The following is a 69,315-nucleotide window of genomic DNA, read 5'->3' as shown; positions in this document are numbered from 1 at the left end:
CCCACTCTCTCTCGCGCCCACTCTCTCTCGCGCCCACTCTCTCTCGCGCCCTCTCTCTCTCGCGCCCCCTCTCTCTCGCATCCTCTCTCTCTTTCTTGCACCCTCTCTCTCTTTCTTGCGCCCTCTCTCTCTTGCGCCCTCTCTCTCACGCCCCCTCTCTCTTGCACCCTCTCTCTCTCGCCCCCTCTCTCTCTCGCGCCCGCTCTCTCTCGCGTCCCCTCTCTCTCGCGTGCCCTCTCTCTCACGTGCCCTCTCTCTCGCAACCTCCGTCTGGAGACCTTTCTCTCGTGCACTTTCTCTCGTGCCCTCTCTCTCGCAACCTCTCTCTCTCAACCTCTCTCTCTCATGCCCTCTCTCTCTCTCGCACCCTCTCTCTCTTGCGCCCTCTCTCGTGCCCTCTCTTTCTCGTGCCCTCCTCTCTCGCTCCCTCTCTCTCTCACTCCCTCTCTCTCTCGCTCCCTCTCTCGGGCCCTCTCTGTCTCGCTCCCTCTCTCTCTTGCGCCCTCTGTCTCTCTTGCGCCCTCTCTCTCTTGCGCCCTCCCTCTCCCTCTCGCCCTCTCTCTCCCTCGCAATCTGTCTTGCCCTCTCTCTCTCTCTCGTGCCCTCTCTCTCGCCCTCTCTCTCCCTCGCAATCTGTCTTGCCCCCTCTCTCTCTCTTGCGCCCTCTCTCTCTTTCGCCGTCTCTCTCTCTCGCGCCCTCTCTCTTGCCCTCTCTCTCCCTCGCAATCTGTCTTGCCCTCTCTCTCTCTCGTGCCCACTCTCTATCGCGCCCTCTCTCTCTCGCGCCCTCTCTCTCTCTCCGACTCGCTCTCGCCCTCTCTCTCTCTCGCTCCCTCTCTTTCTCGCGCCCTCTCTCTCTCGCGCCCTCTCTCTCGCTCCCTCTCTCTCGCGCCCTCTCGCTCACGCCCTCTCTCTCTCGTGCCCTCTCTCTCTCGCTCCCTCTCTCTCTCGCGCCCTCTCTCTCTCGCGCCCTCTCTCTCTCGCGTACACTCTCTCTCTCTCGCGCCCTCTCTCTCTCTCGCGCCCCCTCTCAAGCCCTCCCTCTGTTGCGCCCTCTCTCTCTCTTGCATCCTCTCTCTCTTGCGCCCTCTCTCTCTCTCTCTCGCCCTCTCTCTCCCTCGCGCCCTCTCTCTCGCCCTCTCTCTCCCTAGCAATCTGTCTTGCGCCTCTCTCTCGCGCCATCTCTCGTGCCCTTTCTCTCTCTCGTGCCCTCTCTTTATCACGCCCTCCCTCTCACGCGCCCTCTCTCTTGTGCCCTCTCTCTATCGTGCCCTCTCTTTATCACGCCCTCTCTCTCTGTTGCACCCTCTCTCTCTCTCGCGCCCTCTCACTCGCGCCCTCTCTCACGCCCTCCCTCTGTTGCGCCCTCTCTCTCTCTTGCGCCCTCTCTCTATCTTGCGCCCTCTCTCTCTCTTGCGCCCTCTCTCTCTCTCGCGCCCTCTCTCTCTCTCTCTTGCGCCTTCTCTCTCTTGCGCCTTCTCTCTCTTGCGCCTTCTCTCTCTTGCGCCTTCTCTCGCGCGCGCTCTCTCTCTTGCGCCCTATCTCTCTTGCGCCTTCTCTCTCTTGCGCCCTCTCTCTTGCGCCCTCTCTCGTGCCCTCTCTCTATCACGCCCTCTCTCTCTCTCGCGCCCTCTCTCTCTGTTGCGCCCTCTCTCTCTCGCGCCCTCTCTCACGCCCTCCCTCTGTTGCGCCCTCTCTCTCTCTCGCGCCCTCTCTCACGCCCTCCCTCTGTTGCGCCCCCTCTGTTGTGCCCTCTCTCTCTCTCGCGCCCTCTCTCACGCCCTCCCTCTGTTGCGCCCTATCTCTCTGTTGCGCCCTATCTCTCTGTTGCGCCCTCTCTCTCACTTGCGCCCTCTCTCTCTCTCTTGCGCCCTCTCTCACGCCCTCCCTCTGTTGCGCCCTCTCTCCCATGCCCTCTCTCTCTCGCTCCCTCTCTCTCTCGCGCCCTCTCTCTCTTGCGCCCTCTCTCTCTTGCGCCCTCTCTCTCTTGCGCGCTCTCTCTCTCTTGTGCCCTCTCTCTCTCTTGCGCCCTCTGTCTCTCTTGCGCCCTCTCTCGCGCACGCTCTCTCTCTTGCGCGTGCTCTCACTCGCGTGCTCTCACTCGCGCGCTCTCTCTCGCGCCCTCTCTCTCGCGCCCTCTCTCTCTCCCATGCCCTCTCTCTGTTGCGCCCTCTCTCTCTCTCGCGCGCTCTCTCTCGCGCGCTCTCTCTCGCGCGCTCTCTCTCGCGCCCTCTCTCTCGCGCCCTCTCTCTCGCGCCCTCTCTCTCGCGCCCTCTCTCCCATGCCCTCTCTCTGTTGCGCCCTCTCTCTCTCGCGCCCTCTCTGTCTCGCTCCCTCTCTCTCTCGCGCCCTCTCTCTCTCGCGTACACTCTCTCTCTCTCGCGCCCTCTCTCTCTCTCGCGCCCCCTCTCAAGCCCTCCCTCTGTTGCGCCCTCTCTCTCTCTTGCATCCTCTCTCTCTTGCGCCGTCTCTCTCTCTCTCTCGCCCTCTCTCTCCCTCGCGCCCTCTCTCTCGCCCTCTCTCTCCCTAGCAATCTGTCTTGCGCCTCTCTCTCGCGCCATCTCTCGTGCCCTTTCTCTCTCTCGTGCCCTCTCTCTATCACGCCCTCCCTCTCACGCGCCCTCTCTCTTGTGCCCTCTCTCTATCGTGCCCTCTCTTTATCACGCCCTCTCTCTCTGTTGCACCCTCTCTCTCTCTCGCGCCCTCTCACTCGCGCCCTCTCTCACGCCCTCCCTCTGTTGCGCCCTCTCTCTCTCTTGCGCCCTCTCTCTCTCTTGCGCCCTCTCTCTCTCTTGCGCCCTCTCTCTCTCTCGCGCCCTCTCTCTCTCTCTCTTGCGCCTTCTCTCTCTTGTGCCTTCTCTCTCTTGCGCCTTCTCTCGCGCGCGCTCTCTCTCTTGCGCCCTATCTCTCTTGCGCCTTCTCTCTCTTGCGCCCTCTCTCTTGCGCCCTCTCTCTCTTGCGCCCTCTCTCTCTCGCGCCCGCTCTCGCGCGCCCTCTCTCGTGCCCTTTCTCTCTCTCGTGCCCTCTCTCTATCACGCCCTCTCTCTCTCTCGCGCCCTCTCTCTCTGTTGCGCCCTCTCTCTCTCTTGCGCCCTCTCTCACGCCCTCCCTCTGTTGCGCCCTCTCTCTCTCTCGCGCCCTCTCTCACGCCCTCCCTCTGTTGCACCCCCTCTGTTGTGCCCTCTCTCTCTCTCGCGCCCTCTCTCACGCCCTCCCTCTGTTGCGCCCTATCTCTCTGTTGCGCCCTCTCTCTCTGTTGCGCCCTCTCTCTCACTTGCGCCCTCTCTCTCTTGCGCCCTCTCTCTCTTGCGCCCTCTCTCTCTTGCGCCCTCTCTCTCTTGCGCGCTCTCTCTCTCTTGTGCCCTCTCTCTCTCTTGCGCCCTCTGTCTCTCTTGCGCCCTCTCTCGCGCACGCTCTCTCTCTTGCGCGTGCTCTCACTCGCGTGCTCTCACTCGCGCGCTCTCTCTCGCGCCCTCTCTCTCGCGCCCTCTCTCTCTCCCATGCCCTCTCTCTGTTGCGCCCTCTCTCTCTCGCGCGTGCTCTCTCTCGCGTGCTCTCTCTCGCGCGCTCTCTCTCGCGCGCTCTCTCTCGCGCGCTCTCTCTCGCGCCCTCTCTCTCGCGCCCTCTCTCTCGCGCCCTGTCTCTCTCCCATGCCCTCTCTCTGTTGCGCCCTCTCTCTCACTCGCGTGCTCTCACTCGCGCGCTCTCTCTCGCGCCCTCTCTCTCGCGCCCTCTCTCTCTCCCATGCCCTCTCTCTGTTGCGCCCTCTCTCTCTCGCGCGTGCTCTCTCTCGCGTGCTCTCTCTCGCGCGCTCTCTCTCGCGCGCTCTCTCTCTCGCGCCCTCTCTCACGCCCTCCCTCTGTTGCGCCCTCTCTCTCTGTTGCGCCCTCTCTCTCTGTTGCGCCCTCTCTCTCTGTTGCGCCCTCTCTCTCTGTTGCGCCCTCTCTCTCTTGCACCCTCTCTCTTGCCCCCTCTCTCTCTTGCGCCCTCTCTCTCTCTCGCGCCCTCTCTCTCTCGCGCCCTCTCTCTCTCTCGCGCCCTCTCTCTCTTGCGCCCTCTCTCTCTCTTGCGCCCTCTCTCTCTTGCGCTCTGTCTCTTGCGCGTGCTCTCATTCGCACGCTCTCACTCGCGCGCTTTCACTCGCGCGCTCTCTCTCGCGCGCTGTCTCTCGCGCACTCTCTCTCACGCCCTCTCTCTCGCACGCTCTCTCTCTCCCATGCCCTCTCTAGCACCCTCTCTGTCTCGCCTTCTTTGTCTCGCCTTCTCTCTCACGCCCTCTCTTTCTTGCGCCCTCTCTCTCCCTCTCTCTCGCGCCCTCTCTCTCTCTCGCGCCCTCTCTCTCTCGCTCCCCCTCTCTCTCGCTCCCTCTCTCTCTCTCGCCCTCTCTCGCACCCTCTCTCTCTCGTGCCCTCTCTCTCTCGCGCTCCCTCTCTCGCGCCCTCTCTCTCGCGCTCCATCTCTCTCTCTTGCGCCCTCTCTCTCTCCCATGCCCTCTCTCCCATGCCCTCTCTAGTGCCCTCTCTGTCTCGCCCTCTCTGTCTCGCCCTCCCTGTCTCGTCCTCTCTGTCTCGGCCTCTCTGTCTCGCCTACTCTCTCTCTTACGCCCTCTCTCTCTCTCTTGCGCCCTCTCTCTCTCTTGCACCCTCTCACTCTCGCGCCCTCTCTCGCGCTCTCTCTCTTGCGCCCTCTCTCTCTCTTGCGCCCTCTCTCTCTCTTGCGCCCTCTCTCTCTCTCTTGCGCCCTCTCTGTCTCGCCCTCTCTGTCTCGCCCTCTCTGTCTCGCCCTCTCTGTCTCGCCCTCTCTCTCGCACCCTCTCTCTCGCGCCCACTCTCTCTCGCGCCCTCTCTCTCTCTCGCGCCCTCTCTCTCGCGCCCTCTCTCTCTCTCTCACGCCCTCTCTCTCTCTCTTGCTCCCTCTCTCTCTTTCTTGCGCCCTATCTCTCTTGCGCCCTCTCTCTCTTGCGCCCTATCTCGCTTGCGCCCTCTCTCTCTTGCGCCCTCTCTCTCTCGCGCCCTCTCTCTTTCGCGCCCTCTCTCGCGCCCACTCTCTCTCGCGCCCTCTCTCTCTCGCATCCTCTCTCTCTTTCTTGCACCCTCTCTCTCTTTCTTGCGCCCTCTCTCTCTTGCGCCCTCTCTCTCTTGCGCCCTCTCTCTCACGCCCCCTCTCTCTTGCACCCTCTCTCTCTCGCCCCCTCTCTCTCTCGCGCCCGCTCTCTCTCGCGTCCCCTCTCTCTCGCGTGCCCTCTCTCTCACGTGCCCTCTCTCTCGCACCCTCCGTCTCGAGCCCTTTCTCTCGTGCACTTTCTCTCGTGCCCTCTCTCTCGCAACCTCTCTCTCTCAACCTCTCTCTCTCTCACGCCCTCTCTCTCTCTCGCACCCTCTCTCTCTTGCGCCCTCTCACTCTCGTGCCCTCTCTTTCTCGTGCCCTCCTCTCTCGCTCCCTCTCTCTCTCACTCCCACTCTCTCTCGCTCCCTCTCTCGGGCCCTCTCTGTCTCGCTCCCTCTCTCTCTTGCGCCCTCTCTCTCTGTTGCGCCCTCTCTCTCTGTTGCGCCCTCTCTCTCTGTTGCGCCCTCTCTCTCTGTTGCGCCCTCTCTCTCTGTTGCGCCCTCTCTCTCTTGCACCCTCTCTCTTGCCCCCTCTCTCTCTCTTGCCCCCTCTCTCTCTCTTGCGCCCTCTCTCTCTCTCGCGCCCTCTCTCTCTCTTGCGCCCTCTCTCTCTCTTGCGCCCTCTCTCTCTCTTGCGCCCTCTCTCTCTTGTGCCCTCTTGCGCCCTCTCTCGCGCGCGCTCTGTCTCTTGCGCGTGCTCTCATTCGCACGCTCTCACTCGCACGCTTTCACTCGTGCGCTCTCTCTCACGCCCTCTCTCTCGCATGCTCTCTCTCTCCCATGCCCTCTCTAGCGCCCTCTCTGTCTCGCCCTCTCTGTCTCGCCCTCTTTGTCTCACCTTCTCTCTCACGCCCTCTCTCTCTTGCGCCCTCTCTCTCTCTCTCTCGCGCCCTCTCTCTCTCTCTCGCGCCCTCTCTCTCTCTCTCGCGCGCTCTCTCTCTCGCGCGCTCTCTCTCGCGCGCTGTCTCTCGCGCACTCTCTCTCACGCCCTCTCTCTCGCACGCTCTCTCTCCCATGCCCTCTCTAGCGCCCTCTCTGTCTCGCCCTCTCTGTCTCGCCCTCTCTGTCTCGCCCTCTTTGTCTCGCCTTCTCTCTCCCTCCCTCTCTTTCTTGCGCCCTCTCTCTCTCTCTCTCGCGCCCTCTCTCTCTCTCGCGCCCTCTCTCTCTCGCTCCCCCTCTCTCTCGCTCCCTCTCTCTCTCTCGCCCTCTCTCGCACCCTCTCTCTCTCGTGCCCTCTCTTTCTCGCGCTCCCTCTCTCTCTCGCGCCCTCTCTCTCTTGCTCCCTCTCTCTCTCTCTTGCGCCCTCTCTCTCTCCCATGCCCTCTCTAGTGCCCTCTCTGTCTCGCCCTCTCTGTCTCGCCCTCTCTGTCTCGTCCTCTCTGTCTCGGCCTCTCTGTCTCGCCTTCTCTCTTGCGCCCTCTCTCTCTTACGCCCTCTCTCTCTCCCCCTCTCTCGTGCCCTCTCTCTCTCGCGCCCTCTCTCTATCGCGCCCTTTCTCTCTGTTGCGCCCTCTCTCTCTCTCTTGCGCCCTCTCTCTCTCTTGCACCCTCTCTCTCTCGCGCCCTCTCTCGCGCTCTCTCTCTTGAGCCCTCTCTCTCTCTTGCACCCTCTCTCTCTCTCTTGCGCCCTCTCTGTCTCGCCCTCTCTGTCTCGCCCTCTCTGTCTCGCCCTCTCTGTCTCGCCCTCTCTGTCTCGCCTTCGCTTTCTCGCCCTCTCTTTCTCGCCTTCTCTCTCGCACCCTCTCTCTCGCGCCCACTCTCTCTCGCGCCCTCTCTCTCTCTCGCGCCCTCTCTCTCGCGCCCTCTCTCTCTCTCTCACGCCCTCTCTCTCTCTCTTGCTCCCTCTCTCTCTTTCTTGCGCCCTCTCTCTCTTGCGCCCTCTCTCTCTTGCGCCCTCTCTCTCTTGCGCCCTCTCTCTCTTGCGCCCTATCTCGCTTGCGCCCTCTCTCTCTTGCGCCCTCTCTCTCTCGCGCCCTCTCTCTTTCGCGCCCTCTCTCGCGCCCACTCTCTCGCGCCCTCTCTCTCTCGCGCCCTCTCTTTCTTGCACCCTCTCTCTCTTTCTTGCGCCCTCTCTCTCTTGCGCCCTCTCTCTCTTGCGCCCTCTCTCTCACGCCCTCTCTCTCTCGCGCCCTCTCTCTTTCGCGCCCTCTCTCGCGCCCACTCTCTCTCGCGCCCACTCTCTCTCGCGCCCACTCTCTCTCGCGCCCTCTCTCTCTCGCGCCCCCTCTCTCTCGCATCCTCTCTCTCTTTCTTGCACCCTCTCTCTCTTTCTTGCGCCCTCTCTCTCTTGCGCCCTCTCTCTCACGCCCCCTCTCTCTTGCACCCTCTCTCTCTCGCCCCCTCTCTCTCTCGCGCCCGCTCTCTCTCGCGTCCCCTCTCTCTCGCGTGCCCTCTCTCTCACGTGCCCTCTCTCTCGCAACCTCCGTCTGGAGACCTTTCTCTCGTGCACTTTCTCTCGTGCCCTCTCTCTCGCAACCTCTCTCTCTCAACCTCTCTCTCTCATGCCCTCTCTCTCTCTCGCACCCTCTCTCTCTTGCGCCCTCTCTCGTGCCCTCTCTTTCTCGTGCCCTCCTCTCTCGCTCCCTCTCTCTCTCACTCCCTCTCTCTCTCGCTCCCTCTCTCGGGCCCTCTCTGTCTCGCTCCCTCTCTCTCTTGCGCCCTCTGTCTCTCTTGCGCCCTCTCTCTCTTGCGCCCTCCCTCTCCCTCTCGCCCTCTCTCTCCCTCGCAATCTGTCTTGCCCTCTCTCTCTCTCTCGTGCCCTCTCTCTCGCCCTCTCTCTCCCTCGCAATCTGTCTTGCCCCCTCTCTCTCTCTTGCGCCCTCTCTCTCTTTCGCCGTCTCTCTCTCTCGCGCCCTCTCTCTTGCCCTCTCTCTCCCTCGCAATCTGTCTTGCCCTCTCTCTCTCTCGTGCCCACTCTCTATCGCGCCCTCTCTCTCTCGCGCCCTCTCTCTCTCTCCGACTCGCTCTCGCCCTCTCTCTCTCTCGCTCCCTCTCTTTCTCGCGCCCTCTCTCTCTCGCGCCCTCTCTCTCGCTCCCTCTCTCTCGCGCCCTCTCGCTCACGCCCTCTCTCTCTCGTGCCCTCTCTCTCTCGCTCCCTCTCTCTCTCGCGCCCTCTCTCTCTCGCGTACACTCTCTCTCTCTCGCGCCCTCTCTCTCTCTCGCGCCCCCTCTCAAGCCCTCCCTCTGTTGCGCCCTCTCTCTCTCTTGCATCCTCTCTCTCTTGCGCCCTCTCTCTCTCTCTCTCGCCCTCTCTCTCCCTCGCGCCCTCTCTCTCGCCCTCTCTCTCCCTAGCAATCTGTCTTGCGCCTCTCTCTCGCGCCATCTCTCGTGCCCTTTCTCTCTCTCGTGCCCTCTCTCTATCACGCCCTCCCTCTCACGCGCCCTCTCTCTTGTGCCCTCTCTCTATCGTGCCCTCTCTTTATCACGCCCTCTCTCTCTGTTGCACCCTCTCTCTCTCTCGCGCCCTCTCACTCGCGCCCTCTCTCACGCCCTCCCTCTGTTGCGCCCTCTCTCTCTCTTGCGCCCTCTCTCTATCTTGCGCCCTCTCTCTCTCTTGCGCCCTCTCTCTCTCTCGCGCCCTCTCTCTCTCTCTCTTGCGCCTTCTCTCTCTTGCGCCTTCTCTCTCTTGCGCCTTCTCTCTCTTGCGCCTTCTCTCGCGCGCGCTCTCTCTCTTGCGCCCTATCTCTCTTGCGCCTTCTCTCTCTTGCGCCCTCTCTCTTGCGCCCTCTCTCGTGCCCTCTCTCTATCACGCCCTCTCTCTCTCTCGCGCCCTCTCTCTCTGTTGCGCCCTCTCTCTCTCGCGCCCTCTCTCACGCCCTCCCTCTGTTGCGCCCTCTCTCTCTCTCGCGCCCTCTCTCACGCCCTCCCTCTGTTGCGCCCCCTCTGTTGTGCCCTCTCTCTCTCTCGCGCCCTCTCTCACGCCCTCCCTCTGTTGCGCCCTATCTCTCTGTTGCGCCCTATCTCTCTGTTGCGCCCTCTCTCTCACTTGCGCCCTCTCTCTCTCTCTTGCGCCCTCTCTCACGCCCTCCCTCTGTTGCGCCCTCTCTCCCATGCCCTCTCTCTCTCGCTCCCTCTCTCTCTCGCGCCCTCTCTCTCTTGCGCCCTCTCTCTCTTGCGCCCTCTCTCTCTTGCGCGCTCTCTCTCTCTTGTGCCCTCTCTCTCTCTTGCGCCCTCTGTCTCTCTTGCGCCCTCTCTCGCGCACGCTCTCTCTCTTGCGCGTGCTCTCACTCGCGTGCTCTCACTCGCGCGCTCTCTCTCGCGCCCTCTCTCTCGCGCCCTCTCTCTCTCCCATGCCCTCTCTCTGTTGCGCCCTCTCTCTCTCTCGCGCGCTCTCTCTCGCGCGCTCTCTCTCGCGCGCTCTCTCTCGCGCGCTCTCTCTCGCGCCCTCTCTCTCGCGCCCTCTCTCTCGCGCCCTCTCTCCCATGCCCTCTCTCTGTTGCGCCCTCTCTCTCTCGCGCCCTCTCTCTCTCGCTCCCTCTCTCTCTCGCGCCCTCTCTCTCTCGCGTACACTCTCTCTCTCTCGCGCCCTCTCTCTCTCTCGCGCCCCCTCTCAAGCCCTCCCTCTGTTGCGCCCTCTCTCTCTCTTGCATCCTCTCTCTCTTGCGCCGTCTCTCTCTCTCTCTCGCCCTCTCTCTCCCTCGCGCCCTCTCTCTCGCCCTCTCTCTCCCTAGCAATCTGTCTTGCGCCTCTCTCTCGCGCCATCTCTCGTGCCCTTTCTCTCTCTCGTGCCCTCTCTCTATCACGCCCTCCCTCTCACGCGCCCTCTCTCTTGTGCCCTCTCTCTATCGTGCCCTCTCTTTATCACGCCCTCTCTCTCTGTTGCACCCTCTCTCTCTCTCGCGCCCTCTCACTCGCGCCCTCTCTCACGCCCTCCCTCTGTTGCGCCCTCTCTCTCTCTTGCGCCCTCTCTCTCTCTTGCGCCCTCTCTCTCTCTTGCGCCCTCTCTCTCTCTTGCGCCCTCTCTCTCTCTCGCGCCCTCTCTCTCTCTCTCTTGCGCCTTCTCTCTCTTGCGCCTTCTCTCTCTTGCGCCTTCTCTCGCGCGCGCTCTCTCTCTTGCGCCCTATCTCTCTTGCGCCTTCTCTCTCTTGCGCCCTCTCTCTTGCGCCCTCTCTCTCTTGCGCCCTCTCTCTCTCGCGCCCGCTCTCGCGCGCCCTCTCTCGTGCCCTTTCTCTCTCTCGTGCCCTCTCTCTATCACGCCCTCTCTCTCTCTCGCGCCCTCTCTCTCTGTTGCGCCCTCTCTCTCTCTTGCGCCCTCTCTCACGCCCTCCCTCTGTTGCGCCCTCTCTCTCTCTCGCGCCCTCTCTCACGCCCTCCCTCTGTTGCACCCCCTCTGTTGTGCCCTCTCTCTCTCTCGCGCCCTCTCTCACGCCCTCCCTCTGTTGCGCCCTATCTCTCTGTTGCGCCCTCTCTCTCTGTTGCGCCCTCTCTCTCACTTGCGCCCTCTCTCTCTTGCGCCCTCTCTCTCTTGCGCCCTCTCTCTCTTGCGCGCTCTCTCTCTCTTGTGCCCTCTCTCTCTCTTGCGCCCTCTGTCTCTCTTGCGCCCTCTCTCGCGCACGCTCTCTCTCTTGCGCGTGCTCTCACTCGCGTGCTCTCTCTCGCGCCCTCTCTCTCGCGCCCTCTCTCTCTCCCATGCCCTCTCTCTGTTGCGCCCTCTCTCTCTCGCGCGTGCTCTCTCTCGCGTGCTCTCTCTCGCGCGCTCTCTCTCGCGCGCTCTCTCTCGCGCCCTCTCTCTCGCGCCCTCTCTCTCGCGCCCTGTCTCTCTCCCATGCCCTCTCTCTGTTGCGCCCTCTCTCTCTCGCGCGTGCTCTCTCTCGCGCGCTCTCTCTCTCTCGCGCGCTCTCTCTCGCGCCCTCTCTCTCCCGCGCCCTCTCTCTCTGTTGCGCCCTCTCTCTCTGTTGCGCCCTCTCACTCTCGCGCCCTCTCTCTCTCGCTCCCTCTCTCGGGCCCTCTCTCTCTCTCTCGCGCCCTCTCCCTCTCCCATGCCCCCTCTAGCACCCTCTCTTCCTCGCCCTCTCTTCCTCGCCCTCTCTTCCTCGCCCTCTCTGTCTCGCCCTCTCTATCTCGCCCTCTCTGTCTCGCCTTCTCTGTCTCGCCCTCTCTTTCTCGCCCTCTCTTTCTCACCTTCTCTCTCGCACCCTCTCTCTCTTGTGCCGTCTTTCTCTCTCGCGCCCTCTCTCTCTTGCGCCCTCTCTCTCTCTCTCTCTCGCGCCCTCTCTCTCTCTCGCGTCCTCTCTCTCTCGCGTCCTCTCTCTCGCGCCCTCCCTCTCGCGCCCTCTCTCTCTCTCGCGCCCACTCTCTCTCGCTCCCTCTCTCTCTCTATCGTGTCCTCTCTCTCTCGTGCCCTCTCTCTCTCGCGCCCTCTCTCTCCCGCGCCCTCTCTCTCTGTTGCGCCCTCTCTCTCTCTCGCACCCTCTCTCACGCCCTCCCTCTGTTGCGACCTCTCTCTCTGTTGCGCCCTCTCTCTCTGTTGCGCCCTCTCTCTCTCTTGCGCCTTCTCTCTCGCGCCCTCTCTCTCCCGTGCCCTCTCTCTCTGTTGCGCCCTCTCTCTCTCTCGCACCCTCTCTCACGCCCTCCCTCTGTTGCGACCTCTCTCTCTCTTGCGCCCTCTCTCTCTTGCGCCCTCTCTCTCTTGCGCCTTCTCTCTCGCGCCCTCTCTCGCGCGCGCTCTGTCTCTTGCGCGTGCTCTCACTCGCACGCTCTCACTCGCGTGCTCTCTCTCGCGCACTCTCTCTCACGCCCTCTCTCTCGCACGCTCTCTCTCTCCCATGCCCTCTCTAACGCCCCCTCTGTCTCGCCCTCTCTGTCTCGCCGGCTCTGTCTCGCCCTCTCTGTCTCGCCCTCTCTGTCTCACCCTCTTTGTCTCGCCTTCTCTCTCACGCCCTCTCTCTCTCGCGCCCTCTCTCACCCGCGCCCTCTCTCTCTGTTGCGCCCTCTCTCTCTCTCGCGCCCTCTCTCTCTCTCTCGCGCCCTCTCTCACGCCCTCCCTCTGTTGCGCCCTCTCTCTCTGTTGCGCCCTCTCTCTCTTGCACCCTCTCTCTTGCCCCCTCTCTCTCTCTTGCGCCCTCTCTCTCTCTCGCGCCCTCTCTCTCTCTTGCGCCCTCTCTCTCTCTTGCACCCTCTCTCTCTCTTGCGCCCTCTCTCTCTCTTGCGCCCTCTCTCTCTTGTGCCCTCTTGCGCCCTCTCTCGCGCGCGCTCTGTCTCTTGCGCGTGCTCTCATTCGCACGCTCTCACTCGCACGCTTTCACTCGTGCGCTCTCTCTCACGCCCTCTCTCTCGCATGCTCTCTCTCTCCCATGCCCTCTCTAGCGCCCTCTCTGTCTCGCCCTCTCTGTCTCGCCCTCTTTGTCTCACCTTCTCTCTCACGCCCTCTCTCTCTTGCGCCCTCTCTCTCTCTCTCTCGCGCCCTCTCTCTCTCTCTCGCGCGCTCTCTCTCGCGCGCTGTCTCTCGCGCACTCTCTCACGCCCTCTCTCTCGCACGCTCTCTCTCCCATGCCCTCTCTAGCGCCCTCTCTGTCTCGCCCTCTCTGTCTCGCCCTCTCTGTCTCGCCCTCTTTGTCTCGCCTTCTCTCTCCCTCCCTCTCTTTCTTGCGCCCTCTCTCTCTCTCTCTCGCGCCCTCTCTCTCTCTCTCGCGCCCTCTCTCTCTCGCTCCCCCTCTCTCTCGCTCCCTCTCTCTCGCCCTCTCTCGCACCCTCTCTCTCTCGTGCCCTCTCTTTCTCGCGCTCCCTCTCTCTCTCGCGCCCTCTCTCTCTTGCTCCCTCTCTCTCTCTCTTGCGCCCTCTCTCTCTCCCATGCCCTCTCTGTCTCGCCCTCTCTGTCTCGCCCTCTCTGTCTCGTCCTCTCTGTCTCGGCCTCTCTGTCTCGCCTTCTCTCTTGCGCCCTCTCTCTCTTACGCCCTCTCTCTCTCCCCCTCTCTCGTGCCCTCTCTCTCTCGCGCCCTCTCTCTATCGCGCCCTTTCTCTCTGTTGCGCCCTCTCTCTCTCTCTTGCGCCCTCTCTCTCTCTTGCACCCTCTCTCTCTCGCGCCCTCTCTCGCGCTCTCTCTCTTGAGCCCTCTCTCTCTCTTGCACCCTCTCTCTCTCTCTTGCGCCCTCTCTGTCTCGCCCTCTCTGTCTCGCCCTCTCTGTCTCGCCCTCTCTGTCTCGCCCTCTCTGTCTCGCCCTCTCTGTCTCGCCTTCGCTTTCTCGCCCTCTCTTTCTCGCCTTCTCTCTCGCACCCTCTCTCTCGCGCCCACTCTCTCTCGCGCCCTCTCTCTCTCTCGCGCCCTCTCTCTCGCGCCCTCTCTCTCTCTCTCACGCCCTCTCTCTCTCTCTTGCTCCCTCTCTCTCTTTCTTGCGCCCTCTCTCTCTTGCGCCCTCTCTCTCTTGCGCCCTCTCTCTCTTGCGCCCTCTCTCTCTTGCGCCCTCTCTCTCTTGCGCCCTCTCTCTCTTGCGCCCTCTCTCTCTTGCGCCCTATCTCGCTTGCGCCCTCTCTCTCTTGCGCCCTCTCTCTCTCGCGCCCTCTCTCTTTCGCGCCCTCTCTCGCGCCCACTCTCTCTCGCGCCCTCTCTCTCTCGCGCCCTCTCTTTCTTGCACCCTCTCTCTCTTTCTTGCGCCCTCTCTCTCTTGCGCCCTCTCTCTCTTGCGCCCTCTCTCTCACGCCCTCTCTCTCTCGCGCCCTCTCTCTTTCGCGCCCTCTCTCTCTCGCGCCCCCTCTCTCTCGCATCCTCTCTCTCTTTCTTGCACCCTCTCTCTCTTTCTTGCGCCCTCTCTCTCTTGCGCCCTCTCTCTCACGCCCCCTCTCTCTTGCACCCTCTCTCTCTCGCCCCCTCTCTCTCTCGCGTCCCCTCTCTCTCGCGTGCCCTCTCTCTCACGTGCCCTCTCTCTCGCAACCTCCGTCTGGAGACCTTTCTCTCGTGCACTTTCTCTCGTGCCCTCTCTCTCGCAACCTCTCTCTCTCAACCTCTCTCTCTCATGCCCTCTCTCTCTCTCGCACCCTCTCTCTCTTGCGCCCTCTCTCGTGCCCTCTCTTTCTCGTGCCCTCCTCTCTCGCTCCCTCTCTCTCTCACTCCCTCTCTCTCTCGCTCCCTCTCTCGGGCCCTCTCTGTCTCGCTCCCTCTCTCTCTTGCGCCCTCTGTCTCTCTTGCGCCCTCTCTCTCTTGCGCCCTCCCTCTCCCTCTCGCCCTCTCTCTCTCCCTCGCAATCTGTCTTGCCCTCTCTCTCTCTCTCGTGCCCTCTCTCTCGCCCTCTCTCTCCCTCGCAATCTGTCTTGCCCCCTCTCTCTCTCTCGCGCCCTCTCTCTTGCCCTCTCTCTCCCTCGCAATCTGTCTTGCCCTCTCTCTCTCTCGTGCCCACTCTCTCTCGCGCCCTCTCTCTCTCGCGCCCTCTCTCTCTCTCCGACTCGCTCTCGCCCTCTCTCTCTCTCGCTCCCTCTCTTTCTCGCGCCCTCTCTCTCTCGCGCCCTCTCTCTCGCTCCCTCTCTCTCGCGCCCTCTCGCTCACGCCCTCTCTCTCTCGCGCCCTCTCTCTCTCGCTCCCTCTCTCTCTCGCGCCCTCTCTCTCTCGCGTACACTCTCTCTCTCTCGCGCCCTCTCTCTCTCTCGCGCCCCCTCTCAAGCCCTCCCTCTGTTGCGCCCTCTCTCTCTCTTGCATCCTCTCTCTCTTGCGCCCTCTCTCTCTCTCTCTCGCCCTCTCTCTCCCTCGCGCCCTCTCTCTCGCCCTCTCTCTCCCTAGCAATCTGTCTTGCGCCTCTCTCTCGCGCCATCTCTCGTGCCCTTTCTCTCTCTCGTGCCCTCTCTCTATCACGCCCTCCCTCTCACGCGCCCTCTCTCTTGTGCCCTCTCTCTATCGTGCCCTCTCTTTATCACGCCCTCTCTCTCTGTTGCACCCTCTCTCTCTCTCGCGCCCTCTCACTCGCGCCCTCTCTCACGCCCTCCCTCTGTTGCGCCCTCTCTCTCTCTTGCGCCCTCTCTCTATCTTGCGCCCTCTCTCTCTCTTGCGCCCTCTCTCTCTCTCGCGCCCTCTCTCTCTCTCTCTTGCGCCTTCTCTCTCTTGCGCCTTCTCTCTCTTGCGCCTTCTCTCGCGCGCGCTCTCTCTCTTGCGCCCTATCTCTCTTGCGCCTTCTCTCTCTTGCGCCCTCTCTCTTGCGCCCTCTCTCGTGCCCTCTCTCTATCACGCCCTCTCTCTCTCTCGCGCCCTCTCTCTCTGTTGCGCCCTCTCTCTCTCTCTCGCGCCCTCTCTCACGCCCTCCCTCTGTTGCGCCCTCTCTCTCTCTCGCGCCCTCTCTCACGCCCTCCCTCTGTTGCGCCCCCTCTGTTGTGCCCTCTCTCTCTCTCGCGCCCTCTCTCACGCCCTCCCTCTGTTGCGCCCTATCTCTCTGTTGCGCCCTATCTCTCTGTTGCGCCCTCTCTCTCACTTGCGCCCTCTCTCTCTCTCTTGCGCCCTCTCTCACGCCCTCCCTCTGTTGCGCCCTCTCTCCCATGCCCTCTCTCTCTCGCTCCCTCTCTCTCTCGCGCCCTCTCTCTCTTGCGCCCTCTCTCTCTTGCGCCCTCTCTCTCTTGCGCGCTCTCTCTCTCTTGTGCCCTCTCTCTCTCTTGCGCCCTCTGTCTCTCTTGCGCCCTCTCTCGCGCACGCTCTCTCTCTTGCGCGTGCTCTCACTCGCGTGCTCTCACTCGCGCGCTCTCTCTCGCGCCCTCTCTCTCGCGCCCTCTCTCTCTCCCATGCCCTCTCTCTGTTGCGCCCTCTCTCTCTCGCGCGTGCTCTCTCTCGCGCGCTCTCTCTCGCGCGCTCTCTCTCGCGCGCTCTCTCTCGCGCGCTCTCTCTCGCGCCCTCTCTCTCGCGCCCTCTCTCTCGCGCCCTCTCTCCCATGCCCTCTCTCTGTTGCGCCCTCTCTCTCTCGCGCCCTCTCTCTCTCGCTCCCTCTCTCTCTCGCGCCCTCTCTCTCTCGCGTACACTCTCTCTCTCTCGCGCCCTCTCTCTCTCTCGCGCCCCCTCTCAAGCCCTCCCTCTGTTGCGCCCTCTCTCTCTCTTGCATCCTCTCTCTCTTGCGCCGTCTCTCTCTCTCTCTCGCCCTCTCTCTCCCTCGCGCCCTCTCTCTCGCCCTCTCTCTCCCTAGCAATCTGTCTTGCGCCTCTCTCTCGCGCCATCTCTCGTGCCCTTTCTCTCTCTCGTGCCCTCTCTCTATCACGCCCTCCCTCTCACGCGCCCTCTCTCTTGTGCCCTCTCTCTATCGTGCCCTCTCTTTATCACGCCCTCTCTCTCTGTTGCACCCTCTCTCTCTCTCGCGCCCTCTCACTCGCGCCCTCTCTCACGCCCTCCCTCTGTTGCGCCCTCTCTCTCTCTTGCGCCCTCTCTCTCTCTTGCGCCCTCTCTCTCTCTTGCGCCCTCTCTCTCTCTCGCGCCCTCTCTCTCTCTCTCTTGCGCCTTCTCTCTCTTGCGCCTTCTCTCTCTTGCGCCTTCTCTCGCGCGCGCTCTCTCTCTTGCGCCCTATCTCTCTTGCGCCTTCTCTCTCTTGCGCCCTCTCTCTTGCGCCCTCTCTCTCTTGCGCCCTCTCTCTCTCGCGCCCCCTCTCTCGTGCCCTTTCTCTCTCTCGTGCCCTCTCTCTATCACGCCCTCTCTCTCTCTCGCGCCCTCTCTCTCTGTTGCGCCCTCTCTCTCTCTTGCGCCCTCTCTCACGCCCTCCCTCTGTTGCGCCCTCTCTCTCTCTCGCGCCCTCTCTCACGCCCTCCCTCTGTTGCACCCCCTCTGTTGTGCCCTCTCTCTCTCTCGCGCCCTCTCTCACGCCCTCCCTCTGTTGCGCCCTATCTCTCTGTTGCGCCCTATCTCTCTGTTGCGCCCTATCTCTCTGTTGCGCCCTCTCTCTCACTTGCGCCCTCTCTCTCTTGCGCCCTCTCTCTCTTGCGCCCTCTCTCTCTTGCGCGCTCTCTCTCTCTTGTGCCCTCTCTCTCTCTTGCGCCCTCTGTCTCTCTTGCGCCCTCTCTCGCGCACGCTCTCTCTCTTGCGCGTGCTCTCACTCGCGTGCTCTCACTCGCGCGCTCTCTCTCGCGCCCTCTCTCTCGCGCCCTCTCTCTCTCCCATGCCCTCTCTCTGTTGCGCCCTCTCTCTCTCGCGCGTGCTCTCTCTCGCGCGCTCTCTCTCGCGCGCTCTCTCTCGCGCCCTCTCTCTCGCGCCCTCTCTCTCGCGCCCTGTCTCTCTCCCATGCCCTCTCTCTGTTGCGCCCTCTCTCTCTCGCGCGTGCTCTCTCTCGCGCGCTCTCTCTCTCTCGCGCGCTCTCTCTCGCGCCCTCTCTCTCCCGCGCCCTCTCTCTCTGTTGCGCCCTCTCTCTCTGTTGCGCCCTCTCACACTCGCGCCCTCTCTCTCTCGCTCCCTCTCTCGGGCCCTCTCTCTCTCTCTCGCGCGCTCTCTCTCGCGCCCTCTCCCTCTCCCATGCCCCCTCTAGCACCCTCTCTTCCTCGCCCTCTCTTCCTCGCCCTCTCTTCCTCGCCCTCTCTGTCTCGCCCTCTCTATCTCGCCCTCTCTGTCTCGCCTTCTCTGTCTCGCCCTCTCTTTCTCGCCCTCTCTTTCTCACCTTCTCTCTCGCACCCTCTCTCTCTTGTGCCGTCTTTCTCTCTCGCGCCCTCTCTCTCTTGCGCCCTCTCTCTCTCTCTCTCTCGCGCCCTCTCTCTCTCTCGCGTCCTCTCTCTCTCGCGTCCTCTCTCTCGCGCCCTCCCTCTCGCGCCCTCTCTCTCTCTCGCGCCCACTCTCTCTCGCTCCCTCTCTCTCTCTATCGTGTCCTCTCTCTCTCGTGCCCTCTCTCTCTCGCGCCCTCTCTCTCCCGCGCCCTCTCTCTCTGTTGCGCCCTCTCTCTCTCTCGCACCCTCTCTCACGCCCTCCCTCTGTTGCGACCTCTCTCTCTGTTGCGCCCTCTCTCTCTGTTGCGCCCTCTCTCTCTCTTGCGCCTTCTCTCTCGCGCCCTCTCTCTCCCGTGCCCTCTCTCTCTGTTGCGCCCTCTCTCTCTCTCGCACCCTCTCTCACGCCCTCCCTCTGTTGCGACCTCTCTCTCTCTTGCGCCCTCTCTCTCTTGCGCCCTCTCTCTCTTGCGCCTTCTCTCTCGCGCCCTCTCTCGCGCGCGCTCTGTCTCTTGCGCGTGCTCTCACTCGCACGCTCTCACTCGCGTGCTCTCTCTCGCGCACTCTCTCTCACGCCCTCTCTCTCGCACGCTCTCTCTCTCCCATGCCCTCTCTAACGCCCCCTCTGTCTCGCCCTCTCTGTCTCGCCGGCTCTGTCTCGCCCTCTCTGTCTCACCCTCTTTGTCTCGCCTTCTCTCTCACGCCCTCTCTCTCTCGCGCCCTCTCTCACCCGCGCCCTCTCTCTCTGTTGCGCCCTCTCTCTCTCTCGCGCCCTCTCTCTCTCTCTCGCGCCCTCTCTCACGCCCTCCCTCTGTTGCGCCCTCTCTCTCTGTTGCGCCCTCTCTCTCTTGCACCCTCTCTCTTGCCCCCTCTCTCTCTCTTGCGCCCTCTCTCTCTCTCGCGCCCTCTCTCTCTCTTGCGCCCTCTCTCTCTCTTGCGCCCTCTCTCTCTTGCGCCCTCTCTCTCTTGTGCCCTCTCTCTTGCGCCCTCTCTCGCGCGCGCTCTGTCTCTTGCGCGTGCTCTCACTCGCACGCTCTCACTCGCGCGCTTTCACTCGTGCGCTCTCTCTCGCGCGCTGTCTCTCGCGCACTCTCTCTCACGCCCTCTCTCTCGCACGCTCTCTCTCTCCCATGCCCTCTCTAGCGCCCTCTCTGCCTCGCCCTCTCTGTCTCGCCCTCTTTGTCTCACCTTCTCTCTCACGCCCTCTCTCTCTTGCGCCCTCTCTCTCTCTCTCTCTCGCGCGCTCTCTCTCGCGCGCTGTCTCTCGCGCACTCTCTCTCACGCCCTCTCTCTCGCACGCTCTCTCTCTCCCATGCCCTCTCTAGCGCCCTCTCTGTCTCGCCCTCTCTGTCTCGCCCTCTCTGTCTCGCCCTCTTTGTCTCGCCTTCTCTCTCACGCCCTCTCTCTCTTGCGCCCTCTCTCTCTCTCGCGCCCTCTCTCTCTCTCGCGCCCTCTCTCTCTCGCTCCCCCTCTCTCTCGCTCCCTCTCTCTCTCGCGCCCTCTCTCGCACCCTCTCTCGTGCCCTCTCTCTCTCGCGCTCCCTCTCTCTCTCGCGCCCTCTCTCTCTTGCTCCCTCTCTCTCGCGCCCTCTCTCTCTACCATGCCCTCTCTAGTGCCCTCTCTGTCTCGCCCTCTCTGTCTCGCCCTCTCTGTCTCGTCCTCTCTGTCTCGGCCTCTCTGTCTCGCCTTCTCTCTTGCGCCCTCTCTCTCATATGCCCTCTCTCTCTCTCTCTCTCTCTCGTGCCCTCTCTCTCTCGCGCCCTCTCTCTATCGCGCCCTTTCTCTCTGTTGCGCCCTCTCTCTCTCTCTTGCGCCCTCTCTCTCTCTTGCGCCCTCTCTCTCTCTTGCGCCCTCTCTCTCTCGCGCCCTCTCTCGCGCTCTCTCTCTTGCGCCCTCTCTCTCTCTTGCGCCCTCTCTGTCTCGCCCTCTCTGTCTCGCCCTCTCTGTCTCGCCCTCTCTGTCTCGCCCTCTCTGTCTCGCCTTCGCTTTCTCGCCCTCTCTTTCTCGCCTTCTCTCTCGCACCCTCTCTTTCGCGCCCTCTCTCTCTCTCGCTCCCTCTCTCTCGCGCTCTCTCTCACGCCCTCTCTCTCTCTCTCACGCCCTCTCTCTCTCTCTTGCTCCCTCTCTCTCTTGCGCCCTCTCTCTCTTGCGCCCTCTCTCTTTCGCGCCCTCTCTCGCGCCCACACTCTCTCGCGCCCTCTCTCTCTCGCGCCCTCTCTTTCTTGCACGCTCTCTCTCTTTCTTGCGCCCTCTCTCTCTTGCGCCCTCTCTCTCTTGCGCCCTCTCTCTCTTGCGCCCTCTCTCTCTTGCGCCCTCTCGCTTGCGCCCTCTCTCTCTTGCGCCCTCTCTCTCTCGCGCCCGCTCTCTCTCGCGTCCCCTCTCTCTCGCGTGCCTTCTCTCTCACGTGCCCTCTCTCTCGCACCCTCTGTCTCGAGCCCTTTCTCTCGTGCACTTTCTCTCGTGCCCTCTCTCTCGCAACCTCTCTCTCTCAACCTCTCTCTCTCACACCCTCTCTCTCTCTCGCACCCTCTCTCTCTTGCGCCCTCTCTCTCTCGTGCCCTCCTCTCTCGCTCCCTCTCTCTCTCACTCCCTCTCTCTCTCGCTCCCTCTCTCGGGCCCTCTCTGTCTCGCTCCCTCTCTCTCTCGCGCCCTCTGTTTATGCTCTCTACCTCACGCCCTCTCTCTCGCTCTCTCCAACCCCTGCCATACGCCCACTAGCTCTCGCATGCATTCTGAAGGGACTGTGACCTGTACAGCGTGCTCCAGGTGCATTTTCCCCAATGCCTCATATGGATGTACAAAAACCGCCTGCCTATAATACTACAATGCACTCGCAATAGAAGGCCATTTAATTTGCCTTCCCAATCACTCGCTCCGCCGTATTTGCGATTTATGTGCCTGGACACTCACATCCTCCTGTGGCACAGTCACTCCCAGATCCTCCTGTGACACAGTCACTCCCAGGTCCACCTGTGGCACAGTCACTCCCAGATCCTCCTGTGGCACAGTCACTCCCAGATCCTCCTGTGGCACAGTCACTCCCAGATCCTCCTGTGGCACAGTCACTCCCAGATCCTCCTGTGGCACAGTCACTCCCAGATCCACCTGTGGCACAGTCACTCCCAGATCCTCCTGTGGCACAGTCACTCCGAATTCCACCTGTGGCACAGTCACTCCCAGATCCTCCTGTGGCACAGTCACTCCCAGGTCCTCCTGTGGCACAGTCATTCCCAGATCCACCTGTGGCACAGTCACTCCCAGATCCTCCTGTGGCACAGTCACTCCGAATTCCACCTGTGGCACAGTCACTCCCAGATCCTCCTGTGGCACAGTCACTCCCAGGTCCTCCTGTGGCACAGTCACTCCCAGATCCACCTGTGGCACAGTCACTCCCAGATCCTCCTGTGGCACAGTCACTCCGAATTCCACCTGTGGCGCAGTCACTCCCAGATCCTCCTGTGGCACAGTCACTCCCAGATCCTCCTGTGGCACAGTCACTCCGAATTCCACCTGTGGCGCAGTCACTCCCAGATCCACCTGTGGCACAGTCACTCCCAGATCCTCCTGTGGCACAGTCACTCCCAGATCCACCTGTGGCACAGTCACTCCCAGATCCTCCTGTGGCACAGTCACTCCCAGATCCTCCTGTGGCACAGTCACTCCCAGATCCACCTGTGGCTCAGTCACTGCCAGATCCACCTGTGGCACAGTCACTCCCAGATCCTCCTGTGGCACAGTCACTCCCAGATCCTCCTGTGGCACAGTCACTCCCAGATCCTCCTGTGGCACAGTCACTCCCAGATCCTCCTGTGGCACAGTCACTCCCAGGTCCACCTGTGGCACAGTCACTCCCAGATCCTCCTGTGGCACAGTCACTCCGAATTCCACCTGTGGCGCAGTCACTCCCAGATCCTCCTGTGGCACAGTCACTCCCAGATCCTCCTGTGGCACAGTCACTCCCAGGTCCTCCTGTGGCACAGTCACTCCCAGATCCACCTGTGGCACAGTCACTCCCAGATCCTCCTGTGGCACAGTCACTCCGAATTCCACCTGTGGCGCAGTCACTCCCAGATCCTCCTGTGGCACAGTCACGCCCAGATCCACCTGTGGCACAGTCACTCCCAGGTCCTCCTGTGGCACAGTCACTCCCAGATCCACCTGTGGAACAGTCACTCCCAGATCCTCCTGTGGCACAGTCACTCCGAATTCCACCTGTGGCGCAGTCACTCCCAGATCCTCCTGTGGCACAGTCACTCCCAGATCCACCTGTGGCACAGTCACTCCCAGGTCCTCCTGTGGCACAGTCACTCCCAGATCCACCTGTGGCACAGTCACTCCCAGATCCTCCTGTGGCACAGTCACTCCGAATTCCACCTGTGGCGCAGTCACTCCCAGATCCTCCTGTGGCACAGTCACTCCGAATTCCACCTGTGGCGCAGTCACTCCCAGATCCACCTGTGGCACAGTCACTCCCAGATCCTCCTGTGGCACAGTCACTCCCAGATCCACCTGTGGCTCAGTCACTCCCAGATCCACCTGTGGCACAGTCACTCCCAGATCCTCCTGTGGCACAGTCACTCCCAGATCCTCCTGTGGCACAGTCACTCCGAATTCCACCTGTGGCGCAGTCACTCCCAGATCCTCCTGTGGCACAGTCACTCCCAGATCCTCCTGTGGCACAGTCACTCCCAGATCCTCCTGTGGCACAGTCACTCCGAATTCCACCTGTGGCGCAGTCACTCCCAGATCCACCTGTGGCTCAGTCACTCCCAGATCCACCTGTGGCACAGTCACTCCCAGATCCACCTGTGGCACAGTCACTCCCAGATCCTCCTGTGGCACAGTCACTCCGAATTCCACCTGTGGCGCAGTCACTCCCAGATCCTCCTGTGGCACAGTCACTCCCAGATCCTCCTGTGGCACAGTCACTCCGAATTCCACCTGTGGCGCAGTCACTCCCAGATCCACCTGTGGCACAGTCACTCCCAGATCCTCCTGTGGCACAGTCACTCCCAGATCCACCTGTGGCTCAGTCACTCCCAGATCCACCTGTGGCACAGTCACTCCCAGATCCTCCTGTGGCACAGTCACTCCCAGATCCACCTGTGGCTCAGTCACTCCCAGATCCACCTGTGGCACAGTCACTCCCAGATCCTCCTGTGACACAGTCACTCCCAGATCCTCCTGTGGCACAGTCACCCCCAGATCCACCTGTGGCACAGTCACTCCGAGATCCTCCTGTGGCACAGTCACTCCCAGGTCCTCCTGTGGCACAGTCACTCGCAGATCCTCCTGTGGCACAGTCACTCCCAGATCCACCTGTGGCACAGTCACTCCCAGGTCCTCCTGTGGCACAGTCACTCCCAGATCCTCCTGTGGCACAGTCACTCCCAGATCCACCTGTGGCACAGTCACTTCCAGATCCTCCTGTGGCACAGTCACTCCCAGATCCACCTGTGGCACAGTCACTCCCAGATCCACCTGTGGCACAGTCATTCCCAGATCCACCTGTGGCACAGTCATTCCCAGATCCTCCTGTGGCACAGTCACTCCGAGATCCTCCTGTGGCACAGTCATTCCCAGATCCTCCTGTGGCACAGTCACTCCCAGATCCTCCTGTGGCACAGTCACTCCCAGATCCACCTGTGGCACAGTCACTCCCAGATCCTCCTGTGATACAGTCACTCCCAGATCCACCTGTGGCACAGTCACTCCCAGATCCTCCTGTGGCACAGTCACTCCCAGATCCACCTGTGGCACAGTCACTCCCAGATCCACCTGTGGCACAGTCATTCCCAGATCCTCCTGTGGCACAGTCACTCCCAGATCCTCCTGTGGCACAGTCACTCCCGGATCCTCCTGTGGCACGGTCACTCCCAGATCCACCTGTGGCACAGTCATTCCCAGATCCTCCTATGGCACAGTCACTCCCAGATCCACCTGTGGCACAGTCATTCCCAGATCCTCCTGTGGCACAGTCACTCCCAGATCCTCCTGTGGCACAGTCACCCCCAGATCCACCTGTGGCACAGTCACTCCCAGATCCACCTGTGGCACAGTCACTCCCAGATCCTCCTGTGGCACAGTCACTCCCGGATCCTCCTGTGGCACAGTCACTCCCAGATCCACCTGTGGCACAGTCACTCCCAGATCCTCCTATGGCACAGTCACTCCCAGATCCTCCTGTGGCACAGTCACTCCCAGATCCTCCTGTGGCACAGTCATTCCCAGATCCTCCTGTGGCACAGTCACTCCCAGATCCACCTGTGGCACAGTCACTTCCAGATCCTCCTGTGGCACAGTCACTCCCAAGTATCCTGTGGCACAGTCACTCCCAGATCCACCTGTGGCACAGTCACTCCCAGATCCACCTGTGGCACAGTCACTCCCAGATCCTCCTGTGGCACAGTCACTCCCAGATCCACCTGTGGCACAGTCACTCCCAGGTCCACCTGTGGCACAGTCACTCCCAGATCCTCCTGTGGCACAGTCACTCCCAGATCCTCCTGTGGCACAGTCACTCCCAGGTCCTCCTGTGACACAGTCACTCCCAGGTCCTCCTGTGGCACAGTCACTCCCAGATCCACCTGTGGCACAGTCACTCCCAGATCCTCCTGTGGCACAGTCACTCCCAGGTCCTCCTGTGACACAGTCACTCCCAGGTCCTCCTGTGGCACAGTCACTCCCAGGTCCTCCTGTGGCACAGTCACTCCCAGGTCCTCCTGTGGCACAGTCACTCCCAGGTCCTCCTGTGGCACAGTCACTCCCAGGTCCACCTGTGGCACAGTCACTCCCAGGTCCTCCTGTGGCACAGTCACTCCCAGGTCCTCCTGTGGCACAGTCACTCCCAGATCCACCTGTGGCACAGTCACTCCCAGATCCACCTGTGGCACAGTCACTCCCAGATCCACCTGTGGCACAGTCACTCCCAGATCCACCTGTGGCACAGTCACTCCCAGATCCTCCTGTGGCACAGTCACTCCCAGGTCCTCCTGTGACACAGTCACTCCCAGATCCACCTGTGGCACAGTCACTCCCAGGTCCTCCTGTGGCACAGTCACTCCCAGATCCACCTGTGGCACAGTCACTCCCAGATCCTCCTGTGGCACAGTCACTCCCAGATCCACCTGTGGCACAGTCACTCCCAGGTCCTCCTGTGACACAGTCACTCCCAGATCCACCTGTGGCACAGTCACTCCCAGGTCCTCCTGTGGCACAGTCACTCCCAGATCCTCCTGTGGCACAGTCACTCCCAGGTCTCCTGTGGCACAGTCACTCCCAGGTCCTCCTGTGGCACAGTCACTCCCAGATCCACCTGTGGCACAGTCACTCCCAGGTCTCCTGTGGCACAGTCACTCCCAGGTCCTCCTGTGGCACAGTCACTCCCAGATCCTCCTGTGGCACAGTCACTCCGAGATCCTCCTTGGCACAGTCACTCCCAGGTCTCCTGTGGCACAGTCACTCCCAGATCCACCTGTGGCACAGTCACTCCCAGATCCACCTGTGGCACAGTCACTCCCAGGTCCTCCTGTGGCACAGTCACTCCCAGTTCCACCTGTGGCACAGTCACTCCCAGGTCCTCCTGTGACATAGTCACTCCCAGATCCACCTGTGGCACAGTCACTCCCAGGTCCTCCTGTGGCACAGTCACTCCCAGATCCTCCTGTGGCACAGTCACTCCCAGGTCCACCTGTGGCACAGTCACTCCCAGGTCCTCCTGTGGCACAGTCACTCCCAGTCCTCCTGTGGCACAGTCACTCCCAGGTCCTCCTGTGGCACAGTCACTCCCAGATCCACCTGTGGCACAGTCACTCCCAGATCCTCCTGTGGCACGGTCACTCCCAGATCCTCCTGTGGCACAGTCACTCCCAGATCCACCTGTGGCACAGTCACTCCCAGATCCTCCTGTGGCACAGTCACTCCCAGGTCTCCTGTGGCACAGTCACTCCCAGGTCCTCCTGTGGCACAGTCACTCCCAGATCCACCTGTGGCACAGTCACTCCCAGGTCTCCTGTGGCACAGTCACTCCCAGGTCCTCCTGTGACACAGTCACTCCCAGATCCTCCTGTGGCACAGTCACTCCGAGATCCTCCTGTGGCACAGTCACTCACAGGTCTCCTGTGGCACAGTCACTCCCAGATCCACCTGTGGCACAGTCACTTCCAGATCCACCTGTGGCACAGTCACTCCCAGGTCCTCCTGTGGCACAGTCACTCCCAGTTCCACCTGTGGCACAGTCACTCCCAGGTCCTCCTGTGACACAGTCACTCCCAGATCCACCTGTGGCACAGTCACTCCCAGGTCCTCCTGTGGCACAGTCACTCCCAGATCCTCCTGTGGCACAGTCACTCCCAGGTCCACCTGTGGCACAGTCACTCCCAGGTCCTCCTGTGGCACAGTCACTCCCAGGTCCTCCTGTGGCACAGTCACTCCCAGGTCCTCCTGTGGCACAGTCACTCCCAGATCCACCTGTGGCACAGTCACTCCCAGATCCTCCTGTGGCACAGTCACTCCCAGGTCCTCCTGTGGCACAGTCACTCCCAGGTCCACCTGTGGCACAGTCACTCCCAGATCCTCCTGTGGCACAGTCACTCCCAGGTCCACCTGTGGCACAGTCACTCCCAGGTCCTCCTGTGGCACAGTCACTCCCAGGTCCTCCTGTGGCACAGTCACTCCCAGGTCCTCCTGTGGCACAGTCACTCCCAGATCCACCTGTGGCACAGTCACTCCCAGATCCTCCTGTGGCACAGTCACTCCCAGGTCCTCCTGTGGCACAGTCACTCCCAGGTCCACCTGTGGCACAGTCACTCCCAGATCCTCCTGTGGCACAGTCACTCCCAGGTCCACCTGTGGCACAGTCACTCCCAGGTCCTCCTGTGGCACAGTCACTCCCAGGTCCTCCGCCAATTGCCACGGTCCCCCGCCCCTGATTCCTCGTCCCACAGACCTCTGTCGCTGCCACTCTCTCTCTCTCTCTCTCCATCTCAATAACACACTGTTCTTCTTCTCCTGCCCAAGAGGGCGACTTCCCATTTTCCCCCTTCGTTCCGTCTGTGTTTAAGTCTGACAGGGCTGAATTGAGGCTTGACCAATGAGTTGTTTTTATGTTCTCCGCAGCTACTTAACGCCAAGGTGACACCTGTCCGTGTGGAACAGCATTTAAATTTCGCCGGATCTTTGTAGATTTTGTGCGTTCAGGCAGTGTCAGCCACACGGAGCGAAGCCTCCACTTCACCAACCCCAGATCAACTAACAAGCTTCCTCATTGAACCCCCAGGTCGATGCCCAGCTCCTGGTGGTCCAGAAGCTGGAGGAGAAGGAACAAGCCCTTCAGAGCAACGTGGCCATGGTGGAGATGGAGCTGACACTGAGGAGCCAGGCACTGGAACTGAACAAGCGAAAGGTATTCGATACTCTGTCCTTTCCCCCTCTGGGACCGGGTGTCACAGTGTGTTAGATACACTGTCCTTTCCCCCTCTGGGACCGGGTGTCACAGTGTGTTAGATACATTGTCCTTTCCCTCTCTGGGACCGGGTGTCACAGTGTGTTAGATACACTGTCCTTTCCCCCTCTGGGAGTGGGTGTCACAGTGTGTTAGATACACTGTTCTTTCCCCCTCTGGGACAGTGTCACAGTGTGTTAGATACACTGTCCTTTCCCCCTCTGGGACTGGGTGTCACAATGTGTTAGATACACTGTCCTTTCCCCCTCTGGGACCAGGTCTCAGTGTGTTCGATACTCTGTCCTTTCCCCCTCTGGGAGTGGGTGTCACAGTGTGTTAGATACACTGTTCTTTCCCCCTCTGGGACAGTGTCACAGTGTGTTAGATACACTGTCCTTTCCCCCTCTGGGACTGGGTGTCACAATGTGTTAGATACACTGTCCTTTCCCCCTCTGGGACCGGGTGTCACAGTGTGTTAGATACACTGTCCTTTCCCCCTCTGGGACCGGGTGTCACAGTGTGTTAGATACACTGTCCTTTCCCCCTCTGGGACCGGGTGTCACAGTGTGTTAGATACACTGTCCTTTCCCCCTCTGGGACCGGGTGTCACAGTGTGTTAGATACACTGTCCATTCCCCCTCTGGGACCGGTTGTCACAGTGTGTTCGATACACTGTCCTTTCCCCCTCTGGGACTGGGTGTCACAGTGTGTTAGATACACTGTCCTTTCCCCCTCTGGGACCGGGTGTCACAGTGTGTTAGATACACTGTCCTTTCTCTCTCTGGGACCGGGAGTCCCCGTGTGTTAGATACACTGTCCTTTCCCCCTCTGACACCGGGTGTCACAGTGTGTTCGATGCACTGTCCTTTCCCCCTCTGGGACCGGGTGTCACAGTGTGTTAGATACACTGTCCTTTCCCCCTCTGGGACTGGGTGTCACAGTGTGTTAGACACACTGACCTTTCCCCCTCTGGAACAGTGTCACAGTGTGTTTGATACACTGTCCTTGCCCCCTCTGGGACAGTGTCACAGTGTGTTAGATACACTATCCCTTTTCCCTCCCCAAGTCGTATGGACGTACATTGTGGTTCTCAGGAACAATCTTTTCCCTTCAGGCAGTGGAAGCTGCACAGCTGGCTGAGGATCTCAAAGTGCAGCTTGAACACACACAGGGCAAACTGAAAGAAATCCAGGCAGCCATGTCAGACAATCGCTCAGCTAAGGAGAAGGAATCTTTCAACCTCAAACGTGCACAGGTGAGTGTTGGCATTCCCCAGCCACCTGCCCTCAGCCACCAGCCCTGTCCAAAGACCCTCGATTAGATTCCAGTCCGTAACTCACTCCGAGGTATACTATTCTAGATATAAACCACCCAAACCCCTCGATTAGATTCCAGTTTATAACTCACTCCCGGGAATCTGTTATTCTATATATAAACCACCCCGAACACCTCGGTTAGATTCCAGTGTGTAACTCACTCCCGGGTGTCTGTTATTCTGTATGTAAACCACCCTGAATCCCTCGATTAGATTCTAGTCTGTAACTCACTCCCGAGTGTCTGTTATTCTGTTTATATAAACCACCCCGAGCCCCTCGATTAGATTCCAGCCTGTAACTCACTCCCGGGTATCTGTTATTCTATATATAAACAAGCCCGAACACCTCGAGTAGATTCCAGTCTGTAACTCAGTCCCGGGTATCTGTTATTCTATATATAAACCACCCCGAGCCCCTCGATTAGATTCTAGTCTGTAACTCACTCCCGGGTATCTGTTATTCTATATATAAACAAGCCCGATCACCTCGAGTAGATTCCAGTCTGTAACTCAGTCCCGGGTATCTGTTATTCTATATATAAACCACCCCGAACCCCTCGATTAGATTCCAGTTGCTAACTCTTTTTTAAAAAATATATATTTTATTAAAGTTTTCAAACACAATTTTTTTCCCTTACAAATCAAAGAAATAAAAATACAAGTAACATGATAACTGCAATATAACATTGTGTAACTAACATGGTAAAGTAACCAAATAACACAAAGTAATACTCCCCCCCCCGCCAAAAACCCCAACCGTTTACCCCCCTTCCCCCTCCCCCTGGGTTGCTGCTGCTGGCTATCTATCTTCCCTCTAACGTTCCGCTAGATAGTCGAGGAACGGTTGCCACCGCCTGGTGAACCCTTGAGCCGATCCTCTCAGCGCAAACTTCATCTGCTCCAGTTTTATGAACCCCGCCATATCGTTTATCCAGGCCTCCAGTCCGGGGGGTTTCGCTTCCTTCCACATGAGTAAAATCCTACGCCGGGCTACTAGGGACGCAAAGGCCACAATATTGGCCTCTTTCGCCTCCTGCACTCCCGGCTCATCCGCAACTCCAAATAGAGCTAACCCCCAGCCTGGTTTGACCCGGACCTTCACCACCTTCGAGATCACTCCCGTCACTCCCCTCCAATACCCCTCCAGTGCCGGGCACAACCAAAACAGTGTGTGGTTCGCCGGGCTTCCCCCGCACCTCCCACACTTGTCCTCCACTCCGAAGAACCTGCTCAACCTCGCTCCCGTTATGTGTGCTCTATGCAGCACCTTAAATTGGATCAGGCTAAGCCTGGCACACGAGGAAGAGGAATTTACCCTACTTAGGGCATCAGCCCACAAACCCTCCTCAATCTCCTCCCCAAGCTCTTCTTCCCATTTTCCCTTCAGTTCGTCCACCAGCTCCTCCCCCTCTTCTCTCATCTCCCGGTATATCTCTGACACTTTGCCCTCCCCGACCCACACCCCCGAAAGCACTCTGTCCTGGATCCCTTGTGTCGGGAGCAGCGGAAATTCCCTCACCAGTTGTTTCGTGAACGCTCTCACCTGCATATATCTAAAGAAATTTCCCCGGGGCAGCTTATATTTTTCCTCAAGCGCGCCCAAGCTCACAAACGTCCCGTCAATAAATAAATCTCCCACTCTCCTGATTCCTACCCGGTGCCAGCTCTGGAATCCTCTGTCCAGCCTCCCTGGGGCAAACCTATGGTTGTTCCTGATCGGGGACCACACCGAGGCTCCCAGCACACCCCTCTGTCGCCTCCATTGCCCCCAGATACTTAATGTTGCCGCCACCACTGGGTTCGTGGTAAATCTTTTTGGTGAGAGCGGTAGTGGCGCCGTCACCAGCACTTTTAAACTCGTCCCTTTACAGGACTTCATCTCCAATCTTTTCCACGCCGCTCCCTCTCCCTCCATCATCCATTTACGAATCATCGCCACATTGGCGGCCCAGTAGTAGTAGCCCAAGTTTGGCAACGCCAGTCCCCCTCTGTCTCTACTACTTTGTAGGAACCCCCTCCTTACCCTCGGGGCCTTCCCCGCCCACACGAAGCTCGTGATGCACCTATCTATTTTTTTTAAAAAGGCCTTAGTGATCAGTATAGGGAGACATTGGAACACAAATAGGAACCTCGGGAGGACCATCATCTTAATTGCCTGCACTCTGCCCGCCAGTGACAGCGGCTGCATGTCCCACCTTTTGAAATCCTCTTCCATTTGTTCCACCAGTCGTGGCAGATTAAGTCTGTTTAAGGTTCCCCAGCTCCTGGCTATCTGAATCCCCAGGTATCGGAAGTTTCTTTCCACTCTCCTTAGCGGTAAGCCTTCTATCCCTCTACTCTGGTCCCCAGGGTGTATCACAAAAAGCTCACTCTTTCCCATGTTAAGCCTATATCCCGAAAAATCTCCAAACTCCCTCAATATCTGCATGACCTCTGTCATTCCCCCCCACTGGGTCCGTCACATACAGCAGAAAGTCATCCGCGTAGAGTGACACTCGGTGTTCCTCTCCCCCTCTAATCACCCCTCTCCATTTCCTGGAGTCTCTCAGCGCTATGGCCAGTGGTTCAATTGCCAACGCGAACAGTAATGGGGACAACGGGCATCCCTGTCTTGTTCCCCTAAATAGTCGAAAATACTCCGACCTTTGCCGACCTGTGACCACACTTGCCGTTGGGGCCCCGTAGAGGAGTTTGACCCAGCTAACAAACCCCTCCCCGAACCCGAATCTCCTCAGCACCTCCCATAGATACTCCCACTCCACCCTGTCAAATGCCTTCTCTGCATCCATTGCCGCCACTATCTCTGCCTCCCCCTCTACTGGGGGCATCATTATCACCCCTAATAGCCGTCGGACGTTGACATTTAGTTGTCTCCCCTTTACGAACCCTGTCTGGTCTTCGTGCACCACCCCCGGGACACAGTCCTCTATCCTCGATGCCAGTACCTTTGCTAGCAACTTGGCGTCCACATTTAGCAGTGAGATAGGCCTACAGGACCCGCACTGCAGCGGATCATTATCCCGCTTCAAGATTAGCGATATCGTCGCCTCCGACATTGTCGGGGGTAGGGTCCACCCTTCTCTGGCCTCGTTAAAGGTCCTTTCCAGCAGCGGGGCCAACAAGTCCACATATTTTCTATAAAATTCCACCGGGAACCCATCTGGTCCCGGGGCCTTCCCTGCCTGCATGTTCCCCAGCCCCTTGGTAACCTCGTCCACCCCAATCGGCGCCCCCAGGCCTTCCACCTCCTGCTCCTCCACCCTCGGGAACCTTAATTGGTCCAAAAACTGCCGCATCTCCTCTTTTCCCTCCGGGGGTTGGGACCTATAAAGTCTCTCGTAAAAGGTCTTAAACACCTCGTTTATCTTCCCTGCTCTCCGCACTGTAGCTCCCTTTTCATCCCTAATTCCCCCTATCTCCCTCGCCGCTGTCCTCTGATGGCAGCTGATGGGCCAACAGGCGACTCGCCTTTTCCCCATATTCATATCTCATCCCCTGTGCCTTCCTCCACTGTGCCTCTGCCCTCCCTGTGGTCAGCAGGTCGAACTCCGTCTGGAGTCGTCGCCTCTCCCTGTATAGTCTTTCCTCCGGGGCCTCCGCGTATTCTTTATCTACCCTCAAAATCTCCCCCAGTAGTCTTTCCCTTTCCTTGGCCTCTATTTTCCCCTTGTGGGCCCTGATGGAGATCAGCTCTCCTCTGACCACCGCCTTTAGTGCTTCCCATACCACTCCCACTCGGACCTCCCCGTCGTCATTGGCCTCCAGGTATCTCTCGATACATCCCCGCACCCTTCCGCAGACTCCCTCATCCGCCAGTAATCCCACATCCAGCCGCCAGAGTGAACGCTACCCCCTCTCCTCTCCTAGTTCCAGGTCCACCCAGTGTGGGGCATGATCTGAAACAGCTATGGCTGAATACTCAGTTCCTGCCACCCTCGAGATCAGTGACCTTCCCAAAACAAAGAAATCTATCCGGGAATACACCTTGTGAACATGGGAGAAGAAGGAGAACTCTTTGGCCTTCGGCCTAACAAATCGCCACAGATCCACTCCCCCCATTTGGTCCATAAACCCCCTAAGCACCTTGGCCGCTGCCGGCCTTCTTCCGGTCCTAGATCTAGATCTATCTAACCCTGGGTCCAGCACGGTGTTGAAGTCCCCCCCCCCCCTTTATCAGGTTTCCTACCTCCAGGTCCGGGATACGTCCCAGCATCCACTTCATAAATCCCGCATCATCCCAATTCGGGGCATATACGTTAACCAACACGACCTCCATTCCCTCCAGTCTGCCACTCGCCATCACATATCTGCCTCCGCTGTCTGCTACAATGTTCCTAGCTTCGAATGACACCCGTTTCCCCACCAGTATGGCCACCTCTCTGTTCTTTGCATCCAGCCCTGAGTGGAACACCTGTCCCACCCATCCTTTCCTTAACCTAACTTGGTCCGCCACCTTCAGGTGCGTCTCCTGAAGCATAGCCACGTCTGCCCTCAGTCCTTTCAAGTGCGCGAACACTCGGGCCCTTTTAATCGGTCCGTTCAGGCCTCTCACGTTCCACGTGATCAGCCGAACTGGGGGGGCTGCCTGCCCCCTTCCCGTGTCGACTAGCCATCACCCTCTCTAGGCCAGTCCCACGTCCCGGTTCCGCGCACCCACCCGTTCCCCCGGCGGCGCATTCCAGCCCCGACCACCCTTTCTTTTACCAGTTCCTCTTTGATTTCTGCAGCAGCAACCCAGTTATCCTCCTCCTCCCCCCCCCCCCCCCCCACCCCCCGCTAGATCCCCATCTAGCATGATTGCTCCCCCCATATTGCTTCCGAAAGTCAGCTGACTTCAACTGACCCTGGCTTCTCCCGCTCTCTCCTTGGCCCCCCCCCCGTGTGGGGAACTCCCATCTACCTTGCGCCTATCTTCCCGCCATCATCTTTCTGGCGCGGGAACAAGAACAATAAGCCCCGTATTCTCTATGGTTGTCCCGCCCCTTGTGGCGCAGCTCCCTCTGCCGCCCCACTCCCATTCCCCATCCTCCGCCTATGTCTCTTCTTCCCCCCCCACCGGCGCCCACATTTCTTAGTGTCCCCCCCTCCCCAATTTACATCTCTATATACATCGGCATTATCATTTCCCCTCTAACATCAGTCCCTCAGTTCTGATCCAGTTTCTCGTTTTTAATGAAGGTCCATGCTTCTTCTGCCGTTTCGAAGTAGTGATGCCTCTCCTGGTGCGTGACCCACAGTCGTGCTGGCTGCAACATCCCGAACTTCACCTTCTTCTTGTGTAGCACCTCCTTGGCCCGATTAAAACTCGCCCTCCTTCTCGCCACCTCCGCACTCCAATCCTGGTACACCCGTACCACTGCATTCTCCCATCTACTACTCCGTACCTTTTTGGTCCATCTCAGAACCACCTCTCTATCATTAAAGCGGTGAAATCGCACGATCGTCGCCCTTGGTGGTTCTCCCGCCTTTGGCCTCCTCGCAGGGACCCGATGAGCCCCTTCCACTTCCAAGGGGCCCGAGGGGGCCTCAGCTCCCATTAGCGAGCGTAGCATCGTGCTCACGTAAGCCCCGCCGTCCGCTCCTTCCACTCCCTCGGGGAGACCCAGGATCCGAAGGTTCTTTCTCCGTGATCTGTTTTCTAGGAGTTCAATCCTTTCAATGCACTTTTTGTGGAGCGCCTCGTGCGTCTGCGTTTTGACCGCCAGGCCCAGGATCTCGTCTTCGTTGTCCGTCACCTTCTGCTCCACCACGCGGAGCTCCAACTCCTGGGTCTTTTGTGCCTCCTTAAGCCCCTCAATTGCCTGTAGCATCGGGGTCAGCACCTCCTTCTTAAGCAGCTCCACACACCGTCTCAAAAATTCGTCTTCCGGCCCCCATGTCGCCTGGGCTCTCTCCGCCGCCATCTTGCTCCTTTTTTTCCTTCTGCCCCTGTCCTCGAGGATTCTTCGCGATCTGGCCGCCGCCGCCGATATTTTTCTGCTTCGTTGGGGGGGCGGGGGGGGGGGACTCCCTGTTGCCTCACCCCACACCGGGTTTCGTCCTGAAAAAATTCCCCATTGGGGCTCTTAAAAGAGCCCGAAGGTCCGTTCGAGCTGGAGCCGCCGAAACGTGCGGCTTAGCTGGTCATCGCCGCAACTGGAAGTCTCCAGTTGCTAACTCACTCCCGGATATCTGTTACTCTATATATAAACAACCCCGAACCCCTTGATTAAATTCCAGTCTGTAACTCACTCCCGGGTATCTGTTATTCTATATATAAACCACCCCGAACCCCTCGATTAGATTCCAGTCTGTAACTCACTCCCGGGTATCTGTCATTCTATATATAAACCACCCTGAACCCTTCGATTAGATTCCAGTCTGTAACTCACTCCCGGGTATCTGTTATTCTATATATAAACCACCCCGAACCCCTCGATTAGATTCCAGTCTGTAACTCACTCCCGGGTATCTGTTATTCTATATATAAACCACCCCGAACCCCTCGATTAGATTCCAGTCTGTAACTCACTCCCGGGTATCTGTTATTCTATATATAAACCACCCCGAACCCCTCGATTAAATTCCAGTCTGTAACTCACTCCCGGGTATCTGTTATTCTATATATAAACCACCCCGAACCCCTCGATTAGATTCCAGTCTGTAACTCACTCCCGGGTATCTGTCATTCTATATATAAACCACCCCGAACCCCTCGATTAGATTCCAGTCTGTAACTCACTCCCGGATATCTGTTATTCTATATATAAACCACCCCGAACCCCTCGATTAAATTCCAGTCTGTAACTCACTCCCGGGTATCTGTTATTCTATATATAAACCACCCCGAACCCCTCGATTAGATTCCAGTCTGTAACTCACTCCCGGGTATCTGTTATTCTATATATAAACCACCCCGAACCCCTCGATTAGATTCCAGTCTGTAACTCACTCCCGGGTATCTGTTATTCTATATATAAACAACCCCGAACCCCTTGATTAAATTCCAGTCTGTAACTCACTCCCGGGTATCTGTTATTCTCTATATAAACCACCCCGAACCCCTCGATTAGATTCCTGTCTGTAACTCACACCCGGGTATCTGTTATTCTATATATAAACCACCCTGAACCCCTCGATTAGATTCCACTCTGTAACTCTCTCCCGGGGATCTGTTATTCGATATACAAACCACCCGAACCCCTCGATTAGATTCCAGTCTGTAACTCACTCCCGGGTATCTGTTATTCTATATATAAACCACCCTGAACCCCTTGATTAGATTCCACTCTGTAACTCTCTCCCGGGTGTCTGTTATTCTATATATAAACCACCCCGAACCCCTCGATTAGATTCCAATCTGTAACTCTCTCCCGGGTGTCTGTTATTCTATATATAAACCACCCTGAACCCCTCGATTAGATTCCAGACTGTAACTCACTCCCGGGTATCTGTTATTCTATATATAAACCACTCTGAACCCCTCGATTAGATTCCAGTCTGTAACTCACTCCCAGGTATCTGTTATTCTATATATAAACCACCCAAACCCGTCGATTAGATTCCAGTCTGTAACTCACTCCCGGGTATCTGTTATTCTATATATAAACCACCCCGAACCCCTCGATTAGATTCCAGTCTGTAACTAACTCCCGGGTATCTGTTTTTCTATATATAAACAACCCCAAACCCCTTGATTAAATTCCAGTCTGTAACTCACACCCGTGTATCTGTCATTCTATATATAAACCACCCAGAACCCCTCGATTAGATTCCAGTCTGTAACTCACACCCGGGTATCTGTTATTCTATATATAAACCACCCTGAACCCCTCGATTAGATTCCACTCTGTAACTCTCTCCCGGGTATCTGTTATTCGATATACAAACCACCCCGAACCCCTCGATTAGAATCCAGTCTGTAACTCACTCCCGGGTATCTGTTATTCTATATATAAACCACCCTGAACCCCTTGATTAGATTCCACTCTGTAACTCTCTCCCAGGTGCCTGTTATTCTATATATAAACCACCCCGAACCCCTCGATTAGATTCCAATCTGTAACTCTCTCCCGGGTGTCTGTTATTCCATATATAAACCACCCTGAACCCCTCGATTAGATTCCAGACTGTAACTCACTCCCGGGTATCTGTTATTCTATATATAAACCACTCTGAACCCCTCGATTAGATTCCAGTCTGTAACTCACTCCCAGGTATCTGTTATTCTATATATAAACCACCCGAACCCCTCGATTAGATTCCAGTCTGTAACTCTCTCCGGGGTATCTGTTATTCTACATATAAACCACCCTGAACCCCTCGATTAGATTCCAGTCTGTAACTCATTCCCGGGTATCTGTTATTCGATATATAAACCACCCTGAACCCCTCGATTAGATTCCTGTCTGCAACTCACTCCCGGGTATCTGTTATTCTATATATAAACCACCTCGAACCTCGATTAGATTCCAGTCTGTAACTTATTCCCGGGTATCTGTTATTCTATATATAAACCACCCTGAACCCCTCGATTGGATTCCTGTCTGCAACTCACTCCCGGGTATCTGTTATTCTATATATAAACCACCCCGAACCCCTCGATTAGATTCCAGTCTGTAACTCACTCCTGGGAATCTGTTATTCTATATATCAACCACCCCGAACCCCTCGATTAGATTCCAGTCTGTAACTCACTCCCGGGAATCTCTTATTCTATATATCAACCACCCCGAACCCCTCGATTAGATTCCAGTCTGTAACTCACTCCCGGGTATCTGTTATTCTATATATAAACCACCTCTAACCGTGATTAGATTCCTGTCTGCAACTCACTCCCGGGTATCTGTTATTCTACATATAAACCACCCTGAACCCCTCGATTAGATTCCAGTCTGTAACTCTCTCCCGAGTGTCTGTTATTCTATATATAAACCACCCCGAACCCCTCGATTAGATTCCAGTCTGTAACTCACTCCTGGGTATCTGTTATTCTATATATAAACCACCCCGAACCCCTCGATTCGATTCCAGTCTGTAACTCACTCCCGGGTATCTGTTATTCTCTATATAAACCACCTCGAACCTCGATTAGATTCCAGTCTGTAACTCTCTCCTGGGTGTCTGTTATTCTATATATAAACCACCTCGAACCGTGATTAGATTCCTGTCTGCAACTCACTCCCGGGTATCTGTTATTCTATATATAAACCACCTCGAACCTCGATTAGATTCCAGTCTGCAACTCACTCCCGGGTATCTGTTATTCTATATATAAACCACCTCGAACCTCGATTAGATTCCAGTCTGTAACTCTCTCCCGGGTATCTGTTATTCTATATATAAACCACCCCGAACCCCTCGATTAGATTCCAGTCTGTAACTCACTCCCGGGTATCTGATATTCTATATATAAACTACCTCGAACCTCGATTAGATTCCAGTCTGTAACTCACTCCCGGGTATCTGTTATTCTATATATAAACCACTCCGAACCCCTCGATTAGATTCCAGACTGTAACTCACTCCTGAGTCCTGAGTATCTGTAATTCTATATCAACCCCAATCTTTGACTATCCAGGAGGACCTGTCGAGGCTGAGGCGGAAGCTGGAGAAGCAGAAGAAGGTTGAGGTATTCTCGGATGCTGACGAGATCCTTATGGAGGAGATCAAGGAGTACAAGGTGAGTCAGCCTTCAGCTGCCATAGGGGAAGTGACAGGATCCTGGGGCGAATTGGGGGATGCACAAATGGCGGATTGGTTTGTGCTCGGTTCTCTGCTTGGCCAATCCACCTACCCTCCACAACTATGGGTTGTGGGGGCGAAACCCACGCAAACCCTAGGAGAATGTGCAAACTCCACAAGGGCAATGACCCAGAGCCGGGATCAAACCTGGGACTTCGGCGCCGTGAGGCAGCATTGCTAACCCATTGTGCCACCATGTTGCCCTGTTCTCTAATAATGGCACGGTGTGTCAGACTCATGGGACCCTGGGCATGGCCGGGCCTGCACATTGGGCCTGGCCTGGTCCACAGCGCCCGGGTGCTGGATCCTGGCCAGGTTTGAAACCAAGGTGTTGGGTGGGGTAACTGGGTTGTTAGGGATAGGGTGGAGGTGTGGGCTTGGCTAGGGTCCTCTTTCCAAGAGCCGGTGCAGACTCGATGGGCCGAATTGCCTCCTTCTGCACTATAAATTCTATGATATACAAGGCCTGTCAGGATTTGAGGCCAGGGCCTGGCCGGGTTTGGTGCCGGGGTCTGGCCGGGTTTGGTGCCGGGGTCTGGATGGGTTTGGTGCCAGGTTTGGAGCCGGGGCCTGACCGGGTTTGACGCGGGGTCTGGCCGAGTTTGGATTAGGGGCCTGGTGGGTTTGTGGCCAGGGCTGTGGCGGAATTGGGGCCAGGAACTTGTCGGGTTTGGAGCAAGGGCCTGGCTGGGTTTGGAGCCGGGACCTGGCTGGGTTTGGAGCCGGGGCCTGGCAGGGTTTGGAGCCGGGGCCTGGCCGGGTTTGGAGCCGGGGCCTGGTCGTGTTTGGAGCCGGGGTCTGGCCCGGTTTGGAGCCGGCGCCTGGCCGGGTTTGGAGCCGGCGCCTGGCTGGGTTTGGAACCGGAGCCTGTCCGGGCTTGGAGCCGGGGCCTGGTCGTGTTTGGAGCCGGGGCCTGGCCCTGTTTGGAGCCAGAGCCTGGCCGCGTTTGAAGCCGGGACCTGGCCGGGTTTGGAGCCGGGACCTGGCCGCGTTTGGAGCCGGGGCCTGGCCGGGTTTGGAGCCAGGGCCTTGCCGTGTTTGGAGCCGGGGCTTGGCCCGGTTTGGAGCCAGAGCCTGGCAGGGTTTGGAGCCGGGGCCTGGCCGGGTTTGGAGCCGGGGCCTGGTCGTGTTTGGAGCCGGGGCCTGGTCGTGTTTGGAGCCGGGGCCTGGCCCTGTTTGGAGCCAGGGCCTGGCCCTGTTTGGAGCCGGGGACTGGCCGGGATTGGAGCCGGGGCCTGGCCCTGTTTGGAGCCGGGGCCTGGCCCTGTTTGGAGCCGGGGCCTGGCCCTGTTTGGAGCCGGGGCCTGGCCCTGTTTGGAGCCGGGGCCTGGCCCTGTTTGGAGCCGGGGCCTGGCCCTGTTTGGAGCCGGGGCCTGGCCCTGTTTGGAGCCGGGGCCTGGCCCTGTTTGGAGCCGGGGCCTGGCCCTGTTTGGAGCCGGGGCCTGGCCCTGTTTGGAGCCGGGTCCTGGCCCTGTTTGGAGCCGGGCCCTGGCCGGGTTTGGAGCCGGAGCCTGTCTGGGCTTGGAGCCGGGGCCAGGGCGGGTTTAGAGCAGGGCCTGGTCGTGTTTGAGACCGGGGCCTGGCCGTGTTTGGTGCCGGGCCAGGCTGGGTTTAGGCCGTAGCCTGGCCGGGTTTGGAGACGGGACCTGGCCGTTTTTGGAGACGGGGCCTGGCCGGGTTTGGAGCCGGGGCCTGGCCAGGTTTGGAGCCGATGTCCTGGCAAAGTTTGTGGCCGGGGCATGGCCGTGTTTGGAGCCGGGGCCTGGCCGGGTTTGGTGCCGGGTTTGGAGCCGGGGCCTGGTCGTGATTGGAGCCGGTGCCTGGCCCTGTTTGGAGCCAGAGCCAGGGCGGGTTCAGAGCGGGGCCTGGTTGGGTTTGAGACCGGGGCCTGGCCGTGTTTGGTGCCGGGCCAGGCTGGGTTTAGGCCGTAGCCTGGCCGGGTTTGGAGACGGGACCAGGCCGTGTTTGGAGCCGGGGCCTGACCGGGTTTGAGGCCGGGGCCTGGGCGTGTTTGGAGCCAGGGTCTGGCCGGGTTTGAGGCCAGGGCATGGCCGTGTTTGGAGTCGGGGCCTGGCCGGGTTTGGAGCCGGGGCCTGGCCGGGTTTGGAGCCGGAGCCTGTTTGGGTTTGGAGCCGGGGCCTGGCCGTGTTTGGAGCCGGGGCCTGGCCGTGTTTGGAGCCGGGGCCTGGCCGTGTTTGGAGCCGGGGCCCTGCCGGGTTTGGAGCCGGAGCCTGTCTGGGCTTGGAGCCGGGGCCAGGGTGGGTTTAGAGCAGGGCCTGGTCGTGTTTGAGACCGGGGCCTGGCCGTGTTTGGTGCCGGGCCAGGCTGGGTTTAGGCCGTAGCCTGGCCGGGTTTGGAGACGGGACCTGGCCGTTTTTGGAGACGGGGCCTGGCCGGGTTTGGAGCCGGGGCCTGGCCAGGTTTGGAGCCAATGTCCTGGCAAAGTTTGTGGCCGGGGCCTGGCCGGGTTTGGTGCCGGGTTTGGAGCCGGGGCCTGGTCGTGATTGGAGCCGGTGCCTGGCCCTGTTTGGAGCCAGAGCCAGGGGGGGTTCAGAGCGGGGCCTGGTTGGGTTTGAGACCGGGGCCTGGCCATGTTTGGTGCCGGGCCAGGCTGGGTTTAGGCCGTAGCCTGGCCGGGTTTGGAGACGGGACCAGGCCGTGTTTGGAGCCGGGGCCTGACCGGGTTTGAGGCCGGGGCCTGGGCGTGTTTGGAGCCAGGGTCTGGCCGGGTTTGAGGCCAGGGCATGGCCGTGTTTGGAGTCGGGGCCTGGCCGGGTTTGGAGCCGGAGCCTGTTTGGGTTTGGAGCCGGGGCCTGGCCGTGTTTGGAGCCGGGGCCTGGCCGTGTTTGGAGCCGGGGCCCTGCCGGGTTTGAGGCCGGGGCCTGGCCGGGTTTGGAGCCGGGGCCTGGCCAGGTTTGGAGCCGGAGCCTGTTCGGGTTTGGAGCCGGAGCCTGTTCGGGTTTGGAGCCGGGGCCTGGCCGGGTTTGGAGCCGGGGCCTGGCCGGGTTTGGAGCCGGGGCCTGGCCGGGTTTGGAGCCGGGGCCTGTTCGGGTTTGGAGCCGGGGCCTGGCCGTGTTTGGAGCCGGGCCATGCTGGGTTTAGGCCGTAGCCTGGCCGGGTTTGGAGCCGGGGCTTGGCCGGGTTTGGAGCCGGGACCTGGCCGGGTTTGGAGCCGGGGCCTGGCCGGGTTTGGAGCCGGGGCCTGGCCGGGTTTGGAGCCGATGGCCTGGCCGGGTTTGGAGCCAGGGCCTGGCCGGGTTTGGAGCCAGGGGTTGGCCGGGCTTGGAGCTGGGGCATGGCCGTGTTTGGAGCCGGGCCTGACCTGTTCTGGAGCTGGGGCCTGGCCGGGTTTGAGGCTGGGGCCTGGCCGTGTTTGAAGCCGGGGCCTGGCCGTATTTGGAGCCACATCCTGGCTGGGTTTGTAGCCGGGACCTGGCCGGGTTTGGAGCCGGGGCCTGGACGTGTTTGGAGCCGGGGCCTGGACGTGTTTGGAGCCGGGGCCTGGACGTGTTTGGAGCCGGGGCCTTGCCGTGTTTGGAGCCAGAGCCTTGCCGGGTATGGAGCCGGGGCCTGGCCGGGTTTGGAGCCGGGGCCTGGCCGGGTTTGGAGCCGGGGCCTGGCCGGGTTTGGAGCCGGGGCCTGGCCGGGTTTGGAGCCGGGGCCTGGCCGGGTTTGGAGCCGGAGTCTGTCCGGGTTTGGAGCCGGGGCCTGGCCGGGTTTGGAGCCGGAGTCTGTCCTGGTTTGGAGCCGGGGTCTGGTCGTGTTTGGAGCCGGGGCCTAGACATTTTGGAGCCAGAGCCTGGCTGGGTTTGTATCCGGGGCCTGGCCGGGTTTGGAGCCGGAGTCTGTCCGGGTTTGGAGCCGGGGCCTGGCCGGGTTTGGAGCCGGGGCCTGGTTGGGTTTGGAGCCAGGGCGGGTTTAGAGCGGGGCCTGGTCGGGATTGAGACTGGCCCTGGCCGGGTTTGAGGCCGGGGCCTGGGCTTGTTTGGAGCCGGGTTCTGGCCGGGTTTGAGGCCGGGGAATGGTCGTGTTTGGAGCCGGGGCCTGGCCCTGTTTGGAGCCAGAGCCTGGCCGGGTTTGTAGCCGGTGCCTGGCCGGGTTTGGGGCCAGGGCGGGGCCTGGTCGGGTTTGAGACCGGGGCCTGGCCGCGTTTGGAGCCGTGCCAGGCTGGGTTTAGGCCGTAGCCTGGCCGGGTTTGGAGACGAGACCAGGCCGTGTTTGGAGCCGGGGCCTGGCCGGGTTTGAGGCCAGGGGCCTGGCCGGGTTTGGAGCCAGGGGTTGGCCGGGCTTGGAGCTGGGGCCTGGCCGGGTTTGGTGCCGTGTTTGGAGCCGGGACCTGACCTGTTTTGGAGCTGGGGCCTGGCCGGGTTTGGTGCCGGATTTGGGGCCGGGCCTGACCTGTCCTGGAGCTGGGGCCTGGCCGGGTTTGAGGCTGGGGCCTGGCCGTGTTTGAAGCCGGGGCCTGGCCATATTTGGAGCCACATCCTGGCCGGGTTTGTAGCCGGGACCTGGCCGGGTTTGGAGCCGGGGCCTGGTCGTGTTTGGAGCCGGGGCCTAGCCCTGTTTGGAGCCAGAGCCTGGCCGGGTTTGTATCCGGGGCCTGGCCGGGTTTGGAGTCGGGGCCTGGCCGGGTTTGTATCCGGGGCCTGGCCGGGTTTGGAGTCGGGGCCGGTCCGGGTTTGGAGCCGGGGCCTGGTCGTGTTTGGAGCCGGGGCCTGGTCGTGTTTGGAGCCGGGGCCTAGCCCTGTTTGGAGCCAGAGCCTGGCCGGGTTTGTATCCGGGGCCTGGCCGGGTTTGGAGCCGGGTTTGAAGCCAGGGCCTGGCCGGGTTTGAGGCCGGGCCTTCGTAGGGTTTGCACCAGCTCATTTCCTTCTCTTTTTTGTGAACTCACAGGCCAAGCTGACCTGCCCTTGCTGCAACACCAGGAAGAAGGATGCCGTACTGACCAAGTGTTTCCATGTCTTCTGCTTCGAGTGCGTCAAGACCCGCTATGACACACGGCAGCGCAAGTGCCCCAAGTGTAATGCCGCCTTCGGTGCCAACGATTTCCACCGCATCTACATCAGCTGATGGGCAAGCTGGGCCCAGGCACCGGTGGGATTCCAGATCCTGTTACCCAGCACTGGAAAAAGGGCAACCACCTTTCCCCCAAGCATCACATCCATTTCAACCACCCCCACTCTGCATCAGTCTCTCGTCTCCCTTTCTCCCCATCACCCAGACTCTCATCCTCGCTCCTCCCTGTCCCTATTCCTCTTCCCCATCCCTTGCCCAAGGCCTTTCCAATCCCCCTCAGTCTCTCATCCTCAAACTCTGTCTCTCCCTTCCCTTTATCCCCCAGTCTCTCTCACTCCCACTATCCCAGTCCCTTTATCTCCCTCTCTACCCTCTTCCCCTCCAGCCCTCCCAATTTCTCCCTTTTCCTCGCATCTTCCCAATCTCTCTCCCTCCATACCCCAGTCTCTCTCTCTCTCCATACCCCAGTTTCTCTCTCTCTCTCCATACGACAGTCTCTCTCTCTCTCGGTATCTCACTCCTTCCCTCCATCCCACAGTTGTTGTCTTTTTCTCTCACGCCCTTCCCTCCATCCCCAGTCTGTCTCCCTGCTTCCCTCCAGCCCACGCACTCGCTCTCACTCTCGCTCTCTATCCCTCTATCTCTCTCCCTCCATCCCTCAAACTCACTCCCACTGTCACAGTCTGTCTCTTTCTCTCTCCTTCCTCCCCCAGTCTCTCCCTTCCCTCCCCTCCATTCCCCAGTCTCTCTCTCCCCCTTCATCCCTCTATCCCTCTCCCTCCCCTTCATCCCCCAGCCTGTCTCTCTCTCCTCTTCTCTCCATCCCCGTCTCTCTTTCCCCTTCCTTCCGTCCCCGTATTTCTCCTTCCCTCCATCCCCGTCTTTCTCCTTCCCTCTATCCCCCAGTCTCTTTCCCTCCATCCCCCAGTCTCTTTCCCTCCATCCCCCAGTCTCTCACCCTCTCCTTCCATCCCCAATCTCTCTTCTTCCTTTTCCCTCCATCCCCTAGCCTCTCCCATGGTCATGATGTTACCCAGTGAGGGGGGTGTGAACTTTGGACACTGGTTCAGTGAGCAGCTTGGAGAGAGAGAGAGAGAGACGGCTGATGTGGGAACTGTTGTCGGGGGTGAGAATTGTGCGGTGGACCATCCTGAGAGATTGTGGGGGTGAGTGGTGCGGGGAGGGAGATGGTGCGAGGTTCAAAAGAGTGAGCACCGCTGTTCACTGCCTTGGTGAGCGGACGATGGCCCTCCCGTGTTCTTTCCCGGAGTCACCCAGCCCAGCCTCCTCCATGGCTCCCACCCCCTCGCCCATCTCTGTCACCGACATGGAGAAGAAGAGCCATCGGAGTGAGGAGCAGAAAGAGGGGAAGTGGGACCAGTTTGAGATCCTGGCCTGCAAAAGAAGCACTTGGGAATTATTTCCGTTTTGGTATGGGGAAGGGGTTTGACGGCTGCTTGTTCTCACCGACCACTCCCCATGATGTTAAGACCAACTGTGAACAATAGGTATTTTGAGCAGGAGTGGCCACCATTTTGAGCGTTGTCAGCCACTTTGAGCAGGAGTGAGGGGCCGGGGGAGAGCTGACGGCCATTTTGAGCAGGGGTGACGGCCGTTTTGAGCAGGGGTGGCGGCCATTTTGAGCCGCACATCGGAATTCCCGTCCCGGATTCACACGGTTTGAAGCCCATCCATTCAAGATTGCTTTCCTCCTTTTATTCTGAGAAATACAATAATTTTACGTGGTGCCCGAGGATGACTGCTGTGTTGGTTCCCTTTTCTTTTGTAAAAAAACAAAGTGCGTTCGTCACCTGAGCGAGCGGGTTGGTGGGCATTTTGAGTGAGGAGGCGCTGGCCATTTTAAATGAAGCAGTGGCCATTTTGAGTGAGCCAGGGGCCATTTTTTGGGGCCATTCTTTTCTCAATCTCCCCCCCCCCCCAACCCCGCCCCACCATCCCTCCTCCCTTCCAAACAACTCGCAATTTGGAAGATGCGCGGTGAGGAATTTGTAAAAGTGGGAGGGGAGGAATTTAAAAGTTGGTGACAGATTTTTAATTTATTGTTTTTTTTTTTCATTCAGTTCGACACTGAGAGAAGTGCTCAGTGTTGGTCTCTGCTGTTTTTTCGTTGTGTTCCTGTCTGAAAAAAATAAATTCAGCTGCCACCACCACGTCCCCGCCCTGTGTATTCCCTTCCTTAAAAAGCGACGTCTTGTATTTTCCACCTTTCATGATCTCAGGACGTAACAAAGAGCTTCTCTGTCAACGAGGGACCTTCAAAAGAAGTGGTGCTCCCTGTTGTAATGTCGGAAACAGGTTACACAGCAAAATCCCACAGACAGCAGTGTGACGGAGGGTGCAGATCCATCCACTTTCATGTGAGCTCCTTTCGAGCGACACAGGTACAGGGGGCATTTTCCCCACTGCCGCTCTGCAAAGTAGGGTCCGAGGGACCTGTTAAATCCATTTGATTATGCAGTTGGGGCTTTCAGTGTTAAATCCAGTCGAAGGACAGCACTTCTCTGTGAACGTCTCTCTGACAGTGCGACGCTCCAACAGGACGGCACTCCCTCAGCACTGACCCTCCAACAGTGCAGTGTTCCCTCAGCACTGACCCTCCGCCAGTGCGGCACTCCCTCAGCACTGACCCTCCGACAGTGCGGCACTCCCTCAGTACTGACCCTCCGACAGTGCGGCACTCCCTCATTACTGACTCTTGAACAGTGCAGCGCTCCCTCAGCACTGACCCTCCGACAGTGCGACGCTCCCTCAGTACTGACCCTCCGATAGATGGGCACTCCCTCATTACTGACCCTCCGACAGTGCGGTGTTCCCTCAGTACTGACCCTCCCACAGTGCGATGCTCCCTCAGCACTGACCCTCCGACAGTGTGGCACTCCCTCAGCACTGACTCTTGAACAGTGCGGTGCTCCCTCAGCACTGACCCTCCGACAGTGCAGCTCTCCCTCAGCACTCACCCTCTGACAGTGCGGCACTCCCTCAGTACTGACCCTCCGACAGTATGGCGCTCCCTCAGTACTGACCCTCCGACAGTGCGGCGCTCCCTCAGCACTGACCCTCCGACAGTGCGGTGCTCCCTCAGCACTGACCCTCTGACAGTGCGGCGCTCCCTCAGTACTGACCCTCCGACAGTGTGGTGCTCCCTCAGTACTGACCCTCCGACAGTGCGGTGCTCCCTCAGTACTGATCCTCCGACAGTGCAGCGCTCCCTCAGTACTGACCCTCCGACAGTGCGGTGTTCCCTCAGCACTGACCCTCCGACAGTGCGGTGCTCCCTCAGCACTGACCCTCTGACAGTGCGGCGCTCCCTCAGTACTGACCCTCCAACAGTGCGGTGCTCCCTCAGTACTGACCCTCCGACAGTGCGGTGTTCCCTCAGTACTGACCCTCTGACAGTGCAGCACTCCCTCAGTACTGACCCTCCGACAGTGCGGTGCTCCCTCAGTACTGATCCTCCGACAGTGCAGCGCTCCCTCAGTACTGACCCTCCGACAGTGCGGTGTTCCCTCAGTACTGACCCTCCGACTGTGTGATGCTCCCTCAGCACTGACACTCCAAAAACGCGGCGCTCCCTCAGCACTGACCCTCCGACATTACGGCGCTTCCTCAGTCCTGACCCTCCGACAGTGCGGTGCTTCCTCAGTACTGACCCTACGACAGCACGGCGCGCCCTCAATCCTGACCCTCCGACAATGTGGCACTCCCTAAGTCCTTTTTTTTTTAATGAGTTATTTTGGGCATTACAACAACAGTATAAAAACAATGTACAAAGAACAAGAACCATAGTGCAATCACCGACTCCTCCCAGCCTGCCAAGACCCGCCTAATTGACCCCCTATTCTACACTACCCCATCCCCCCTGCTGACGATTAATTCTCCGCGAAGAAGTCGATGAATGGTTGCCACCTCCGGGCGAACCCTAGCAGTGACCCTCTCAAGGCGAACTTAATCTTCTCTAGGCCGAGAAATATGGCCATGCCCGATAGCCAGCTCTCCGACTTCGGGGCTTTGAGTCCCTCCAAGCTAGCAGTATCCGTCTCTGGGCTACCAGGGAAGCAAAGGCCAGAACGTCTGCCTCTTTCTCCTCCTGGATTCCCGGGTCTTCCGACACCCCGTAAATCGCCACCTCTGGACTCATTGCCTCTCTTGTTTTCAGTACTCTAGACCTGACGTCCGCAAACCCCGCCAAAATCCCCTAAGTTTTGGACACGCCCAGAATATGTGAACATGGTTCGCTGGTCCTCCCGCACATTTTACACACCTGTCCTCCACCCCAAAGAATCTACTCATCTGGGCCACTGTCATGTGGGCCCGGTGGACCACCTTGAATTGGATCAAGCTGAGCCTGGCGCAAGTCGCGGTCGCATTGGCCCTTCCTAACACGTCTGCCCACAAGCCATCCTCCATCTCACCACCAAGCTCCTCCTCCCACTTATGCTTCAGCTCCTCGGTCTGCCTCTCCTCCGCCCCCATGAGTTCTTTGTAGGTGTCCGAGACGCTCTCCTCTCCCACCCATCCCCTAGACACTACCCTATCCTGGATCCCCCTGGGTGGCAGGAGTGGGAAGGATGATACCTCCCTGCGCAGGAAGTCCCGCACCTGTAAATATCTAAATTCATTCCCCCTTGCCAACCCAAACTTCTCCTCCAGCGCCCTCAAACTAGGGAAGCTCCCCTCTAAGAACAGGTCCCCCATCCTCTCAATTCCCGTCCTTCACCATACTCGAAACCCCCCATCCAAGCTCCCCGGGGCAAACTTCAATATTAGTGAAATAGTGGCCTGTGACATCGTCAGGGGCAGCACCCCTCTATCCCTCGCCTCATTGAAAACCTTGACCAGGAACGGCCCTAAAATCCCTGAGAATTCTTATAGAATTTCACCGGATACCTGTCTGGCCCCGAGGTTTTACCCACCTGCATTGCCTTCAAGCCCCCAACTATTTATTCGGCCCTAATCGAGGCCCCCAGCCCATTTGCCAGCTCCCTACCCACCTTTGGGAAGGTCAGTCCGTCCAAAAAGCGTCTCATCCCCTCAGGCCCCGTGGGGGGGGCTCCGAGCGATAGAGTCCGCTGTAAAAGTCTCTGAACGCCATGTTTAGCCCAGCCGAGTCCCCAACCAAATTCCCATCCCCATCAACCACCCTCTCTATTTCCCTGGCTGCCTCCCTCTTCCTAAGCTGCTGTGCCAACATTCTGCTGGCCTTCTCCCCATGCTCGTAAAACGCACCCCTCGCCTTCCTAAGCTGCTCCACTGCCTTACCCGTGGACAGCACCCCGAACTCCGCCTGCAACCTCCAACGTTCCCTGAAGAGCTCCACCCCCGGGGTCACCGCATACCTCCTGTCTATTTGTAAGATCTCCTTAACCAGTCAGTCTGTTTCTGCCCTATCCGTCCCTATGAGCCCGGATCGAAATCAGCACCCCTCTCACCACTGCCTTCAGCGCCTCCCAGACCACCGCTGCTGATTCCCCCGTGTCATTAACCTGCAGGTAGTTCTGCCTGCACCTCCTCAGCCTCTCGCACACCGCCTCATCCGCCAACAACCCCACGTCCAACCTCCATTGCGAGCGCTGGAAGCTCTCCTCACTGACCTGCAGTTCCACCCAGTGTGGGGCATGATCCAAAATAGTGATGGCCGAGTGCCCCGAGTCCACCACCCCCGCCAGCAAATCCCTGCTCTCAATGAAAAAGTCAATCCGGGAATAAACCTTGTGAACATGCGAATAAAAAGAAAACTCCTTCCCCGTCGGCTGCCTAAACCTCCATAGGTCGACCCCCCCATCTGCTCCATGAACCCTCCTTTGCCATTGCTGGCACCCTCCCCGTTTTCGAACAACGACAGGTCCAGGCCAGGGTCGATGACGGTATTAAAATCCCCTCCCATAACCAACTTGTGCGAGTCCAGGTCCGGTATCTTCCCCAGCAGCCTCCTTATAAATTCCACATCGTCCCAGTTTGCTGCGTACACGTTAACCAAGACTCTTACTCCCCTCCAGCTTACCGCTAACCATGACATAACGCCCCCCCCCCCCCCTCCCTCAGCACTGACTCTGTGACAGTGCGGTGCTCCTTCAGCACTGACCCTCCGACAGTGCGGCACTCCCTCAGTACTGACTCTCCGACAGTGCGGCGCTCCCTCAGTACTGACCCTCCAACAGTGCGGCGCTCCCTCAGCACTGACAGTGCGGCGCTCCCTCAGCACTGACCCTCCCACAGTGTGGTGCTCCCTCAGCACTGACCCTCCGACAGTGCGGCGCTCGCTCAGTACTGACCCTCCGACAGTGCGGTGCTCCCTCAGTACTGATCCTCCGACAGTGCGGCGCTCCCTCAGTCCTGACCCGCCGACAGTGCGGCGCTCGCTCAGTACTGACCCTCCGACAGTGCGGTGCTCCCTCAGTACTGATCCTCCGACAGTGCGGCGCTCCCTCAGTCCTGACCCGCCGACAGTGCGGCGCTCGCTCAGTACTGACCCTCCGAACTGCGGCGTTCCCTCAGCACTGACCCTCCGACAGTGCGGCACTCCCTCAGCACTGACCCTCCGACAGTGCGGAGCTCGCTCAGTACTGACCCTCTGACAGTGTGGCACTCACTCAGTACTGACCCTCCGACAGTGCGGCGCTCGCTCAGTACTGACCCTCCGACAGTGCTGCGCTCGCTCAGTACTGACCCTCCGAACTGCGGCGCTCCCTCAGTACTGACCCTCCGACAGTGCGGCGCTCCCTCAGTACTGACCCTCTGACAGTGCGGCACTCTCTCAGTACTGACCCTCCGACAGTGCGGAGCTCCCTCAGTACTGATCCTCCGAACTGCGGCGCCCCCTCAGCACTGACCCTCCGACAGTGCGGCGCTCCCTCAGCACTGACCCTCTGACAGTGCGGCACGCCCTCAGTACTGACCCTCTGACAGTGCTGCACTCCCTCAGTACTGACTCGCCGACAGTGCGGCGCTCCCTCAGTACCGACCCTCGGACAGAGCGGTGCTCCCTCAGCACTGATCCTCCGACAATGCAGTGCTCCCTCAGTTCTGACCCTCCGACAGTGCGGCACTCCCTCAGTACTGACCCTCCGACAGTGCGGCGCTCCCTCAGTACTGACTCTCCGACAGTGCGGCACTCCCTCAGTACTGACCCTCCGACAGTGCGGCGCTCCCTCAGTACTGACTCTCCGACAGTGCGGCACTCCCTCAGTACTGACCCTCCGACAGTGCGGCGCTCCCTCAGTACTGACTCTCCGACAGTGCGGCACTCCCTCAGTACTGACCCTCCGACAGTGCGGCGCTCCCTCAGTACTGACCCTCCGACAGTGCGGCACTCCCTCAGCACTGACCCTCCGACAGTGCAGCACTCCCTCAGTACTGACCCTCTGACAGTGCGGTGCTCCCTCAGTTCTGACCCTCCGACAGTGCGGCACTCCCTCAGTACTGACCCTCCGACAGTGCGGCGCTCCCTCAGTACTGACTCTCCGACAGTGCGGCACTCCCTCAGTACTGACCCTCCGACAGTGCGGCGCTCCCTCAGTACTGACTCTCCGACAGTGCGGCACTCCCTCAGTACTGACCCTCCGACAGTGCGGCGCTCCCTCAGTACTGACTCTCCGACAGTGCGGCACTCCCTCAGTACTGACCCTCCGACAGTGCGGCACTCCCTCAGTTCTGACCCTCCGACAGAACAGCGCCCCCTCAGCACTGACTCCCCGACAGTGGGGCTCTCCTTCATCACTGATTCTCCGACAGTGCGGTGCTCCCTCATCACTGATTCTCTGACAGTGCAGCGCTCCCTCAGCACTGACCCTCTGACAGTGCGGCGCTCCCTCAGTACTGACCCTCCGACAGTGTGGTGCTCCCTCAGTACTGACCCTCCGACAGTGCGGTGCTCCCTCAGTACTGATCCTCCGACAGTGCAGCGCTCCCTCAGTACTGACCCTCCGACAGTGCGGTGTTCCCTCAGCACTGACCCTCCGACAGTGCGGTGCTCCCTCAGCACTGACCCTCTGACAGTGCGGCGCTCCCTCAGTACTGACCCTCCAACAGTGCGGTGCTCCCTCAGTACTGACCCTCCGACAGTGCGGTGTTCCCTCAGTACTGACCCTCTGACAGTGCAGCACTCCCTCAGTACTGACCCTCCGACAGTGCGGTGCTCCCTCAGTACTGATCCTCCGACAGTGCAGCGCTCCCTCAGTACTGACCCTCCGACAGTGCGGTGTTCCCTCAGTACTGACCCTCCGACTGTGTGATGCTCCCTCAGCACTGACACTCCAAAAACGCGGCGCTCCCTCAGCACTGACCCTCCGACATTACGGCGCTTCCTCAGTCCTGACCCTCCGACAGTGCGGTGCTTCCTCAGTACTGACCCTACGACAGCACGGCGCGCCCTCAATCCTGACCCTCCGACAATGTGGCACTCCCTAAGTCCTTTTTTTTTTAATGAGTTATTTTGGGCATTACAACAACAGTATAAAAACAATGTACAAAGAACAAGAACCATAGTGCAATCACCGACTCCTCCCAGCCTGCCAAGACCCGCCTAATTGACCCCCTATTCTACACTACCCCATCCCCCCTGCTGACGATTAATTCTCCGCGAAGAAGTCGATGAATGGTTGCCACCTCCGGGCGAACCCTAGCAGTGACCCTCTCAAGGCGAACTTAATCTTCTCTAGGCCGAGAAATATGGCCATGCCCGATAGCCAGCTCTCCGACTTCGGGGCTTTGAGTCCCTCCAAGCTAGCAGTATCCGTCTCTGGGCTACCAGGGAAGCAAAGGCCAGAACGTCTGCCTCTTTCTCCTCCTGGATTCCCGGGTCTTCCGACACCCCGTAAATCGCCACCTCTGGACTCATTGCCTCTCTTGTTTTCAGTACTCTAGACCTGACGTCCGCAAACCCCGCCAAAATCCCCTAAGTTTTGGACACGCCCAGAATATGTGAACATGGTTCGCTGGTCCTCCCGCACATTTTACACACCTGTCCTCCACCCCAAAGAATCTACTCATCTGGGCCACTGTCATGTGGGCCCGGTGGACCACCTTGAATTGGATCAAGCTGAGCCTGGCGCAAGTCGCGGTCGCATTGGCCCTTCCTAACACGTCTGCCCACAAGCCATCCTCCATCTCACCACCAAGCTCCTCCTCCCACTTATGCTTCAGCTCCTCGGTCTGCCTCTCCTCCGCCCCCATGAGTTCTTTGTAGGTGTCCGAGACGCTCTCCTCTCCCACCCATCCCCTAGACACTACCCTATCCTGGATCCCCCTGGGTGGCAGGAGTGGGAAGGATGATACCTCCCTGCGCAGGAAGTCCCGCACCTGTAAATATCTAAATTCATTCCCCCTTGCCAACCCAAACTTCTCCTCCAGCGCCCTCAAACTAGGGAAGCTCCCCTCTAAGAACAGGTCCCCCATCCTCTCAATTCCCGTCCTTCACCATACTCGAAACCCCCCATCCAAGCTCCCCGGGGCAAACTTCAATATTAGTGAAATAGTGGCCTGTGACATCGTCAGGGGCAGCACCCCTCTATCCCTCGCCTCATTGAAAACCTTGACCAGGAACGGCCCTAAAATCCCTGAGAATTCTTATAGAATTTCACCGGATACCTGTCTGGCCCCGAGGTTTTACCCACCTGCATTGCCTTCAAGCCCCCAACTATTTATTCGGCCCTAATCGAGGCCCCCAGCCCATTTGCCAGCTCCCTACCCACCTTTGGGAAGGTCAGTCCGTCCAAAAAGCGTCTCATCCCCTCAGGCCCCGTGGGGGGGGCTCCGAGCGATAGAGTCCGCTGTAAAAGTCTCTGAACGCCATGTTTAGCCCAGCCGAGTCCCCAACCAAATTCCCATCCCCATCAACCACCCTCTCTATTTCCCTGGCTGCCTCCCTCTTCCTAAGCTGCTGTGCCAACATTCTGCTGGCCTTCTCCCCATGCTCGTAAAACGCACCCCTCGCCTTCCTAAGCTGCTCCACTGCCTTACCCGTGGACAGCACCCCGAACTCCGCCTGCAACCTCCAACGTTCCCTGAAGAGCTCCACCCCCGGGGTCACCGCATACCTCCTGTCTATTTGTAAGATCTCCTTAACCAGTCAGTCTGTTTCTGCCCTATCCGTCCCTATGAGCCCGGATCGAAATCAGCACCCCTCTCACCACTGCCTTCAGCGCCTCCCAGACCACCGCTGCTGATTCCCCCGTGTCATTAACCTGCAGGTAGTTCTGCCTGCACCTCCTCAGCCTCTCGCACACCGCCTCATCCGCCAACAACCCCACGTCCAACCTCCATTGCGAGCGCTGGAAGCTCTCCTCACTGACCTGCAGTTCCACCCAGTGTGGGGCATGATCCAAAATAGTGATGGCCGAGTGCCCCGAGTCCACCACCCCCGCCAGCAAATCCCTGCTCTCAATGAAAAAGTCAATCCGGGAATAAACCTTGTGAACATGCGAATAAAAAGAAAACTCCTTCCCCGTCGGCTGCCTAAACCTCCATAGGTCGACCCCCCCATCTGCTCCATGAACCCTCCTTTGCCATTGCTGGCACCCTCCCCGTTTTCGAACAACGACAGGTCCAGGCCAGGGTCGATGACGGTATTAAAATCCCCTCCCATAACCAACTTGTGCGAGTCCAGGTCCGGTATCTTCCCCAGCAGCCTCCTTATAAATTCCACATCGTCCCAGTTTGCTGCGTACACGTTAACCAAGACTCTTACTCCCCTCCAGCTTACCGCTAACCATGACATAACGCCCCCCCCCCCCCCTCCCTCAGCACTGACTCTGTGACAGTGCGGTGCTCCTTCAGCACTGACCCTCCGACAGTGCGGCACTCCCTCAGTACTGACTCTCCGACAGTGCGGCGCTCCCTCAGTACTGACCCTCCAACAGTGCGGCGCTCCCTCAGCACTGACAGTGCGGCGCTCCCTCAGCACTGACCCTCCCACAGTGTGGTGCTCCCTCAGCACTGACCCTCCGACAGTGCGGCGCTCGCTCAGTACTGACCCTCCGACAGTGCGGTGCTCCCTCAGTACTGATCCTCCGACAGTGCGGCGCTCCCTCAGTCCTGACCCGCCGACAGTGCGGCGCTCGCTCAGTACTGACCCTCCGACAGTGCGGTGCTCCCTCAGTACTGATCCTCCGACAGTGCGGCGCTCCCTCAGTCCTGACCCGCCGACAGTGCGGCGCTCGCTCAGTACTGACCCTCCGAACTGCGGCGTTCCCTCAGCACTGACCCTCCGACAGTGCGGCACTCCCTCAGCACTGACCCTCCGACAGTGCGGAGCTCGCTCAGTACTGACCCTCTGACAGTGTGGCACTCACTCAGTACTGACCCTCCGACAGTGCGGCGCTCGCTCAGTACTGACCCTCCGACAGTGCTGCGCTCGCTCAGTACTGACCCTCCGAACTGCGGCGCTCCCTCAGTACTGACCCTCCGACAGTGCGGCGCTCCCTCAGTACTGACCCTCTGACAGTGCGGCACTCTCTCAGTACTGACCCTCCGACAGTGCGGAGCTCCCTCAGTACTGATCCTCCGAACTGCGGCGCCCCCTCAGCACTGACCCTCCGACAGTGCGGCGCTCCCTCAGCACTGACCCTCTGACAGTGCGGCACGCCCTCAGTACTGACCCTCTGACAGTGCTGCACTCCCTCAGTACTGACTCGCCGACAGTGCGGCGCTCCCTCAGTACCGACCCTCGGACAGAGCGGTGCTCCCTCAGCACTGATCCTCCGACAATGCAGTGCTCCCTCAGTTCTGACCCTCCGACAGTGCGGCACTCCCTCAGTACTGACCCTCCGACAGTGCGGCGCTCCCTCAGTACTGACTCTCCGACAGTGCGGCACTCCCTCAGTACTGACCCTCCGACAGTGCGGCGCTCCCTCAGTACTGACTCTCCGACAGTGCGGCACTCCCTCAGTACTGACCCTCCGACAGTGCGGCGCTCCCTCAGTACTGACTCTCCGACAGTGCGGCACTCCCTCAGTACTGACCCTCCGACAGTGCGGCGCTCCCTCAGTACTGACCCTCCGACAGTGCGGCACTCCCTCAGCACTGACCCTCCGACAGTGCAGCACTCCCTCAGTACTGACCCTCTGACAGTGCGGTGCTCCCTCAGTTCTGACCCTCCGACAGTGCGGCACTCCCTCAGTACTGACCCTCCGACAGTGCGGCGCTCCCTCAGTACTGACTCTCCGACAGTGCGGCACTCCCTCAGTACTGACCCTCCGACAGTGCGGCGCTCCCTCAGTACTGACTCTCCGACAGTGCGGCACTCCCTCAGTACTGACCCTCCGACAGTGCGGCGCTCCCTCAGTACTGACTCTCCGACAGTGCGGCACTCCCTCAGTACTGACCCTCCGACAGTGCGGCACTCCCTCAGTTCTGACCCTCCGACAGAACAGCGCCCCCTCAGCACTGACTCCCCGACAGTGGGGCTCTCCTTCATCACTGATTCTCCGACAGTGCGGTGCTCCCTCATCACTGATTCTCTGACAGTGCAGCGCTCCCTCAGTACTGACCCTCGGACAGAGCGGTGCTCCTTCAGCACTGACCCTCCGACAGTGCGGCGCTCCCTCAGCACTGACCCTCCGACAGTGCGGCACTCCCTCAGTTCTGACCCTCCGACAGAGCGGCGCCCCCTCAGCACTGACTCCCCGACAGTGGGGCTCTCCTTCATCACTGATTCTCCGACAGTGCGGTGCTCCCTCATCACTGATTCTCTGACAGTGCGGCGCTCCCTCAGTACTGACCCTCGGACAGAGCGGTGCTCCTTCAGCACTGACCCTCCGACAGAGCGGCGCCCCCTCAGCACTGACTCCCCGACAGTGGGGCTCTCCTTCATCACTGATTCTCCGACAGTGCGGTGCTCCCTCATCACTGATTCTCTGACAGTGCGGCGCTCCCTCAGTACTGACCCTCGGACAGAGCGGTGCTCCTTCAGCACTGACCCTCCGACAGTGCGGCACTGCCTCAGTACTGACCCTCCGACAGTGCGGCACTCCCTCAGTACTGACCCTCTGACAGTGCGGCGCTCCCTCAGTACTGACCCTCTGACAGTGCAGCATTCCCTCAGTACTGACCCTCCGACAGTGCGGTAACTCACTAAAGGCTCCATCGACACCATCGATCTGCCTGGTTGGTCTGGGGGCTGGTTTAGCACAGATGGGGCTGGTTTAGCGCAGGGCTAAATCGCTGGCTTTTAAAGCAGACCATGGCAGGCCAGCAGCACGGTTCAATTCCCGTACCAGCCTCCCCGAACAGGCGCCGGAATGTGGCGACTAGGGGCTTTTCACAGTAACTTCATTTGAAGCCTACTTGTGACAATAAGCGATTTTCATTTCATTTCATCTTCCGAACTCCCCGCCTCTATCACCTAGGCTGACAAGGGCAGCAGGCGCATGGGGTACACCATGCTTGTTCTCCAAACCCCACACACACACCATCCTGACTGGGAAATATACCGGCCGTTCCTTCACTGTCGCGGGGTCAGAATCCTGGAACTCCCTCCCTCACAGCACTTTGCGTGTACCTACACCACAAGGGACTGCAGCGGCTCAAGTTGGCGACTCATCCACAACCTTCTCAAAGGGGCAATTGGGGACGGGGAGTGAAGCCCTGCGTCCAGCCAGCGCCGCCCCTCAGCGTGAGAGCGAGGTAGTGGGTAACGCCCTTAAATAAAGGTGCAAGTGTCAAAGGAGGAACACCGGTGGCCAGGCAGATCGATTGCCAGGACCAGAAGAGATTCAACGACCTGACGCGGGTAGTCAAGGTAAGTTCGCGCATTGTGATGTGGCACGCCCTGCCAGCACCCAACATCGAGTGGGTCTTTGTTGGTGGGAGTGCGGGGCTAAACTTCCAACAGTGAAGGTGTGGCTCTGAATTGGAGGCAGCAGAAATGTGAAGGCCAGCAGAGGCCCAAAGCCTAGACTGGCTCGAGGGACTGAACGGGCTCGTCCTGTGACCAGGCGCATGGGCGACTATAGAACTTGTAACGAAAGGAAACTATCCCGAAGTTGTTCGACAAAGATGCAATAATATGTTCTGGGTCAATAACATGCAAGTATGCTGATTATCAAAAAAACACACGTCATTTGATAAACGTGGTTACCTAATGGTTGGAAGTTTTACACACTAACCGTAAGACATAGGAGCAGAACATAAGAACTAGGAACAGAAGTAGGCCATCTGGCCCCTCGAGCCTGCTCCGCCATTTAATGAGATCATGGCTGATCTTTGTGGACTCAGCTCCACTCTCCGGCCCGAAAACGTTTATAGAAGGAGCCTCAACTACTTCACTGGGCAAGGAATTCCAGAGATTCACAACCCTTTTGGGTGAAGAAGTTCCTCCTACACACCGTCCTAAATCTACCTCCCCTTATTTTGAGGCTATGCCCCCTAGTTCTGCTTTCCCCGACCAGTGGAAACAACCTGCCCGCATCTATCCTATCTATTCCCTTCATAATTTTATATGTCTCAATAAGATCTCCCCGCATCCTTCTAAACTCCAATGAGTACAGTCCCAGTCTACTCAACCTCTCGTCATAATCTAATCCCCTCAGCTCTGGGATCAACCTAGTGAATCTCCTCTGCACTCCCTCCAGTGCCAATATGTCCTTTCTCGGGTAAGGAGACCAAAACTGAACACAATACTCCAGATGCGGCCTCACCAACACCCTATACAATTGCAGCATAACCTCACTAATCTTGAACTCCAACCCTCTAGCAATGAAAGACAAAACTCGATTAGCCTTCTTAATCACCTGCACACCAACTTTTTGCGACTCGTGCACCAGCACACCCAGGTCCCTCTGCACAGCCGCATGTTTTAACATCTTACCGTTTAAATAATAATCCATTCTGCTGTTATTCCTCCCAAAATGGATAGCCTCACACTTGGCAACATTGAATTCCATCTGCCAGACCCTAGCCCATTCACCTAACCTATCCAAATCCTTCTGCAGACTTACGGTATCCTCTGCCCTTTTTGCTTTACCACTCATCTTAGTGTCGTCTGCAAACTTTGATACATTGCACTTGGTCCCCAACTCCAAATCGTCGATGTAAATTGTGAACAACTGCGGGCCCAACACTGATCCTTGAGGGACCCCACTAGTTACAGGTTGCCAACCAGAGAAACACCCATTTATCCCCACTCTCTGCTTTCTGTTAGTTAACCAATCCTCTACCCATGCTACCACTTTGCCCTCAATGCCATGCATCTTTCGTTTACGCAGCAACCTTTTGTGTGGCACGTTGTCAAAAGCTTTCTGGAAATCCAGATATACCACATCCATTGGCTCCCCGTTATCTACTGCACTGGTAACGGCCTCAAAGAATTCTACCAAATTAGTCAGACACGACCTACCCTTTGTGAACCCATGCTGTGTCTGCCCAATGGGACAATTTCCCTCCAGGTGCCCCGCTATTTCCTCCTTAATGATAGATTCCAGCATTTTCCCTACAACCGAAGTTAAGCTTACCCGCCTATAATTACCCGCTTTCTGCCGACCTTTTTTAAACAGTGGTGTCACGCTTGCTACTTTCCAATCCGCCGGGACCACCCCAGAGTCTAGTGAATTTTGATAAATTATCACTAGTGCTTTTACAATTTCCCTAGCCATCTTTTAACACTCTGGGATGCATCCCATCAGGGCCAGGAGACTTGTCTACCTTTAGCCCCATTAGCTTGCCCAATACTGCCTCCTTAGTGATTACAATCATCTCAAGGTCCTCACCTATCATATCCTTATTTCCATCAGTCACTGGCATGTTATTTGTGTCCTCCACTGTGAAGACTGACCCAAAAAACCTGTTCAGCTCCTCAGCCATTTCCCCGTCTCCTATTATTAAATCTCCCTTCTCATCTTCCAAAGGATTAATATTTACCTTAGCCACTCTTTTTTGTCTTATATATTTGTAGAAGCTTTTACTATCTGCTTTTATGTTCTGAGCCAGTTTACTTTCATAGTCTATCTTACTCTTTATGGCTTTTTTAGTAGCTTTCTGTTGTCCCCTAAAGACTTCCCAGTCCTCTAGTCTCCCACTAATTTTTGCCACTTTGTATGTTTTTTCCTTCAATTTGATACTCTCCCTCACCTCCTTAGATATCCACGGTCGATTTTTCCCCTTTCTACCGTCTTTCTTTTTTGTCGGTATGAACCTTTTCTGAACACTGCCAAAGATCGTTCGGAAGGTTCTCCACTCTTCCTCAACTGCTTCACCATGAAGTCTTTGCTCCCAGTCTACCTTAGCTAGTTCTTCGCTCATCCCATTGTAATCGCCTTTGTTTAAGCACAAAACACTAGTGTTTGATTTTACCTTGTCATCCTCCAACTGTATTTTAAATGCCACCATATTGTGGTCGCTCCTTCCAAGAGGATCCCGAACTAAGATCATTAATCAATCCTGCCTCATTACACAGGACCAGATCTAGGACCGCTTGTTCCCTTGTAGGTTCCATTACATACTGTTCCAGGAAATTATCCCGGGCACATTCTATAAACTCCTCCTCAAGGCTGCCTTTACCAACCTGGTTAAACCAATCGATATGCAGATTAAAATCTCCCATGATAACCGCTGTACCATTTCTACATGCATCCGTTATTTCTTTGCTTATTGCCTGCCCTATCATCCTGTTACTATTTGGTGGCCTATAGACTACTCCTATCAGTGACCTTTTCGCCTTACTATTCCTGATTTCCACCCAAATTGATTCAACCTTGTCCTCCATAGCACCAATATCATCCCTTACTATTGCCCGGATGCCATCCTCAAACAACAAAGCTACACCACCGCCCTTACCTTCCATTCTATCCTTTTGTATAGTCTGATACTCTTGGATATTTAACTCCCAGTCGTGACCATCTTTTAACCATGTTTCAGTAATGGCCACTAAATCATAGTCATTCACGATGATTTGCGCCATCAACTCATTTACCTTATTTTGTATACTACGAGCATTCGGGTAAAGTACACTTATGCTGTTTTTTTATGTCTTTGTTATGAATCCTAACACCTTGATCAGTAACTTTTCGCAATTTATTTTTCCTCTTACCCTTTCTCCTAATTTTCCTTGTCTTTGAACCCATATCTCTACATAATAACCTCACGTAACCTGCTGCCTTGATCTCCATTAACCATTTTACTGTCCATAGCTTTACACTTCCCTTCCCCCCAACTTGCTAGTTTAAAGTCCTTGTGACCAACCTATTTATCCTATTCGCTAGAACACTGGTTCCAGAATGGTTCAGGTGAAGACCGACCCAATTCAGTCCATCGAGTCTGCACCATCATTCAGTGCGATCATGACTGATCTCGTAACCCTCAACTCCACTTTCCCACCGTATCCCCATCAAGCTCGGTTCCCTCACTGATTAAAAATCTCTCTCCGCCTTCAACAGACTTGTTTACTTCCTTTTAAATTTAGAGTGCCCAATTCTTTTTTTCCAGTTAAGGGGCAATTTAGCGTGGCCAATCCACCTGCCCTGCACATCTTTGGTTTGTGGGGGTGAGACCCGCGCAGACATGGGGAGAACGTGCAAACTCCACACGGACGGTGACCCGGGGCGAGGATCAAACCTGGCACCTTGGCGCCGTGAGGCTGCAGTGCTAACCACTGCGCCATCGTGCCGCCCTCGCCTTGAGCATACTTAACCCGTCCTTTACAGCTCCCTGCGATGACGAATTCCACAGATTCTCTACCCGCTGAGAGAAGAAATTCCTCCTCATCTCTGTCTTAAATGAGTGACCCCTTACTCTGAGATTGTGCCCTCTGACTTTCGACTCTTCCCCCAAGAGGAAACAAACTCTTTTTAAATTAATTTGTAGGACGTGGGTGTCGCTGGTTAGGCCCAGCATTTATTGCCCCTCCCTAGTTGCCCTTCAGAAGGTGGTGGTGAGCTGCCTTCTTCAACCGCTGGAGCCCATGAGGTAGGTACACCCACAGTGCTGTTAGGGAGGGAGTTCCAGAATTTTGCCCCAGCGACAGTCAAGGAACGGCCGATAAATTTCCAAGTTGGGGTGGTGAGTGACTGGGAGGGGAACCGCCCGGTGGTGGGGTTCCCAGGTATCTCCTGCTCTTGCCCCTCTCGAAGGTCGAGGTCACTGGTTTGGAAGGTGCTGTCGAAGGAGCGTTGCCAAGTTCCTGATGTGCATCTTGTCGACGGTCCACGGGCTGCCACTGTTCGTCGGTGGTGGAGGGAGTGAGTGTTTGTGGAAGGGGGAGCAATCAAGTGGGGCTGCTTTGGCCTGGATGGTACTGAGCTTCCCGAGTGTTGTTGGAGTCGCCACTCATCCAGGCAAATGGAGAGTATTCCATTGCACCCCTGACTTGCGCCTTGTAGATAGATGGTGTGGTGATATGCTGCACTGTATATACACAAGGGGTTAATGTAAATACACTACAACTAAGTAACCACTAGAGGGAGCACCAAGATGTCATGACATGCAGACATACAGCCAATGGGTCATTACAACAGGACACAACCAATGGGTAATCAGGACACCCAGAGGTGGCATTACCACAAGGGGGCACTTCGCAACCCATATAAAAGGACAGGGCACACATGCTCGGCCTCTTTCCACAGACCCACAACTAGAGAGTACATCAGGGTTGATCAGAAGCATCACACCCAGCACGTGGCTTAGAGCAGGCTGGTAAAGATAGACTGAGCTACTACAGTTAGATTAGCAGGAGAGTCAAACTCATTTAAGACCTGTGTTAATAGTTCAATTGAATTACAAAGTCTGGACCTTCCTTTGTCAAAGCATACGTCAAGGATGTAGCTTATGCTACACGAAGAAGCGTAACACAACAGATGGTAGACAACAGTGGGTGAGTGGGGGGGGGGGGGGGGGGGGGTCAGGAGGTGAGTTTTTGCCATACGATTCCTAGCTTTCGACCTGTCCTGGTAGCCACAGTATTAATGTGGCTGGGTCCAGTTCAGTTTCTGGTCAATGGTAACCCCCAGGATGGTGATAGTGGGGGATTCAGCGATGGTAATGCCATTGAATGTCAAGGGGAGGTGGTTAGATCCTCTCTTGTAGGAAGGAGATGGTCATTGCCTGGCACTTGGGTGGCGCAAATGTAACTTGCCACTTGTCAGCCCAAACCTGGATATTGTCCAGGTCTTGCTGCATTTGGACATGGATTTCTTCATTATCTGAGGAGTCGCGAATGGTGCTGAACATTGTGCATTCATCCGCAAACATCCCCACTTCTGACCTTATGATGGAAGGCAGGTCATTGATGAAGCAGCTGAAGATGGTTGGGCCCAGGACACTACCCTGAGGAACTCCTGCAGTGAGGTCCTGGAGCTGAGATGATTGACCTCCAACCTTTGTGCCAAATGTGACTCAACCAGCAGAGAGTTTCCCCCTGATTCCCATTGACTCCAGCTTAGCTCGGGCTCCTTGATGCCACACTCGGTCAAATGCTGCCTCGATGTCAAGGGCAGTCACTTTTACATCACCGCTGGCATTTCGCTGTTTTGTTTGAACTAAGGCTGTAATGAGATCAGGAGCTGAGTGACCCTCATGGAACCCAAACTGAGCATATCTATCCTGTCCATAAGACCATCAAACATAGGAGCAGAATTAGGCCACTCGGCCCATCGAGTCTGCTCCGCCATTCAATCATGGCTGATATTTTATTCTCCCCATTCTCCTGCCTTCTCCCCATAACCCCTGATCCCCTTATTAATCAAGAACCTATCTATCTCTGTTGTTATGGGCAAGGCGTTTTCAGAACCCCTAAATGTATCATGGAGTTCAAACAACCTCTCCCTTTAATGGATTGTTGCTTTTCCGAGCATGCGGCTTTTTCCCGAGGTGTGGGATTACAATTATGAACATGTGGGTTTTTAAACACAAAACACTGTTTATTCCCTGAACTCAACTTAATATCTTAAATAAACATTGGATCTCTTAACACCCCTTACTTCAAAGATAACTCAGAAAATATTGCAACAGTAAATAATTCCTTAAAAGGTTCCTTCAAACTTCCAACAGACTTAACACCTTTAAACAAAATCACATCAGGTTAAAGGCTTTAAAGGCCAGATGACCCAGAGATAGTCTTTTATGGCAGAGATCCAGTTCACTGCAAAACACAGACACACACCCAGTTCTTTTCAAAACTGAAACTAAAAACCTGCAAAACTAAACAGCAAAATGGCTGACCTGACCTCAGCCCCACCCACTCTCTGACATCACTGTTTTCTTAAAGGTACATTGCTTAAACATCCATGTCTTAAAGTACTCTCATGACACCTTCCCCCAAGAAAAAAAAACCATCAACTTCAAGATGGTTTCATTTTTCACGTTTGCACTAAGAAATGTACACAGTAGACTTCCGGTGACGGCGGGCGGGAGGCAGCCGCACATTGGAGGGCTCCCGTTCGGGAACGGCATTTTCGGGGAGTAACGCCCGGTCCTAAGGCCAGTGATGGCAGTAAAAGTCGGGAGATAGCGCAAGGAGAAGAAGGATGTCAAAAAACACCAAATAAACGGCCGGGAAAAAAGCGGCTGAAAGTCCATGAGAGAGGGGAAAGGTCACCGCGGGGTCAACACAGCAAATGGAGGCTGGAGCACCAGGGGAGGCCGCAGTGCTTACGGCTGAAGAACTAACTAAGGTGATGGCTGCGGAATTCCAAAAGCAGTTGCCGCAGATTGTGAAATGTATGGAGATGGTGAGGAAGGAGATGAGGGAGGCTTTGAATGTGCTGATGGAGGAGGCGGTTTCCCCGGTGAAGACGGCGGTGGCGAGCGCAGTGGCGGAGGTGTGAGAGCAAGGGGAGGCGCTGAAGGAAGTGGAGGAGATATTACAGCACGGTGATCAACTTGCCTCGATGGGGAAGGAGATGCGGAAGGTGATGGACACGAACAAGAATCTGCAAGGAAAAATGGAAGATCTGGAAAACAGATCCAGGCGACAGAATTTGAGGGCCATGGGGCTGCCCGAAGGAGTTGAAGGACCTAAGCCGGCTGAGTATTTTGCCGCGATGCTGGCAAAACTACTGGAGGAGGGGGAGGACTACTGGGGGGGAGGGGGAGGACCCCTCCCGATATGAACTGGATCGGGCTCATCGGTCGTGGAGGCCTGTACCAAAGGCGAGTGAGCCGCCAAGGGCAGTGACTCTGTGCTTCCGTAGGTACAGTGTGAAGGAGAAGGTCCTGAGCTGGGCCAAGCAGAAGCGGGTGGTGCAGTGGGCTGGAGCTAGTATATGTGTATACCAGGACTTTACGGTGGAGCTGGCGAGGAGGCGGCCTGCCTTCAACCAGGTGAAGAGGGCACTGTACATTGGCACGGTGCAGTGCGGCATTGTATATCCAGCGAAGCTGAGGGTGACTTACAAGCTCTGGGACTTTTATTTTGGAACGGCGGAAGCAGCGGAGGAGTTTGCGAAGGCAGAAGGACTGTGGCAGAACTGATAAATTGAGGAATGGTCATGTGCCGATGTAACCTCATGACTGTATTTACTTATTTTTTTGTGTATCACTGCGCGTGGGTGTAGAGGCTAAAGGAGCCAATGTTGTATATATTTGGACAAGGGAAGGGACGGGACTTTCACTCGAAAGGAGGGCTCTTTGGGGTGTAGGTGGATATGCGGGGTTGGTGTGCTAAAAGGGGATCTTTGGGCTTTCCTAGGGCCGGGCAAGGGGGAAAGGGACCCGGGCGGGGGCCTCCACGCTGGCCGGTTTAAGCCGGCCAGTGAAAGGGAGTGAGGTGGGGGGGAGGGGCTGCGGCCACCGGAGCCTGGCAGAACAGGGTCCGAGTGGTCTAGCCGGGGTGGAAAGTTGGGGGGAGGGAACCGAGGTTGGGAGGAGGAGTTTTACAAGAGGCAGTGGACGGGAGGAGCTGGAAACTTGGGGGGGGGGCGGGGGTACAACTTTGGGATATCATGTACGGTACTCTCTTAGAGGCTGGATGGCGTTGGTTGGGGTGGGGGGGGTGGGAGCTGTGTAGATTAAGGGTGACTACGGGTAATCCCTGATTCCTTTTTGTCATTTGTTTATGTAAACATGCGGGTTGGGGTTTGGGGGTTGGTGGGCGGATGGGATCGTTGTTATTATGGGGATTGACATATCTTGCTGATTATTGTTTATTGTTGATGGGTGTAAATGTGGGAGAAAACGTGAAAAAGGAGAATTAAAAAAAAAATTTTAAAAAGAAATGTACACAGTAAATACACCTTTTCATTTTAAAAAAAAACGCATGCAAACAGGTATAACAATATAGTCCATTTTCCTTTGTTCTTCTTCCTCCAACCGAAATCCTTCTCGATTGACAGTCTCTTTGAACAAAGTCTCTGCACGATCCATCCATTCCTCTACTCCTCGGCATTTCTCTTTAGAATCAGATACTTTAGTTCATTCTGACCACAGAGTCCCTTGCAATTCTCCAATACAGGAACATTGGTGATAACAGCCTTCAGGCAGTCAAATGCCTGTTGAAAGTCCGCTGTCCATTGAAATTGTCGACGTTTCTTCAGCAAGTCCACCAGTGCAGTAATCATGCCACAAAACTTTTGCACAAATGTTCGATCAAATCCACTCATGGTAAGAAATCGTATTATTTCCCTTCGTCTTGAGGATAACGGAAACTCCTCAAGGAAAGTGATTCGGGCTTCTCCAAATTCACTTTCGTCTAGGTTCATCACCAAACCCTCCACCTGAAGTCGATCGAAGAACTCCAGACAATGTTTTAAATGTTCTTTCCATGTCTGGAAGTTGGAAATAAAAGCAGATTGTCCCACTTTCTCAATGCAATCCTTTAAACGTGGGATAGGATAACAGTCCGTTCTTGTAACTGCATTCACCTTTCGATAGTCCACACACAACCGTTGGGTACCGTCTGGTTTAGGTACCATCATTATGGGTGAGCTCCATTGGCTACAACCCACTTCAATTATGCCATTCTTCAGCATACTCTCAATCTCTCCGTTAATCTGTGCCAATTTTAAAGGGTTAAGTCTATATGGATGTTGTTTGATTGGAACAGCATTTCCCCCATCTACATCATGTATAGCCATTTTAGTACTTCCCAATTTATCTCTACAAACTTGCCCATGTGATATCAATAACTCTTTCAGGTCAGTTCATTTTTCCTCTGGAAGGTAACTTAACAATTCATCCCAATTTTTAAGAACATCCTCATCTTCCAATTTAATTTGAGGTATGTCAAATTCACAGTCATCTGGATTTGGTTCATCACTTTGAGTTAGAATCATTAAAACCTCCTTTTTCTCTCCTTCCCTTTCGTGGTACCTTTTAAGCATATTCACATGACACACTTGGTGAGTCTTCCTTCTATCTGGTGTTTTTACCACATAATTCACCTCACTTAATTTTCTTTCAATCTTATACGGTCCACAAAACCGAGCTTTTAAAGGCTCCCCTAACACTGGTAACAACACTAAAACTTTATCCCCACTGGCAAAACTACAAACTTTGGATTTCTTGTCCGCTACCCATTTCATCACATTTTATGCAACTTTCAAATGTTGTCTAGCCAATTCACCTGCTCTATTTAATCGTTCCCTAAAATTTGACACGTAATCCAATAGTGTAATTTCCGATTTCTCACCCACCAATTTTGTCTGAATCAATTTAAGTGGTCCTCTTACCTCATGACCAAAAATTAGTTCAAAAGGACTGAATTTGGTAGACTCATTAGATGCATCCCGAATTGCAAACAATACAAATGGGATTCCTTTATCCCAATCCTCTGGATAATCTTGACAATACGCCCTCAACATTGTCTTTAATGTCTGATGCCACCTTTCTAACGCTCCCTGCGATTCTGGATAGTACGCAGTTGATTTAAATTGTTTTATTCCTAAGCTATCCATAACTTCTTTGAATAACTTTGAAGTAAAATTTGTTCCTTGATCCGATTGAATTTCTGTGGGTACTCCATATCTAGTAAAGAATTTAAGTAACTCCTCCACAATCCTTTTAGCTGTAATATTACGTACTGGAATGGTCTCTGGAAACCTAGTAGACACATCCATTATCGTCAAAAGACATTGATTCCCACTTTTTGTTTTAGGAAGCGGTCCTACACAATTGATTAGGACCCTTGTAAAAGGTTCCTCAAATGCTGGAATGGGTATTAAGGGTGCTGGTTTTATCACTGCTTGAGGTTTTCATATAACTTGACATGTGTGACATGATTGACAAAATTTAACTACATCTTCATGTAGTCCAGGCCAATAAAAATGTTTCTGGATTTTAGCTTGAGTGTTCCTTATTCCCAAATGACCTCCCACTGGTACCTCATGTGCAACTCGCAACACCTCCTTTCTATACCCTACCGGCAATACTTCTGCAATACAATGAACTTCTGCCCACTTTTCATTCGCCTGCATATGTCCAGGTCTCCATTTTCTCATCAAGACATCATTTTTACGGTAATAACACTCTGGTATACTCTCAGGTTCCTCTTCCGTATATGCTTTCTGATATATCCGTTTTATTTTGACATCTTTCTCTTGTAACTCCGCCAATTTCCCTGAACTAAAAATATCCGCCTCATCCTCCACCTGTTCTTGTTATTTTTCAACCATCTGATCAAAAATCGTTTCTGATAATTGAACTTCAACTTCATCTTCACTCTTTGATTTCTCCTCTTGTCTTAACCTGTGACTTTGCGACCTTGTTACTACACAATCCGGAAAAATCCCAGGATATTCGTCCTTCAACACTTCAGTTGACTGATTTTCCACTGGCTTATCAACCACAGTAGGCATCACTCCCATCTGCGATCCAACTATATCATTACCCAAGATAAACTGTATTCCTGGACAAGATAGTTTATCTATTACTCCTACTACCACTTCACCACTCTTCACTGGACTTTCCAACCTTACCTTATATAATGGAACGCTACTCCTCTCACCCTGAATTCCACATATCACCACCTTTTCTGGCAACATTCTTCCCAAACCACATAATTCCTCATCTCTTACCATTAAAGATTGACTAGCCCCTGTATCTCTTAAAATTGTAACTTCTTTACCTGCTCCTCCTGATACACATGAGTAAACTTTACCCACACAAGTAAATTCTTTAAAGACATCTGGCATCTTCTTAACAATTACTTCTTGAACAGGCACAATCTTTTGCACCTCCTTCGCTTCCCTTGGGCTTTCCTTTACCACTCTAACAAACCCCACTGTCTTATCCTGTTTTACCACATCAGCCTTCCCAGTGCTTTTCTTCAACACCAACACTGTGACTTTACATGGCCTAGTTTATTACAGTGAAAACATCTGAAACTTTTCATTTCTTTTCCACCCTCCTGGATCTCTTTTTTAATCTGAGGTACACTCTCCTTATTATCTCCCATCAGATCACCTTTACCTCTACCACTTGAGTATTTCTCATGTCCCCAGTTTCTATCCCTCACCGGCTGAAACTGATGTCGGAAACCAATCTTTGATTTATGAACTAATTCATAATCATCTGCCATTTCTGCTGCTAATCTCGCAGTTTTTGTTTTTGAAAATATATTTATTCAAATTTTTCAACAAAACCCCCCCCCCCCCACAAGAAAAAAGAAACAAGAACACAGCAAGCAGAAATTATACATTGGATTTCCCCCATATACAATAACCCCCCATATAACAGTAAAAAACACAAATAGGGAAACCCCCCACCCTAACCCAAACGCCACCCCAAAAGAACCCCCCCCCCCCCCCACCCTTGGGCTGCTGCTGACCTAATGCTCCGTGAGATAGTCTAGGAACGGTTGCCACCTCCTGAGGAACCCTTGCACAGACCCTCGCAAGGCAAACTTTATCCTCTCCAGCTTGATGAACCCTGCCATGTCATTGATCCAAGCTTCCACACTAGGAGGCTTCGCAACTTTCCATAATAGCAAAATCCTCCGCCGGGTTACCAGGGACGCAAAGGCCAGAATACCAGCCTCTTTCGCTTCCTGCACTCCCGGCTCGTCCGATACCCCAAATAATGCCAACCCCCAGCTCGGCTTGACCAGGGCACCACCTTGGACATAGTCCTCGCAAAACCCCTCCAAAACCCATCCAGCGCCGGGCATGACCAGAACATATGGACGCGATTTGCTGGGCTTCCCGAGCACCTCCCACATCTGTCCTCCACCCCAAAGAACCTACTCAACCTCGCCCC

General features: G+C 57.0%; 1 protein-coding gene across 1 annotated transcript; it reads left to right on the top strand.

The window, feature by feature from the left end:
* Window positions 1-26,939: 26,939 nt before the first annotated feature.
* LOC140396052 (E3 ubiquitin-protein ligase BRE1B-like) lies at window positions 26,940-45,347 on the top strand. Its single transcript, XM_072484142.1, has 4 exons — window positions 26,940-27,086; window positions 28,240-28,380; window positions 38,000-38,101; window positions 43,057-45,347. Exons 1-4 carry the CDS (start codon window positions 27,030-27,032, stop codon window positions 43,231-43,233), a joined length of 477 nt encoding a protein of 158 aa, XP_072340243.1. The 5' UTR covers window positions 26,940-27,029; the 3' UTR covers window positions 43,234-45,347.
* The last annotated feature ends 23,968 nt before the right edge of the window (window positions 45,348-69,315 follow it).

This window comes from Scyliorhinus torazame, chromosome 19 (assembly GCF_047496885.1).
Source record: "Scyliorhinus torazame isolate Kashiwa2021f chromosome 19, sScyTor2.1, whole genome shotgun sequence".
NCBI lineage: Eukaryota > Metazoa > Chordata > Chondrichthyes > Carcharhiniformes > Scyliorhinidae > Scyliorhinus > Scyliorhinus torazame.
This window is presented reverse-complemented; position numbering and strand designations above follow the sequence as displayed.

Excerpts from the sequence above, each read along its gene's own strand:
- LOC140396052 (XM_072484142.1), top strand. The coding sequence starts at position 27,030 with ATGGTGGAGATGGAGCTGACACTGAGGAGCCAGGCACTGGAACTGAAC. Across the intron at positions 27,087-28,239 it reads TGGAACTGAACAAGCGAAAG|GCAGTGGAAGCTGCACAGCT; the intron begins GTATTCGATACT and ends TTTTCCCTTCAG. Across the intron at positions 38,102-43,056 it reads AGGAGATCAAGGAGTACAAG|GCCAAGCTGACCTGCCCTTG; the intron begins GTGAGTCAGCCT and ends GTGAACTCACAG.